The 71,565-nt window shown below is 47.8% G+C and overlaps 4 protein-coding genes across 6 annotated transcripts; 3 read left to right on the forward strand and 1 right to left on the reverse strand.

Annotated features, from left to right (window-relative positions):
* Positions 1–6,629: 6,629 nt before the first annotated feature.
* On the reverse strand, positions 6,630–9,954 carry LOC125530495 (ubiquitin carboxyl-terminal hydrolase 3). 3 transcript variants are annotated; one of them, XM_087545284.1, is made up of 9 exons: positions 9,785–9,954; positions 9,565–9,696; positions 9,289–9,333; positions 9,046–9,160; positions 8,806–8,857; positions 8,632–8,698; positions 8,152–8,200; positions 7,993–8,069; positions 6,630–6,927 (listed from the first exon to the last, which is right to left on the reverse strand). In XM_087545284.1, the coding sequence occupies exons 1-9, from the start codon at positions 9,866–9,868 to the stop codon at positions 6,838–6,840; spliced, it is 711 nt and encodes a 236-aa protein (XP_087401410.1). In that variant the 5' UTR covers positions 9,869–9,954; the 3' UTR covers positions 6,630–6,837. The 3 variants fall into 3 exon arrangements, with proteins under 3 accessions (XP_087401410.1, XP_048550845.1, XP_048550844.1); XM_048694888.2 differs by having other exon boundaries at positions 8,632–8,706; positions 8,799–8,857; positions 9,046–9,157; positions 9,785–9,951; XM_048694887.2 differs by having other exon boundaries at positions 8,632–8,706; positions 8,799–8,857; positions 9,785–9,950.
* An 11,354-nt stretch (positions 9,955–21,308) lies between these two features.
* LOC125532378 (heavy metal-associated isoprenylated plant protein 39-like) lies at positions 21,309–23,049 on the forward strand. The gene is made up of 4 exons (XM_087540325.1): positions 21,309–21,396; positions 21,516–21,591; positions 21,770–21,920; positions 22,890–23,049. The coding sequence occupies exons 1-4, from the start codon at positions 21,382–21,384 to the stop codon at positions 23,047–23,049; spliced, it is 402 nt and encodes a 133-aa protein (XP_087396451.1). The 5' UTR covers positions 21,309–21,381.
* A 29,655-nt stretch (positions 23,050–52,704) lies between these two features.
* Positions 52,705–54,587, forward strand: LOC125535030 (uncharacterized). The gene has a single exon (XM_048698093.2). It carries the CDS (start codon positions 52,974–52,976, stop codon positions 53,799–53,801), a length of 828 nt encoding a protein of 275 aa, XP_048554050.2. The 5' UTR covers positions 52,705–52,973; the 3' UTR covers positions 53,802–54,587.
* Positions 54,588–56,646: 2,059 nt separating this feature from the next.
* Positions 56,647–57,318, forward strand: LOC147987373 (uncharacterized). The gene has a single exon (XM_087542358.1). The coding sequence runs from the start codon at positions 56,647–56,649 to the stop codon at positions 57,316–57,318; it is 672 nt and encodes a 223-aa protein (XP_087398484.1).
* Positions 57,319–71,565: the final 14,247 nt, after the last annotated feature.

Consider the following 71,565-nt stretch of genomic DNA (forward strand, 5'->3'; position numbering starts at 1 on the left):
GATCCGGAGGCAGGCGGCTAGGATTGCCAGTCCGGCAGGGCAGAAATACACAGACTGCCGGACTAATGTTCTTTCGGATTCGGGCAAGTAAAAACTAAGCATGATTGCCGCTTTTTGGTTGTGAGTGGGCCTGCGATTCGGCGGTGGTGTGATCCCACGCGTTGTGTGAATCATAATACATTTGAATTTGAATTTTCTGATAGACATATACAGGATAATGTTGGATGGCAGCCTTCCGTACCAATGTCTACGGACTAGCCCTGCTTGTTCGTGGAAAGATGCGAGAAAAAATTTACGAGTCATCGTTAAAGATGCACTTATGCAACAGAGAAGCGTTTGCAGGAATCATCCACCATTTCCTTGCGCGGTAGAAGTTCTTAATTTGGATGCCATTTGGTATCAAGTTCTTCACACCGACTCAAGATTTCAACGGCAACGACTACGGCTTTGGGATGCTGGTTCTCAGGGACACGTCCCAACTGTTATCAACAAACTTAGGCCAGTTTTTATATGGAAGCGGCGGCAACGACCATCGGCGGCTCGCTCTAGCAGGCCACAGCGATTCGTTCGATGGTTCAAGGACCTCATGTCATTTTTTGTATGTCCGTGATGTTTTGTACTCTCTTCGTAAATAAATATAAATGTGTTTAGAGCAACTCCAATTAGGCGATTCATTTCGTCCGTCCATGTTTATTTGGGTTGGTGCGGACAAAAGTAAAGGCCCAACGCGTCGAGCCAAATTTAAATCGTGTCCGTCTGGCATCCGCACCGATCCATTTCCGGTTCAAAATTGTGCTTGGAATGCGTCGGCGCGGACGTGCCACTCGTCTCCTCGCCGTTCGCCGCGGCCCCACCTGGCGGTCGTCCAATTACGACGGTCAACATTATTTATGACGACCTCCCACCTTAGGCCCACGCGTCAGCGACAGCGGTCGTTCTTTTTTAAGCCAGGCGGCGACCGGGCCGTCCTCATCCACTGCTACTCGCCCCCGTCCCCATCTGGCCATCCCTGCCCCCACGCCGGCGACAACCCTAGCCACCGCCAGCATGGGCTTCTTCTCCGGCATCGGCAGCAGCGGCAAGGGCAAGGCCCCCGTCTGCCATTCCCCCTTCCTCCCCGCCCTCCCCGCGCCGCTGCGCGCTCCCCGGCAGAGGCAGCGCATCAATGTGTCGGTGCACAAGGCCGAGTGGCACTGGCAGCACTGCGTGCCTCTGCCGTACTCCGATGCGACGCTGCCGCATGACTGGCATTTGGATCTGGAGAGGATCCTGGTGCCGGCGGCGTCGCGGACGGCAAGGGCCCATGCGGAGGGTGCGACGCCGGCGGGCGTTGCTGACGCCGGAGCAGCGCGCCGAACCGCACTACGCCGTCGACTCGCCCAACTGGGCTCGATGGTTCGCCTTCGAGCACGAGGAGGCGAGGCGACGCGGCGTCCGCGGCGTCGACCGCAGCCTGCCGTCGCCCCCGTTCGTCGTCTGCGACGAGGACCAGGAGGCCGAGGCCGCCTACCAGGCGGCCATTAAGGAGAGCGAGGAGGAGCGGTGGAGGGAGGCGGATGAGGCGGCTTTCCAGGTTGCCATGGCCCTCTCCACGGCAGGCGACTGCGTCGTGCCGCTGGTGACCCCGCCGTCCCCGCCCAAAGCCGAGCCGGAGGAGCCGCCCCCCTCGAGCGCTACTCCTGGACCGGAGTAGTGCGCGAGTGGGCCAGCGCTCCGCCGATCTGGCTCGGGGCCACGAAGAAGCAGGAGGCGGCCTACCTCGACCATTGTCGCCGCGTTCGGCTGGCCGAGAAGCACCGGGAGGGCGAGCGCCTGCAGATGCTCGAGAGCGAGGCTGAAGAGGAGGCACGCCAGGCCCAGGCAGCGGCGGCGCAGCCCGACATCCCCACCCTCTGAAACACGGCGTTCCCCTGGGCTGGCCCTGCGCCGACGCTGATCGACCTCACCGGCCCCGACGCAGACGCCGAGGAGGACGCCTAGGGCATTGCGTCGTCTAGTTTTTAGTTTTTCTATGTTAGTTAATGTAATGTGGACTTTCGCCGGCCTTCGTGGCCGGCTATATGTTTAATTAAATGCATGTGTTTATTTTTAAAATGCTTTTAAACTTTTTTTGGCGCGCCGATAAAATGGGTCGGACCAGTGTTGGGCGCTCGCGCCGATCCAAACACAGCGCCGGACATTTGTGTCCGCCGGGCCGACCCAAACGGACAAAAAAAGAAAAAAAAACGGCGTCCGTTTGGGTCGTCCCGTTGAAGTTGCTTTTAGAATATTTAAGTACTGGCCTAAAAGATTTTAAATTTTTTACAGTGAGTATTTTAATGAACCTATCTAATAGGAGCAGGTCTGAATATACATTTTAAAAATATTCGTGGGTGAAAACGCCACGTACCGGTACGGCCATGTGCGGAGCCGGTGGTGTAGCCGACGATAGATTCTAGCTGGAGTCAGCTGAGTACGCTTTCCGAAGAAAAGAAAAGAAAAACTCAGTACTACTACTCGGGATTACGCACCTGGACCCTCTATTTCCTTAGCCTAGGAAAAGCAAAGGGCCAGCCAAACCAGACAGCCCGGCAGGGCAGCAGGTGAAATATGTGCGTCTCTCCTGCCAGGATCTCGCCCATGTTCTCTTCTCCTGGCTCCCAGGGTGAGTGGCGACAGCAGACACTCACTTGGGTTGGTAGGTCGAATGAATCTGCCAACGACGGCAGGAGGGCCTCACCTGCATGATCCGGTCTTTCGCCGTGAAAAATGCCAAATTTCCACTTTTCCGGCCATGACCCGCCGCCGTGCCGCCGAATCCATGTAACCAAGGCATGCAAGTCGGCCGGCATGCGTGCTACTGCTATGGTGTCACCGGACTTGTTTTGCTTTCCCTTTTAGTATTTCAGAAGAACTGAGATATTATTGCGAGCTACTAGTTGCAGATTTGGAAGGTTCTGTGTCGTACGTGTACCCCCAAGAAGCAGAAGAAACACTGTATGTGTGTATATAGTCATAGATAGAACAACACTGCCAAAGCAGTACTTCGTACTACTATATGTATACTACCGTGTTCAAGTAGTGGAAAACAGCCATATATATCGGCATATCGCTTAAGTTTAAATTGCCACTTGCAGTCGTTATCACGATGAGACTTGACTGTCATCGACCCAACATGCCCGAAAATAGCATTCCAACCGTGGAAATCGCGGGATACACACTCCACTTGTCGGGCCGATTAGTGTGGGCTTGCTCGTCCGTTACCAAAAGACCACTAGCTAGCTAAGGGCATCTCACCCCTCAAGGAAAAAAAAAGGTAAGGGCGTCTCTAGCGGATTCTCAATCCTATAATTCCAAACCGTATCCCCTATTTCAGCAAAGGTGACTTTTGCCGAGTTTTTTCATCTAGCATATCTCCCAAACCGTCTGGACCCTACATGCAAGCCTCTCTTCATCTTCTTCTTTCTTCTTCCATGAGGCCAACGACAACTAGATGATGTCCATGAGCTAGCTATGGTCTAGGATAGATGATCCGCAAAAATAAGTCGATAGGGACTCATCGAGCGCGGCGTACACATGCGACAAAAGAGTCGAGAATGCACACGAAATCCTCTTCCATGGACCACGGTTTGGACGAAGGAGTCTGAATAGGGTTTTCACCAAACAACATAAGATCATGGTGTGAGGAAGGGTAACAACCGCCCAACAACGCCTCCAAGCATGACAACGACGCTAGACGATGTCACTGCGAACATGTCACTATAGGTTGTCGTGCCACACGATAGCCACTGATGCAAAGCACAACACCAGGACCCGGCAATATCTAGATTCGGGGACTACGGTGCATCATCAAATAGTTTTCATAGGAATAACAAAAAATCCATGTGGTTGGACTGAGTGGAATTATTCGTTTAAAGTATACATATATAGGAAAAAAGATAACGTAGACCGTAAGAATAATTCCAATAGTTTATAATCCTGAAACCAAACTAACTCTATAGAAAAACTCCTAAAGAATGGAATCCACCAATATTTTCATGAAGTTCCTTTGAACAAAAGAGGCCCTGAAATTCTGTAGCCGCACAATTACCAGGAAATATGATATGCTCATGCTAATTCGGCCAGCCAGAAAAACAAAAAACATGAAGATTTTGCTGGGCGAGGGCAGTTACCTTGCAACAGGAACTGATGGAAGCCACCGATTTCTCACAGGAAAGACCATGCCTGCCAGCCGGCCTGGTGCATAAGCTCATACTACTAGCGTTGTAGTCAGGACTCACGACTGAGGAGCCAGCGACTAGTACGATATATATTTCTCGCCTAAAACGCGGCCAGCCAGCTAGCCAGCAGCATATATATGCAGGTGAAATGTGTTGCCGGGTGCATCCCTCTTGGCTTGGATCATCAACCCATGCTCAAATGCTGGATCCATCGTTGGACGGACGGACGCTGCTGGGCAGGAGGGCCTCACCTCAACCACGCCAAAATGCCTCTTTTCCGGCCATGACCGCCGCCCCTTGGGTCGGCAGATGGAAGCAACGAAATGTATCTGCACTAGTGCACTGTGCTGCTGCTACTATTATAGAGAACCGTTGTTGTGAGCCACTAGTTATTTTCTTTCAGGATTCAGCAGATCTGGACGGTGTTGTGCCATGGATATATAACACTCGAAGAACACTGCCAAAGCAGTAATCATCTGTTTACGTGTGGTGTGCATGAACACTCGAAGAACACTCCTACTGTTATAATTTTCAAGACTGGCGAGAACTGTGCCATGCCGAGTTTAACTAAGTTGCCACTGGGAGTATTATTAGCTCTCCATGATCAAGATGAGAATCGGTCCTCTTGCGGTCGGCCCATTCTTGACAACAAAAATAGCATTATCAGCAGTGGAAATTGCGGAATACGTACTCTATTAGCTAGTCACTTGTCAGCTGCCAGAAGCTCATAGCAGAATCTCGGGGGACAAGGCTGGCCACAAATACCATTCAGAATAAGCATATATATATAACCATGTAAACTACGCGATTTAATAAACAAGCAAATGAATGCACAAGTTTCCGATTTTGGCATGCCGCAAGCTGACAAAGGAGCCCTTTTGGGGGGATGCCCGTCAGCTACTTTATTTGTTCTGTTATGCGATAGAGAAGTGTTTGCTCGAATCATCCATCATTTCCTTGCGCAGTACAAGTTCTTTAATTCCGATGTCACTTGGTGTCAGGTTATTTATATTGATTCAAATGTTCAAATGGCAATGACTGCGGCTTCAGGGCTTTGGTCTTTAGGGACACGTGCACGAAGATTTTTTGACTATTATCGACAAGATTAGGCAAGTTTCGATATGGGAGCGGCGGCTCGCTCTAGCAGCCATAGTGATCTTTAGATGGTTCAGGGATCCTAATGTAATTTTTATTATGCATGTGATGTTTTGTATTTTTAATGAACCTTTCTAATTGTTCCGAATCTTTTTTTTTATTCGTGGGTGTAAAGGCCACGTACGGCCATGTGCGGAGCCGGTGCTAGCCGATGATAGATTCTAGCTGGAGTCAGCTGAGTACGCTTTCTGAAGAAAGGAAAAAAAACTCAGTACTGCTACTCGGGATTATGCACCAGAACCCTCTATTTCCTAGCCTAGGAAAAGCAAAGGGCCAGCCAGAGCAGGCTAAATTTCGTGTTTTGACCCTTTTCTGAAACCTATTCGAGATTTGACCCTAGTTTGAAAAAAATTCGAGATCTGACCCTTTTGCTACCGCAAGGGACCATGGCGGTAGGGTATAACAGCCTACCGCCTTGCATGCCCTACCGCCAAAAACCTCCGAAGTATTGAACACAATGCGTGTTCGTGCCTACCGCCAAGCACCTTGGCGGTAGGGTTGTTCAGGCTACCGCCAACCCGGTTGGCGGTAGCGATGTTTCCTACCGCGAAAGCCCCTGGCGGTAGGCTGTTAGACCCTACCGCCATGGACTCTGGCGGTAGCAAAAGGGTCAGATCTCGAAAAAATTTCAAACTAGGGTCAAATCTCGAATAGGTTTCAAAAAAGGGTCAAAACACAAAAATTTGTCGCCAGAGCAGACAGCCCGGCAGGGCAGCAGGTGAAATATGTGCATCTCTCCTCTCTCCTGGCAGGACCTGATGGTCACCCACCCATATTCTCTTCCCAGGGTGAGTGGCGACAGCCGACAGCCAACACTTGGGTTGGTAGGCAGGTCGAATGAATCTGCTACCTGCGGCAGGAGGGTCTCACCTGCATGATCCGGTTCGCCGCCAAAAATGCCAAATTTCCTCTTTTCCGGCCATGACCCGCCGGCCGCCGCCGTGCCACCGAATCCATGTAACCAAGGCATCCAAGTCGGCCAGCATGCGTGCTACTGCTATGGTGTTTTATTTCAGAAGAACTGAGATATTATTGCAAGCCACTAGTTGCTCTCCTCCGGGCTTTGCGAAGACTCAGTGGGCTCTGCTGATTTGGAAAGTTCTGTGTCGTACGTGCACCCTAAAGAAGCAGAAGAAACACTGCTGGTTCATATTCTAGTGCAGTGCTCAAGGGGTGCATACGGTGCCATATGGCCTACGTTTAGCCCATTAACCTATACCACACTGGTCAAGATGAGGATTGTCCTCTTGTGATGATGTGATCGACCCATACATATCACAAGAATATAAGCATTACTCACATTACCAATTAATAAGAGGTTCCGTGCACGCCGAATGCACGAGATAATCTAGACAATCACACAGGTAGTACCAGACAGAAATTCTTACGCAAGGCTGGACAGCGGCTGCTGTTTGCTGAAACAGATAGCCTTCACCCCTTCTGCCGTATCCCGGAAACAAGCAACCAAAGAAATGGCACCTCTTTACTTCAGTTTCCTCGATAGCACCATCACATTGAAGTTTACCGAATTGGGAATCCTCTGCATCATCGCCTTGATGACATTCACAGCATCCTGGTAGAACACAAAGAACGGCAATTATTGTATTGTAAGCAGGGGAGATATAGTTGCAGATGCCAATGGGCAGTTAGATAACCGCTGGTAAAAGGAAGTGCCAGCCAACGGCAGCGGCACTGATATACAGAGGTTGCTGAAATTGTGCGACTTGTAGAGATGTCGGCTGTCCTTTGCTACTACTGTTATCCAGCCAAGGCACTTCGGTGGTGTGCTACACTGGAGGAACTGTTTGCTTTCTTTTGGTGGATGTGTTTTTTCTGTGGTTCCGCAGCGGGTTGTGGCCTTGTGGGTGCAATTGAATAAGTGTGGTCAGACTGGATACTGTGTTATCAGTTTCATTTTAATGAGATTGGGGGCCTGAAGCTCCTGGAATAAAAAGAAAAATAAGGCAGCGGCAATGGCACTGGCATATACTATCATTGTAAAAAATGCGCCGTGTCAAGAAAACGTAACACTGTATACCGCCTGTGAAACTAGCTTACATTAAGTGTTGTCAGCGCATATGTTAAACTGCAGTGCATCAACACCACACGAATGATTTTCCAGTTGAACTTTCACTTCACATCTGCCAGCATCAATTATTCACAGGCCATGAGCAATTACTGCTGATAGTTAGATATTCATTTGAGTCATTGAGTGCCAAATAAGTAACAGGTCAGAAACCAAAACGTCAAGACTAATGTCATGAAAAGCACGACTCTTTTCGTACCAGTAACTGAATCTGCTAGTGTACCTTCGTACCTGTTCTATTTAAGGGCCTATAGGCTCTGGAGCTCATGTAGGGGGATACAGAACAACCGTGTCTAGAATGTACAGTACAGGTCATGAAACAAATTGACAAGTTTGTGCGGCCACCATCATCACTCATCCTACATGTTGGTAGCTTATTCTTGTAAAAATGGCCACTATTCAGATGTTTGCTCTCTATTTATTCTAGGCTTTTACAGTTTACCATGACATATAGGATGGTCCAGTGACATAACTTGAACAATATAAGTGTGATGGTAGCTAGGTTATCCAAGCCTGTACAAGCAAACATAACACTGGCCTTTTTGACAGTACCTGCAGTAAACTTTCAGGAGATGAGGGACCATGCTTTATTGGTCCACCCTTTATTCCATCGAGCTCGTAAAGTGTCCCTACAGATATATGCCACTCATTACTATCCTATGAAAAACAATCAAAACTGAGTATTACGTCGAGACCAGCAAAAAGACTTACCATTGAGAGTTGTGAAACAAACATAATGCTCTTCTACAATGTCACCGATCTGGCAAACGAGCGCCAGGTATGAAGTTAAACGTTTTCAATGAAAATAGGAGAAGAACTTTTAACAAATATTTATATGCTCACATTTTCTTCTTATGTATTTTCACTACACAAAAAAATGATAACTGTAAAAGATTATAAATCAATCTGAAAGACGTCCTGTCGTAGTCTGTTAGATAACTGTAAGTGATCATACTGCCTTTTCAAAAAAAAAAAAAATACCACACTGGTCACTACAACAAAGTTTTGTCTTTGCATTTGAACTGAAAGAAACATTATGAAGACACTTCATCATATGAGCTAAAACAGCAATTTCAAGTTCCATGATTATTTATTTATTCTCCACACATCAATCTATTGGCTGCTGTAATGATTATTTACGTCTCTGAGACAGAATCCCAGTTCACATAAGCCAAAAACAATAATCAGTACCTCTGTGTCACCAGCATTGGCAGCCAATGAGTGAGCTCTTGCCATGTCATCGTCCTTCTCCAACACTCTGGCACGCTAAATGTATGGCATGAGATAAAAAGGATAACAGAAAACCGTTTGAGAGTGATCAAGGTAAGGATGAATGGCTTGAATCAAGAGATAAGAACCTCATACGGGTCCATGCTGGCTGTTGATTTGAAAAACAGGTCCAAGCCTGAATTCTCCACTACAAAAGACAACATAAGTTCGTTTAACAAAAAACAGAGGCATAAGCACGGAATGGAATCATTTTACATGATTTACATACTGCAAATTCTATTAACCTACATAGAATCGATGCCCCCCTAATTACTTGTGCAACAGACAGAATGGCATCACACACAACAGAAGCACAAAAGCACAGAGCTTACTTACATAGACTGATTTCTGAACATGCATTTCCAACAGCATGAAGTAAAGCGATAGTTCCACAAGCATTTCCTAATGAGTCGATCTGTTTTATGAAATACACCCCATCCAAACTTTCCTGCTGCAAAAGGGATATGTTGAGGTCAAATGTGTGATGTAAGACCATAAGGGGCCTGGTACAACTGTAACTCACACTGATATATGCAAAAGGAATAGTCATGCGATCTACAAGAAACAAACATTGCCGACCTTGTCTTCAGTAGCTGAGACTTGTTCTGGAGGGGCGGCTGGATCCTGCATCGGGCTAAAGGAATAAGTACTGAATCTCTGAAAGTACTAATCTAGGATATATCAAAACAGAACAGGACTGCCTACACACATTTTCACATAAACAATCAACATTTGCATATGAATCTCAATGATAATATGACTCCGTCTCCAACAATAGACGGTACTAGCATTGAAGTGAGTCCAGCGCACAGCAAGTGAGAAGAACGGAATTTCTGGACCGTGTGGTGTATGTACCTCGGGCGGATCGGGGAAGCAGAAGACGACGGCGAGCACGGGCTGGGGCACCATGGCCAGCGCGTCGTCGTCTAGCCCGTACACGTCGTGGAACTCGGCCTCGCCCCGCGGGACACCCAGCGACCACATGAACTGCGCCCCCCGCCGCGAGGAGTTCGGTCAGATAGATGGTCAAAGTAGCGATGGATGATAGGAGCAGCAGGCAGCGGCGGACGCTAACCTGGTTGAAGACTTCGGGGCTGGACTCGAGCGGGGGCCACCGCTCGCCGGAGCAGGCAGAGGCGGAGGAGGTCGGCGCTGCCATGGGGATTTCGCCGGAGGTGGAGGGGAGCGGCAGTTTTTTCTTTAGTGTACGACGAGGGGAGCGGTAGCTTTTTTTTTTTTTGAGCGTATCCAACCGCCCATGTGTGACGAACGGGCCCAGTATGCTCACAACAACGAGCCCGGCCCAGCTTCCCAGTACCCATTAATCTGAAGTGGTCAGAAGGCTAATACTCCCTCCTTCCAGACGCCCAAATGGATGTTTGAGCGTCAACTTTTTCTGGATATATGTTGTAGTAGTATGAGTGTATGACACAGATTGTAAATTCAAAACCAAACAGTCTGCTTCACAAACAAAAAGAACGATACAGTGTTAATAGTGAGAATGTGGTCGAAGTATTTGTAGGGCTCTCCCCTTCTTGCTTGTGAACATAGGGAGGGTCCCAATTTTGGAATTCAGTTCATTCAATTAAGCACAAGATTCGACAAAGGCTTTCAGTTTTCATAGGAGAGGAGACCCTCTTCTACATGCATCCTTGGATGAGCAGATCTCCTCTTCGCAATGAGTTCCTAGACTTTTCACTATCTGCACGTCCCGGCGTTGTTCGTGTCCTCAGCTGCCCACAATAGGCATTGGAAACTCTCACTCCAATGCACGTTTCACCCAAGACAACCATAGCTTGGACTTGCCTTTGGGAGGCCCTTTCCGCCGATGCATCTGGATAATCCAAATGCCATATCTTGGTGCTTGACCCCTTCACAATTCTTCTCAGTTGGCTCGGCGTGCCATGCCTTGTGCCGGCCGCTGTCTCCCACGTCGACCACTCCTCTTCAGAAAGAGCCTTACCTCTGAAGATTCAGATCTTTGTGTGGTAGCGTATGCATGATCGCCTCCCACCGAGGACCGTGGTAGTCAAGTGCAATGGGCCTGGCGATGATTTATGCCAAATTTGTGATGCCCTGAAGACTGGGACCCACATATTCTCCACTTGTCTTGCTGCCCTTTTTCTCTGGTGCTTTCTCCGTGAGGCTCTCGGCGCTGACCTGGACCCTTTGAACAAAGCTTAACAAGATGGTCATTGAGCGTGTCTTTTTACAGCGAGCCAGTGATGCTATATTGAAATTTCATCCCTTTTGCTGCACTGGCACCTGCTCACTAGGCAGCGGGATCGGGACTGGCTGGGTAGCATGACAGACGCAATGACTATGGGAGCACACTACCTTGCCTGTGTCACAGCCTTTTATCGACGAGCCACTTACTGGCCTTTTCTCTTTTTTTAGTAGGCTTGTTGGTGTTGTTGCAGTAGGAAACTTATGTTTTTATCTTCCTGCACTTGAACTTATTGTCTGGACTTGGTGATTTGTTTATCCATAATGCGAGGCAAATGCCTATTTCGAGAGAATGCAACAAAAGTATAAATTAGATGCAAACAATGATAATTTGAATAGCCCTAAACTGTGCTAGTGTATTACAGGATGATGATGGTAGTGATAGAAATTTGAATTTATTTTATGAGATTTTGAACAAATGTCAGGACTATCAACTTTAAGAAAAGTGAGTTTTTCCTCTTTGGACAAGCTATTGGAAAAGCTTATCTATACTAGGAAATCTTTACGTGTGAGTTAGGATCTGTTCCCCTAAAGTATGTGGGAATGCATGTCTCTAATGTGGCAACTAGAAATAAACACTGGAGTGGGATGATGGAAAAAATAGAGAAAATATGTGGGTGCTGGCAAGGAAAAATGCTTAACATTGTTGGCTGGGTCACTCTGGTTTAGGCCTACTTAACTGACATCTCTCTCTTTATGATGTCTTTCTACCCAATCCCTATTGGGGTAAGAAATAAAGCTAATTTTTGTATAGGGCTGGGATTGTGTGGCTTGCTGATGAAGACAAGAACAAATATCACTTGAACTAGAAACTTGTTGTCAACCCAAAGACCACAAGGGGATTTTTTAGGGGACATCACGGGGAGCTTGGGTATCTTAAATTTAGATCTCATGAATAAAGCCCTACTAGCTAAATGATCCTAAAATTGGAAACTGGTTCAGGGTTAAAGGGACTGAAATTAAGCCCAAATTGGGGGATTCTCACTTTTGGACTGGTCTTTTGAAAGTTAAAGATATATTTTATCAACATGTAAAACAGTAATTGGGAAGGGAGAGAATATCAAACTCTTTTTTTCGCAAATACACAAAGATTGTGTATCATTGCATTGATAGAAGAGGTGAAAAAGTACAAATGTCGCCTACAGTAGCCATGCGTACACAAGCCGGCGCAGGCTCAAGTAGCCGGAGCAGCGAGAGGAGTGGGGAGTGGGCTCCTCGTCCCCAATACATCGAGCTAGACTCTATCTCTCAGGTATCATGATCGCCAAACCGTTGGCGCCGGCGCTAGCCCATAGGCGTGAAGGAAATATGCCCTAGAGGCAATAATAAAGTTATTATTTATTTCCTTATATCATGATAAATGTTTATTATTCATGCTAGAATTGTATTAACCGGAAACATAATACATGTGTGAATACATAGACAAACAGAGTGTCACTAGTATGCCTCTACTTGACTAGCTCATTGATCAAAGATGGTTATGTTTCCTAACCATAGACATGAGTTGTCATTTGATTAACGGGATCACATCATTAGGAGAATGATGTGATTGACTTGACCCATTTCGTTACCTTAGCACTTGATCGTTTAGTTTGTTGCTATTGCTTTCTTCATGACTTATACATGTTCCTTTGACTATGAGATTATGCAACTCCCGTTTACCGGAGGAACACTTTGTGTGCTATCAAACGTCACAACGTAACTGGGTGATTATAAAGGTGCTCTACAGGTGTCTCCGAAGGTACTTGTTGGGTTGGCGTATTTCGAGATTAGGATTTGTCACTCCGATTGTCGGAGAGGCATCTCTGGGCCCTCTCGGTAATGCACATCACCTAAGCCTTGCAAGCATTGCAACTAATGAGTTAGTTACGAGATGATGTATTACGGAACGAGTAAAGAGACTTGCCGGTAACAAGATTGAACTAGGTATTGAGATGCCAACGATCGAATCTCGGGCAAGTAACATACCGATGACAAAGGGAACAACGTATGTTGTTATGCGGTCTGACCGATAAAGATCTTCGTAGAATATGTAGGAGCCCATATGAGCATCCAGGTTCCACTATTGGTTATTGACCGGAGACGTGTCTCGGTCATGTCTATATAGTTCTCGAACCCGTAGGGTCCGCACGCTTAACGCTACGATGACAGTTATATTATGAGTTTATATGTTTTGATGTACCGAAGGAGTTCGGAGTCCCGGATGAGATCGGGGACATGATGAGGAGTCTCGAAATGGTCGAGGTGTAAAGATCGATATATTTGACGACTATATTCAGACATCAAAAAGGTTCCGAGTGATTCGGGTATTTTCGGGGGTACCGGGGAGTTACGGGAATACGAGGAAGAAGTAATGGGCCTCATGGGCCAAGTGGTGGAAGAGAGAAGGCAGGGCGCGTGGCCCCCCTAGCCCAAACCAAATTGGACTAGGGGGCCGGCCCCCCTTTCCTCCTTTTCCTCCCTCTCCTTCCTTCTCCTTCTCCTCCTTCCTTTCCTCCTCCTAGTAGGAGTAGGAAAGGGGAGTCCTACTCCTACTAGGACGAGGACTCCTCCTCCTGGCGCGCCTATAGAGGGCCGGCCGGCCTTCCCCCTTGCTCCTTTATATACGGGGGCGGGGGGCACCTCTAGACAAACAAGTTGATCAAGTTGATCGTCTCTTAGCCGTGTGTGGTGCCCCCCTCCACCATAGTCCACCTCGATAATACTGTAGCGGTGCTTAGGCGAAGCCCTGCGTCGGTAGAATATTAACATCGTTACCACGCCGTCATGCTGACGAAACTCTCTCTCAACACTCGGCTGGATCGGAGTTCGAGGGACGTCATCGGGTTGAACGTGTGCTGAACTCGGAGGTGTCGTGCGTTCGGTACTTGATCGGTCGGATCGTGAAGACGTACGACTATATCAACCGCGTTGTGCTAACGCTTCCGCTTTTGGTCTACGAGGGTACGTGGACAACACTCTCCTCTCTCGTTGCTATGCATCACCATGATCTTGCGTGTGCGTAGGAATTTTTTTTAAATTATTACGTTCCCCAACAAGGTGAGCGTCTTCTTGAATGGACTGGAGTAGTCTCGTGGTGGAGGGTTGTAGTTGATCAAAGGTGCATCCATTCCGGTGCTTCCAAATCGGCCACGTAGTGAGGGCTATGATGGACTTGAGCCCTTTACATAGGGATGTGGGTGATGAAGAGCAAGCAGCAATCCACCATTCCGTGAATGGTATGTTCGGAATCGGGATTGTGGTAGTCGAATGCCACCAGGATAGGACCTCGTGCCATATCTGGTGCGAGAAGGGGCAAGCAGCGAAAAGGTGGTGCATGTTGTCCTCGGTGGCCTGGTCGCAGGGTACACACCGGTCTTTGTGTGGCAATCCACGGCGAGCAAGGCGGTCTGCCGTCCAGCACCGATCTTGTAAAGCAAGCCAGATGAAGACCTTGATGCGGAGGGAGGCCTAGGTCTTCCAGGTAAGCTTCCATGAAGCATCGGTCGTAGAGCCATGAAAAAGGGCAAGGTAGCAGGACCTGGCAGTGTAGGCGTCGGACTCTGTCCCCTTCTAGCACAGCACGTCCGGCCCGGCTTGGAGGGTTGTGTGCCGGAGCATACGCCAAAGGTCGATGTACTGCACAAGGGCGGCCGGGCTGAGTGCATCAGCAATATTGCACACCCAAGCGCGCCCAGGCAGGCGCTCTGCCACCGTCCGATCACAACAACAACATTTAGGAACCATCGAGAAACCCAGTTGCGCGAGCTCCGAGATGGCTTGCCCTCAATCCAAGGGTCGGTCCAGAACTTGCAAGTTCGGCCGTCGCGTACCTCCAAGGCGGTGGAGGCCTGGAATATCTGCACGGCCGCCGGGTCATGTGGGAGATGAAGCCGACTCCAGGGGTGAGACGTGTCAGTTCGCTGGAGCCACAGCCACCGGGCGCGCAGGACGACACCAGTGTGCTGCAGATCGCGGATTCCCATTCCGTCGAGAGATGTGGGGCGACACACACGGTCCCAATTGACGCGACACTGCCCTCCTCGCGCATTTTTACGCCTGACCCATAAGAAGCCCCGAATGATTCGGTTAACGCGAGTGAGGATGGTCCTGTTAACGGCGATGGCGACAAGGATGTGGATGGGCATGGCACAGGGGACATGCCTACAAAGCGTGAGGCGGTCCCCAAGGGAGATCATAGACCCGAGCCAAGTGGAAAACTTCTTCTCCAGTCTCTCGACAAGCAGCATGAGGTCGGTTGTCGAAGGCTTGCGTATGGATAACGGGAGGCCAAGATACTTCATTGGGAACTGGACAATTGGGCAGGCCATCCCAACCATGATCGTGGCGATGTGCACATCAGTGCAACGGATGGGCGAGGTAGAGCACTTCGTGAAATTTGTGCATAGCCCCGAAACCTTGCCGAAAACGTCGAGCAAGCCTCGGATGGTGCGGATGTCGCGTGTGTCGGGGCGGCAGAAAATGACAACATCGTCCGCATGGAGGGAGACGCACAATGCTAGATGCCTCGTCGTCAACCGCTGAAGTATGCCTTGTTCGATGGCTCGCTGGAGAAGCGAGTTCAGCACGTCGATGACAAGGACGAAGAGCATCTGGGAAATGGGGTCCCCTTGCCGAAGACTGCAAGCACGAAGAATTGGCGGGCCGGGGACGCCGTTGACGAGTAAGAGTGGTGGGTGGGTGGGATATAATCCTCTCACACAATCCTACCCAGACTGTACAATTTGAGTTTTGATCATAATATAACTATGGATGAGGCCATTAATAATTGATCGATCGCTTCAATCTTCCAAAGCAGAGAAATCACTAGTTGAGGAGCACTCGTTACAAAGATCACTCCCACCTCCTCACGTTGCCACAAGCGGCGCGCTGCATGTGCGCCACTTGTCGCAACCTGGAAGTTTTCCCTTTTTTCGTAGATCCTTTATTCAAAACATTTTATCTCTTAAATCGCGCGTCCAAATCTTGAACCGTTTTCACTGTTGGATTCCTCGCGTCGAGATTTTCAAAACTAGAGCCCATGTTGATAGATTTTGGCAAACTTTTTGTTAACCAAAAAATCAGACAAAAAACCGAACCGAGAGCACGGGTTTTTTCCCTTTCCGAATGAAGCACACTCGTGCCTCTCCTGAAAGCACAACCGTGCCTCTCGCGGAAGCAAAACCGTACCTGTCACGGAAGGAAAAAACAGAAAACGTGTTTTTTTTTATTTCCGAGAGGCACGACCGTGACTCTCGTGAAAGCACAACCGTGCCTCTCGCGGAAGAAAAAAACCAGAAAACGTGTTTTTCCCCTTTCCGAAAGGCACGGCCTGACTCTCGCGAAAGCACAACCGCGCCTCTAGCGAAAGGAAAAAACAGAAAACGCGTTTTTTTTCGTTTCCGAAAGGTACAACCATGACTCTCGCGAAAGCACAACCGTGCCTCTCATGGAAGGAAAAAAATAAAAAAATATGTTTTGTTTCGTTTCCTAAAGGCACAGCCGTGACTCTCGCGAAAGTACAACCGTGCTTTTCGCGGAAGCAAAACCGTGACTCTTGTGAAAGAAAAAAAAAGAAAACAGGTTTTTTCGCGTAAAATTTTTTTTGACCCAAAAGCTAAGAAAGACCGATGAAAAACCGAAATGTAAAAAGGAGGAAAACCCGTTTAAAAAGCCGTAAACATGTGCGAAAAAGTAAAAAAAATCCGAAAGAAACGCCCAAAGCGTGATACGTGGCGGACGGCTGAGAGCGCGCCAAATGGCGTTAATCGTTGCAAGACTCCCTAAGGGGAGCGCTTAACTAGTTGCTCTCCCAAAACAGGATCGCTATTTCCTTGCTAAAAAAGGCCCTGAGACAACCAGCCCACCACCACGTAACTCACGTTATACTAATACTAATAAAGAAATAAAGGCCCAAGGCCCATTGCCCTAGATGTTGGGGAACGTAGTAATTTTAAAATTTTCCTACGCACACGCAAGATCATGGTGATGCATAGCAACGAGAGGGGAGAGTGTAATCTACGTACCCTCGTAGACCGACAGCGGAAGCGTTATGACAACACGGTTGATGTAGTCGTACGTCTTCACGGCCCGACCGATCAAGCACCGAAACTACGGCACCTCCGAGTTTTAGCACATGTTTAGCTCGATGACGATCCCCGGACTCCGATCCAGCAAAGTGTCGGGGAAGAGTTCCGTCAGCATGACGGCGTGGTGACGATCTTGATGTTCTACTGTCGCAGGGCTTCGCCTAAGCACCGCTACAATATTATCGAGGAGTATGGTGGAAGGGGGCACCGCACACGGCTAAGAAAACGATCACGCAGATCAACTTGTGTATCTAGAGGTGCCCCCCTGCCGTATATAAAGGAGCAAGGGGGGAGGAGGCCGGCCCTAGGAGGGGCGCGCCAGGGGAGTAGGATTCCTACTCCTAGTTGGAGTAGGTTTCCTCCTTTCCTAGTCCAACTAGGAGAAGGGGGGAAAGGGGGGAAGAGGGGAAGGAAGGGAGAGAGGGGCCACGCCCCAAACCCCTTGTCCAATTCGGACTGGGTTTGGGAGGGGCGCGCGCCACCTCCTGGTCCTTCCCACTAAGGCCCATTAAGGCCCATTGCTTCTTCCTCGTATTCCCGTAACTCCCCGGTACCTCCGAAAATACCCGAATCACTCGGAACCTTTCCGATGTCCGAATATAGTTGTCCAATATATCGATCTTTACGTCTCGACCATTTCGAGACTCCTCGTCATGTCCCCGATCTCATCCGGGACTCCGAACTCCTTCGGTACATCAAAACTTATAAACTCATAATATAACTATCATCGAAACCTTAAGCGTGCGGACCCTACGGGTTCGAGAACAATGTAGACATGACCAAGACATGTCTCCGGACAATAACCAATAGCGGAACCTGGATGCTCATATTGGCTCCCACATATTCTACGAAGATCTTTATCGGTCAGACCGCATAACAACATACGGTGTTCCCTTTGTCATCGGTATGTTACTTGCCCGAGATTCGATCGTCGGTGTCTTAATACCTAATTCAATCTTGTTACCGACAAGTCTCTTTACTCGTTCCGTAATACATCATCTCTCAACTAACTCATTAGTTGCAATGCTTGCAAGGCTTATGTGATGTGCATTACCGAGAGGGCCCAGAGATACCTCTCCGACAATCGGAGTGACAAATCCTAATCTCGAAATACGCCAACCCAACATGTACCTTTGGAGACACCTGTAGAGCTCCTTTATAATCACCCAGTTACATTGTGACGTTTGGTAGCACACAAAGTGTTCCTCCGGCAAACGGGAGTTGCATAATCTCATAGTCATAGGAACATGTATAAGTCATCAAGAAAGCAATAGCAACATACTAAACGATCGGGTGCTAAGCTAATGGAATGGCTCATGTCAATCACATCATTCTTCTAATGATGTAATCCCGTTAATCAAATAACAACTCTTTTGTTCATGGTTAGGAAACATAACCATCTTCGATTAACGAGCTAGTCAAGTAGAGGCATACTAGTGACACTCTGTTTGTCTATGTATTCACACATGTATTATGTTTCCGGTTAATACAATTCTAGCATGAATAATAAACATTTATTATGATATAAGGAAATAAATAATAACTTTATTATTGCCTCTAGGGCATATTTCCTTCACTAGAACGTATCGTCTTTATACACAAAGAACAACAGTTGGAGCAGACGAGGGATACTTCTGATGAAAGTGTCTGATCTTATTGACCCAATCACAAATGGTTGGAATGAAGATTTGGTGAGACAAACACTATGGCTAATTGATGCTCGAAGAGTCCTGGCGATCCATCTCCCTATGCATAATATGCAGGACTTTATTGCCTGGAGCTATACTAAAAACGATTTTTTCACTGTACGACCTGCTGATCTGGAGGAGTGGAATAAACAACATGGAAAGAAACTAGAATACACAAATGGAATGGGTAGAAGTAGGGCCAATCCTATTTGGGGCAAGATTTGGAAATTAGCTTGTCCGGCGAAGGTGAAATTTTTTATCTGACGCACATTGCATGAGACACTACCGTGTCATATTACCCTGGCCAATAGACACATAAAAATTTCACCCAATTGCCCAACATGTTCAAATGGGCCAGAGGATGCAAAGCATGTGTTGTTCCTGTGTCAGAAGGCAAAAGAAGTGTGGGAAAATTTAGGGATGTATGGAGCGGTTAAAAAAGCTTGTGCGGTCGATCGTGCAGGGGAGGCAGTTCTGGAATCATTACTCCTCATGCCACAACAAGAATTTTCTTTGTCGGATTCACGGAACACACGGGAGCTGATTGCTGTAACCGCGTGGTATTTATGGTGGAATAGAGGTAAACTGGTTCACGAGGGAAAGTCTCAAGAGGTATGTCAAACCTTGATGGGAATTCGTGCTATAACGGCAAATTTTGTAAATGCCCATTCCCCTACTGCAAATAGGAAGATTGGAGGGTGGAGTAGACCTCCTAGGGGCTTTGTTAAAATTGAATGTGGATGCTGCCTTTGATCATGATCTACTAACGGGCACAACGGGGGCTATCCTCAGGGATGACAAAGGAAACTTCATTATAGGTGGAAATTGAAAGATTGATTGTTGCGCTGATGTCCTGACAGCGAAAGCATTAGCACTTAGGTTTGGCTTATCGCTAGCACAGAAGGCGGGTTGTAATTGTCTTGTTATCAACTCTTACAATATGGAAGTGATTAACACAATGAAGAATGGAGAACACTCTGCAGGAGCGACAACAGCAATTTTTTATGACTGTTTTTTTTATAGCTTGTGATTTTCCTCTTACTAGTTTTGAGCATTGTAATAGAAAAGCGAACAAGGTAGCGCATAAGTTGGCTCGACTAGCAAAATATTCCGTTACGAGGGATTGGATTGAGGAGCCTATGGGAAATATTGTTGGTTGTGGTTTGGAGTCTTTGGATGTTCTAGCCAATGGGCTTGGCATCCTTTTGGTGATCTTGCAGATCAGGTTAGCGCTGATAGGATCGTCGAATCCTAGCTATCCAAGCCTGTTGCGCTTTCATTTACAACATTAGTCGTAGTAGTTTGCAGTTTGTCAAAGACCAGATGGTTTTTTCCTCAAAAAAAAAAGACCAGATGGTTTCTTTACATGAAAATCGGAGAGGACAGCCTCTCTTCCAGTAATTAAAGAAAAAAAGAAGCTGATCGTCAATGAGTAGTCCATGGACTAGAGCATGTGTTTCGATCTGTGTGATGAAGCGAGGTTCAATGCATGTGTCCGGCCACAGCAAAGATAAGATCACCCGTCGCATCGCGAGCTACACATCCCTAATTAACACGTTGTTTAAGAACTGCAAGCAACTCTTATTCATTTCCCCACCCGAATTTCAAATCCGCAGGGGTTGTCCCTCGATACGTTTTCCTTCCAACGGAAGCTAGCGGTGGGCTGTCACCGCATGCAGACGTGATGCGGAGGGTGAGGATTATAGCTGGTTGAACCAAGATTATAGCGGCTAGGCTCCACCTCGTATACGTTGATCGACACGAGTGCTCGTAGTGTTGTGACCGCCGGTGCCCGGGACGAAGCAAACTTCAGGCGGCCGAGCTTGCTTCGAGCTACCGCTATGCCGTCCAACCTCTCGTTTCTCCTGGCATGGTAGGTGATGGGTGGTTGGTCCGCACCGATGCACCATTTGAGGCCGCGCGCCGTCGCTAGCTGTTGCAATACATTGCATCAGGCCGGACAAGGGACGTACTACTGGTCGTAACTACTTGTATTGACAGCCTAGCCCAACGCCAAATCGGTCGGCCTACTTGGCTCACAAGCCCAAGTGTGTCAAGATACCACTCGCCATGTCCCAATCGAGCTACCCCGGCCGGACCCGCAGCAAGACTCCGCCAGGTCGGTCGTCGTGGCCATTCCCCAGCGCCACCGTACGTACAGCCTTAGGTCTCCACTCTCCAATAGCGCTTAAAGCATCTCCAACAGACGCCCAAAAAGAGCTTCGTGTACTAAAAGTTAAGTTTTTTGGGCGCCGGGCAGCTCCAGCAGAAACTGTAGCGCTAAAAGTTTTTGGGCGCACGCTGAGAAACGCTATCGCGCGCAACATATTTTGAGCGCCGGATTGCGCGCACTTCACAATTTGCACTGTCTGCTTTTTGGGCGCGCGTTTTTGGGCGCCTGCCAAAGCAAAGTTGGTACCGGCGCATTAAAAATGCTACAGTGGCGCGCTATAACGTTTATTGGGCGTGGAATTTGTGTGCGGCCGTTGAAGATGCTCTCACACACGCCCTAGTCCCAGTGTCCCACCGTCCTAGCTGCCAACAACACACGGAGTACTGCCTCTGCCTATAAACCCGCCAGGCTCCGTCACTAGCTACTCCCGCCCATACAGCTCCATCGTCGCCGGGAGAGGAGAGGACGTTCCATTTCATCCCGTCCCACCCTTCCAAATTCGTCGATCGGAGGACCGATGGCTGCCATCAAGGTCACTGCTTACAGCCGGTCCAACTGGCATTTCTTAATTTCACTTGTAATTCTGCGCCTCCTGAGGTACGTACTAGTGAATTAGTTTGATCGGTTAGTTGTACACGATGACGGCTGCAGAAGATCGTGGTGAAGCTGGACCTGCAGTGCGACAGGCAGAAGCAGAAGGCGATCAAGACCGTCTCCACTCTCTGTGGTGACTTACTCACTCCCATTCTCTTTCTCCGAAGTCCGAACCCGTCCGGCAATGTATCTTGCTAGCTTGGTCTGCTTCGTTGTTTATATGCATGCACTGAGACCGCTCACTCATCCACGTACCATGCATACCTCAGTTTGGCGCTTCTGACGATGACAACCGTGGCTTTCTTCCCCAGGTATCGACCAGATCGTCCTGGACACGAAGGACGGCAAGATGACGGTCGTGGGGACGGTCGACCCGGTCGACGTCGTCCGCAGGCTGCGCAAGCGCTTCTGCTCGGTGTGGATAGTCTCCGTCGGCCCGGCCAAGGAGGAGAAAAAGAAGAGAGCAGTTTTTTTTAGCCTGAGCTACACGGTATCCACTATCCGGAGCGTTCAATGTGGGCTGCGGTGCATGTGGATGTGTGCAAAATTAACAGTTGTGCCAGCCGCCCAGCCCTTAATAGTCTGACGCGAGGCCTATGAAATTTACAATATTTGTTGGCCTACTAGTATGGATACTCTACATGACATGATGTGCCGTCAGACAGCCCCGCATGCTTTTGTCCACCATCGACCTTGGATTCCATCACGCAACACTCTGGCTCTTCCTCCTCCCTCTTACCATCCGTCATGTGCGAGGAGCAAGACACATCCGCCAAGGATCTGGATCCCGGAGAGCTGGCTCCTTGCAGCAAGAACTCAGGCAGAATCATTTCTAATGTGGAAGAGCCCAACATGCAGACTTTTTCAGAAGTTTGGAGAGAGTATGCCAAGAACTGAAACGAAATAAGAGAGAGAGACCATGCAACATGCAGAACTTTTTGAAATTGCAAGCAAAAAGTCAAGACAGAGAGAGCTAGCTGCCCCGTGAAAAGTTTTCCGAAAGTTTTTTTTTTGAGTTTCTCACAAGCTGAATGCATGTTAAAGAGAGAAAGAGAGGTGATGCAAAGTTTTAGGAGAGAGAGACGTTGAGCTATTCTACAGAATTTTAGAGTTGATAGGTGAGGGGACTACAGAGACATGGCGTGATGCACCTGACCGCAACAGTAGCCTGCTACCTATGCACCTATATGCATGATGAACCCCAAAACGAGACGTGCATGATAAGACATGCACATGCAGCAGCGAACAACTGTAGATAGCAGAAAGTATTCGAGCTAGCCTATAAAGGTACTGTACGCACCTTAGGGTCAAACCACTCGGCCAAATAGCACTGTTAGCCTCTGCTGCAACACTCCTAGTGGCACACATCCCATGGAACATGAACGGCTGAGATAATGGGTGAGAAGGAGGGCAATAAGACGGATGAGAAGCCGAACGGGGCGGCGGGGACAAGACGGACGGCAACACGAAGGGCGCGTGCACGCCCATCCCAGTGTGCCAGCCGTGCTACCCGCCGCACTGGTACCTGCAGCCGTGTTACCTCGTCCACACCGAGGAGCACCCCCACGAGTACGCGTGCGTCATCTGCTGATCGATGCACATTTTGTAGCCAGCCGATTGATCGGGACTCATCAGCCTAGCTGCACCGGTGATCGACGGCGTGCGTTCTATCTATCGATGGCCGTGTGAGCTAGTACATATTTTACCGGTGATCCGGCAGCTGCGCATCTGCTGAGCTTGCCAGATATACGAGATTACAGTGTGGAGAAGAGCTAAATAAACAAAACTGCTGCATTTGGGTTTTAAAGGTCGTTCGTTATTACATGGTCCTTTTTTTGTGGGAGAAAAGAAGATTCTCATTACTCACGGAGGTTTTTCAGCCAATGCCAAGTTTATGAAAAAAATCTAATCCCGAATGCAACTATACTGCAGTACGGGGAGTGCTACGGCCATACACGGTAAGTTCATGACTAACTTTATTCTGCGACCGACAACAACGAGTAAAAGAAATCTCTCTATCCCCAGTTGAGGCCAGATTCTGAATCTTCTTAACCAACATGTGATGTATCGATCGATCCTCGGAGTGTGCTGTGATCAGTGACACCGCCTCCGCGCTATCAAGCTCGACCAAAATGGGCAGCACCGTACGATGGAGGGCCAGCTCCAGCCCCTCCCGACACGCCGCTAGATCAGCGTCCACCGCGTTATCACATATACAGATTTCCCGACAAACGCTTTAGATGATATCACCATGTGCATCCCGTAGGATCATACCACCTCCTGCCATACCTGTGGACGGAATGAAGCTTCCGTCCGTATTTAGCTTCGTCCAACCTGACTCAGGAGGCATCCAGCGCAGCTCTTCCTTAGGCTCGGCGTTGGCCTTATAGGGTGGCGGAAGGGCATTGAGCACCACTTTTCCTTTGACAACATCACCACTAGGGTACTGGTGGAGGCATAAAAGAGATCTAATATATCCATGCAGGAACCGACGAGAAGATTCAGTAGGCGGAGGCCTTTTCTCATGCGTTATCTCATTCCGCATGTACCAAATCCTCCACATGGTCATCAGTACGACCATACGCGTCGTCTCGTCTAGTGGTTCGAGGAGCGTAAAGAGCCACTCCGGGCCCGAGTTGTAGATTGCTTCGACCCTCGGGATGTGCCAGTAAAGCGCCATTGCATGCCATAGTTCCTTCGCTAGGGGGCACCTGCAGAATTCATGGAACACACCCTCTCGTTCCACACCACAAATGGGACATATGTAAGATATCTCAAGATGACGAGTAAATTTGTTAGCCCAAATAGCTAGTGAGTTTGTCACAATCCTTCAAGCGAACACGCGTACCTTTGAGGGAGCAGGGCATCCCCATATGATCTTCCAGATGGTGCGACGACCATCCGGTGCCCTGCTCGTGGCGCTGGCCAATGGATGCTCGCGCTCGTCCATGGCAAATTGGTAGGCGGAACGAACGGTGAAGATACTGTTCTTCTCCGGTGCCCAGGCGATGACGTCGTCGATGACACGAGGTGATGTGCGAATACTGAATATCGCGACGACATCCGCCGATAGGAAGTATCGACAGAGGAGGTCCATACGCTAGGACCCGTCCGCCTCCAGGAGTTCGGCCACTCTCCTCAGCCGACATGTACCCTGCAATGTGATAGGTTGGCGTGATGGTTCCCTTGGCACCTAACGATCGCGCCAGATATGTATATTTTGCCCATCCTCCACACGCCATATGATACCCTTCTTCAGGAGGTTGAGGCCATATTGTATAGCCTGCCAAGTCAGGGAGGCGTACCCCGAAAAGACCGTATCTTCCAGGCATCCATCTGAGCAATACCAAGCTTTTAAAACCTGCACACATAAACTGTTAGGCTTAATTAGTAGGCGCCATGCCTGTCTAGCAAGCAAAGCTTGGTTGTATTACATGGTCCTTTGTTATTACGTGCGACCCAGCATGCGCCGTCCACCGTCCAACACATGACTACGACCTACTACTAGTAATAGTATATGATTAACCAACTACAGTTCCTAATCGCTTGTCTAACTGCACAGAGTTTTCAGTTATATGAACATCGTCTTGTGTGTTATACGTACGTACGTCAAATTTGGCACGTCCATTTATGATCTAATTCTGCTGCATGCATCTGCGCATCTGTGTGGCACTGCAGTTCTAGCTTAGTGTGCAGGTGTGAATATTCCGCTCCACTCCACAACTGAACAAGGGAATGTACTATTCCAAGAAGTGTAGAATCATTCAATTATAGTTCACTATGTTGGAATCTTACATTCTTAAGAAGTTGATCCTCATTATTATCAATTCTCTCACCATGTAAACTATCCACATCAGCATCCATTCTCATGCGGCCACGTCAACACTAATCCTCCACCCGGTCTAGCCACATCATCAATTCAAAATACCCCTTTTTATATCTATGATTTACTTCTTCGTCCGCTTTCTCTTCTGTCTTCTGTAACAGCTGAGATAGTTGAAGGAATATCCATCATCCGTCAATAAGACCAAGCAGATGGGAAACGGTGGAGTCACATCTTCAATTCGTTTCTTTCCATCTCTCTCCAGTACGCCTCTTCCAGTCTTCCTCCAATCTCTATGGAAATCTCGCGCCGCTTGGCTTCTGCCAGGAAGAAGAGTAGCCCGTCCAGGGGACAAACTTTCTATAGTCCCAATCGAGATCCCCTGCCGCAGCTCCTCCTTGCTACTCCCTCCTTTCCGGTTTATAAGGCTCAATACAAAAATCTCACCAATCAAGATAGATGATGAGTGGTGGAATATTTTTTGTAGTTTGCAAAAGCACTCAATTAATGTTCTTGTTTTTCTCAAAAAATTATGTTTACGAATGCATTAATTGCAATACATGCATGCATAAAGTGCATGCATTGGTCAGTTTTCTCTTAATACTTGCATGCAATGATTTAATGCATCTTAAAGTCTGAACATGTGATGGGGAACAACCAAATTGAACCTTATAAAATGAAAAAACTAAAATTTTAAGATAAGCCCTATAAACCGGAAAGAAGGGAGTATGTTACTGGATGGGGTTTGAGGCTGCGAGGGTCAACTCGCCGCCGCCAATGGTGCGCCGCCGCTGCGAGTATATGTTGCCCCACCAGGTGTCCAACGACCCAACCCCAACATTCTCCCCTAGGTCTGGCAGCTCCGGCCTCTGACATCTCTGGCAGCCCGGCTTTTGTTACTTGAAGCGGTATTGCAGGCAACCGAGCAGCCAGGTGCCCGTCTTTTTTCCAACCGGGCTCATACCCCTTTCCATTAATTTTGCAATCAACGGAAATACATCAGTCTGTAGCAACCAAGTCTGATGAAGTACCAGAATAACCAAGATCTAAAGATAGGACTGACTGCAAAAAGCTAAATGAGACTGAAAAGGGGGGGAGCGAGCTGGTGCATCATCAGGAAACCCACCGCATGATGACTCTCGAGCGAGTCATCCACCATGGGGCGAAAACCTGATGACACAAACAAGCCACAACCCAAATAAAAACATCTAATTTCTCAGGAAGAGACTATCAGACTACCTCAAAAGGACTAGCCAAAACACGACCATGAAACAAATATCCAGCGGGCATCAAACCCTAGTGGATCAAGATACTTAAAAGGAGACCCAATCAGCAGCTCCAGCTAGCCAATCTGAATCCCATCCTTGTCATCCAAGAGGAGCCTGTCGCAAGTGAAGGGCGTGTCCGCCAGTGCAGCAGCCACGTGAGCCAACCTCTTCACTCCAGCTTGGAACTTCGCCTTGTCTTCAGCTTTAAGCAACCCTGCCCAATATAGCATAAACGAGCAGGCAGTGAAAACAGCCTCCAGGGGAGTGCGAGCTACATATTTATCAAAGGTAACTTTGTTGCGGAGACACCAGATACCCCAACAAATGGCCGCAATAATCATCATATAGAATTGATTTCCTCCTGGAAAGAACCTATATAACCAAGCAAAACTTTGCCAAAGAGATCGGGGACAACAAGAGACCCCAACTGTCATACCCAGTACACCCCAAACTGTACGAGCTAGAGGGCAAGTAAAGAACAAATGATTCGCAGTTTCTATATCTGTGCAAAAGGAACACATAGGATTTCCAGGCCACTTCCTATTGCGCATATTGTCTCGTGTAAGCACAACATTCTGAAATAATTGCCATAAGAAAATTTTAATTTTCAATGGAACAGGGGCTTTCCAAACCCACTTGTAATTGGGGCCAGCCAGGATTCTTTCCAGCCATTCATACATCGATTTAGTCGTAAACTTCCCTTTACTACTAAATGCCCAGGAGATATTATCCGAGGAGTTACTCAGAGAAAGTTTTTTAGCCTATGTAACCATCCAGGTCCACTGCTCACCAAAAACACCTGATATTCTGCGTCTGAAATTAAGCTCATAGTTATTCGCTACCCAGGATGCCAGAGTACTCTCCTGATCATGGCAAATGTTGAACAGATCAGGGAACCGATCTTTCAATATATTGTTCTCTACCCAAGGGTCATGCCAGACCCTAGTTAGGTTACCACTTTCGATAGCGATTTTCCTACCAGCCATATATGAGTACTTGACTTTCATAATAGCTTTCCAACAAGGAGAGTCGGAGAAACGACCGCGTATATTTGCAACTGTCTTGTTCTTGAAGTATCTGGCTTTGACTATACGTTGCCACAACCCATCACTAGTTTCAAGTTTCCACCACCATTTAACAAGTAGAGCAACATTCTGTTTATGAAGATCCTTAATACCTAGCCCCCCTTTTTTCTTAGATCGACAGATTCTTGTCCATCTAACCATATGATACCCATGCTTCTTATTCTTCCTCCTCCAAAAGAATCGCCTACGATGTTTGTCCATTTTTTCAATAAAGATTTTATTGAAAAGGAACATCGACATGAGATAAGATGGAATCCCATTCAGACTAGATCCCAATAAAGTGAGTCTGGCCCCGGAGGAGGCCGCATAGGCCACCCAGGCATCAATATACCACCCGATTAAAGTCGTTTGCACTGCATGGTCGACAAGCAAAGCCATGTGCACTTGTGCAGCAACCACCGGATTCAAAACTTTTTAACCCGATTTGAGTTGAGCAGTGTCCTGGATTCAGGATCAACCGGTCGACCGGCAGTTGTGCTGCATGCTGGGAGAGCACCTAGCTAGTCACCCTCCGTATCACACCGTCCGAATTGACCAACAAGACTGTTCAATGGCATGCAATTCACGTCACAATCACACGAGAAAGCATGAACAAGAAACAATTGGCAGTTGTACTATACTTGTACTCCATCCGTTCTATAATTTAGTGTGCCGGCGCTTCCCAAAATCCAAGTTTGACCATAAATTTAAGGGCCTGACTATGTCTCAGTCGACTAAGATTTAACCAAGTCTCAATCAAATAAGAAAACATATATGAAAGAAAAAAGAAAACACTAAAAAAACTTTGCACCAATCTTCAAGCAAGATTTTATGAATATAGCATCACTTGAGACATAACGAAGTCTAAGTCGATTGAGACTTGGCAACACTGTAAATTTAACCAACAGGACCGACTGCGACAGTACACTACGGTGTGGAATGGAGGGAGCATTAATTAACTCACCGAGTGCTCGTTGTCATTAGCTATATCTACATTTTGTACAGAACACCAAGCTAGATAGATTACATAGGCATGCATCCAGCATCCACATGTACTACGTACGTTTGGAAGCCTAGAACACGTACGTACTTACGTACCAGCCGGCGGTTGTGCATGCAGCTGTAGGTACTCTGCGACAGGCCTGGCTTATTGTCTTTTTAGAAAGTGGTAGTTGCGCTGTGTAGGCTCGATCAGTGTATGAACAGCTGGGGGACATGGAAAGAGAGACCTCAACTTATATTTTCTATACCAACTCGTCGTTTTCGACTTTCCAGACACCGTTGTGCATGCATGCAACCGCCAACCGATCGTACGACGTCGTTTTTGGTACGTACTGTTTGCATGGATGCATGCATGGTCGTGGGCTCGTGATTGGTTATGCACGACCTTTTCTCATCGCCATCTTCCGCCGACGATATGTATATAGTACAGTCTAGTTAGTCACAAATCGTTTGGTTGGTGTTTGTTGGTTATGTGTGCATGTGTTATTTTCTTTATCTTCCAATAATTGCATGCAGGTCATGTCACCTTTGAACCTTTTTCGGTTTCCAACAGGCTACAGGTGGTGGGTGCTGCCTGATGTGGTAGCCAGGAGATATATAGTAATATAGTGTTGATTAATCTGCGCATTTCATCATCTCCTTTCGAAGATGTTTTTCTTTTTTGAGAATTAGCAGGCGAGAAGTCCCTCCACCTGAATATATTACTCAAAGTGGCCATTATGCCAAAAGATTGTGATATAGTTTATAAGAAAAATCGGATCGAAAACCTGAACAAGGTGATCCCGTTTATAAGAGAAACCGGGCCATAAACCGTACATGTAACAAGGTTGCAAGGAGATGAGAAAAACATGAGGCCCAGCATACGACATGACCTAACTAGCAGAGTAAAAGAACCGTCACCATGACAGACACAAGTAGTTGTGAGGTGTCGTCGAGGGATCACAATATCAAGACTTTGCGAGCAACCTAACTCACCACACCAACGTGCCTACCGGACCCACGATGCAACACAGGAGCATCCACTGTGGTAGTTTGAGACGGGGCGAGCATCTGTGAGTTTCATCACCCTGCATATATATCATGTTGATTTAATACAATAGGGTGGAGCGCTCGAGCAGGGGCTCTTGGAGATGTTGGCTTCGCCCGAACTCCGCCATCAAGCTTCTTCTAATTTCCAGTGTGGTCAATAGTTCTATGTGTACCTCGGCAACACGAGACTAGCAACCATGGTGGTCAGGTATAACAGTCATCGAAAACCTTCGGTACTTCTAGTTTTGAACACATTGCAACATGAACTAGTCTATTGGGTTTTAATATTTTTGGGTGGGGTTTAAGGTGTTTCTTTTTGTGTTCGAGCAACTGTCTGTTTACGTATCCTTGTCCGGTCTGTATTCACCCAATATTTGTTTCGTACATTATTCTCTTCAAGAATGAGTGTTTCCAGTATATGAAATCTAATTTTGGATTGCCACAAAAGAATACAGAAAATACATGGTAGCATCCATGCATATCGTTCACTTCCGTCCTGTTTCGAAACTACTGTGTGGACGACAGTAGCCGGACGAACTCTGCACGATGGAGCACTCAACGGTGCTATTCACTTTTGCTCAACGCATAGACAGCTTGATGTACTTCATCGTGCGGAAATCGTCCATTATCTGTCGTGTGTGTAGCAGCACTCGTTCCATTTTCACCTGGACTAGCTACCAAATGCACGCAGCCGATAAAGTTGATCTTGTTTCCTGTAGACGAGAGACACCATGATTAGATGCCACAGGAAGACGAAGGGATAGCAAAAAGTTCACCTTTCAGGCGAAATGATGCACCAGCAACATAATGAACGGTAGACGGGGTACACATATATATGCATATCAAAGGATCGACCAACGGACCACAGCAAACGGGACGCCATCATGGCCAGGAAATGATTCGTGCGGTGGCCACAGTGAAAGTCACTCTATTATAGTAGAATTTACCTTGCCGTGCATGCCATCCATGTCCCCATTTTCTTCATGAAACTACCCTACGTAACAAAAGAAAACAGAGGGATCATGGCACGGGAGACTGCATGCATGGTTCACAATGTGACGGGCGGCCATCACTTTCACGGTGCAAGAAAACTAATGCGTGGATGACCAGATGTGCATGTTCATCTGAACCTCGACGGGTGCATGCATGTGAGTGCGATGGATGATACAAAGTTTCAAATGGCAATCAGGCCATGTGCACACAACCTGTGGGTAACATGCACGCAAATGCCCGGTTTCCCATGCCTAATCTTGTCGACACATCACTGGAATTGGATCCGTGCAAGTTAGGCCATTTGCACCATGCATGCACGCACTCAAAATGCATGTGCTCACAACGTGCCATGTCAAATCTACACCTCAACTCCGTCTTTTTAGCATGCGTACACATCTACCCCAAGTTGTAGATACCGTATGGTGTGGTCACCATACGTATTTACATGGTTGAATTGAATGGAGGAGATATACACTATCCATTGCGACCGGATATAGTTCTAGCTCTTGTTTGTCCCCGTGTGTATAAGAATCAGTATCCTCTTTCTGATTGGCTAGAGGTAGCTATCTCATTTTTGTGACATTTCGTTATATACCCGTCAGTATATATCTGCCCATAAATATCTTTGATGACCACTTATGGTATCTGGGATAAGTATATGTCCTGGCATATATACTACACTACACTACATCCTCATTTGGTCGTTTTCCAAGGACTACAAAGACCCAAGTAGCTAGGTATCTTGCATCTTTAGATATTCGATCTACACTTTGAAGCGTCACATTCTTCTATACTTCAACTGGTAGATACGTGCGTACCTGCTGCACAACTTGTGGAATAATCCATGAAAATGATGGCGTCGCCACTAATGATATACATAGATAGACGCAGAAGCAACCTGAATTTCGTCAACTATATGGTCACTTTCTTCATAAATTCCCATGGATCCCCGTGGTTTGTTCGTATATGCATGTTCCCCGCCTGATTATGTCGATTTCTTGCCACATCTGTTCAGATTGGTGGCTTGCGTGATCCATGAAACGAAATGAATTAAATGGGTCAAGCCAGTTTATAGGTGGTTTTCCATGCATCCTTGTCCAGCCCATCTGCCCATGTGGCTGCTGGGCACAGCCTTATCTTCTTGACTATATATGTGTAGGTCAACAATGCAACGTGGTCAGTTATTGGGGGCATGCCATTGTCTGCAATATGCAGAAGTATCTCACAGGAAGAAGCTAGGGCAAACCATTAATTGGTGCATATTTCATTGTAGTCACAACATTCCATGTAACCTATCTGAGCTGCGCTGCATGGATCAATGTGCCCTCTTTTCCATAATGTTGTGCATATAGATTTTTTCAAAAGTCAAATTTCACAAACTTTGACCAAGTTTATGGAGGAAAACATTTACGTCTAGAATGCCAAACATGTATCATTAAATTAATCATAAGATATAGTTTCATATTTATATATTGACATTTTAGATATAAATAGTTTTCTCTATAAACTTAATCAAAATTTATAAAGTTCGACTTTTCAAATTTTTTACACGCACTCATTATGAAACGGAGGGAGTTTGTGTATATTCAAGGCAACATTCAGTACTCCCTACTCCCTAGAGCCGACTAAAGTCGAGTTTTTTCTTTTTCTTTTGAGGGAACCGACTAAAGTTGAGTTGAATTGTGATGATACTTCAAATTTCGAACAAGAGAAGACCTTTTCAACGAAGAATTCAAAAAAGAAGGCAGTTTCGAGGATCCGCAAGGGACATGAATGGGGCTAGCTCAGCTGGGTGGGAGTTTTTCAGCCCAAATCCAATCTAGAATCTCAATTTTCCCAGCCCACTCGAACCCATTAAGACCACTTGTTGATGGGCCAGCTGGCTTAGATTTGTCTTTTATTTTTCAAGAAGCAACAGACCGAGATTGAATCAGCTTTGCTACAAAAAAGTAGCAGCAGAGATTTAAAAAAAAACTTGTTTCACCATTTAACTTAATTTTTTAATAATTACCGAACATGGCTATGCGTACAAGTTCTTATTTAGGCAGCAAATTCGTACCAACTGGGATGGAGATGAACCTTTATTTCCCTTGATAACTTTTTCAATTACACGACCAATTTGAAGAAAATGTGTCGAACACCTTTTCTAGTTACATGAACATTCTTTTGAAAATGCGTCGAACACTTTCTTATATTACATGGACATTTAAAAATAAATCAAACACTTTTCAATTACATGAAGATTTTTTTAAATGCATCAAATATTTTCTTATATTACGTGAACATTAAAAAAATATTGGACATTTTTAATTACATGAACATTTATAAAATTCATCAAAAACTTTCTTACATTACGTGAACATTTTTTAAAAATGTATCAAACACTTCTAATTAAATGGACACTACAAAAATTCATCAAACACTTTTTTTTATTGTCGCATATCTTTTAAATGTGCCGGACACCTTTTCTAATTATATGAACACTAATAAGAAACAAAATGCACGGACATTTTTAAAGTATACAAACTCTTTTGAAATACATGAACACTTCAAGAATAGATGACATATTTTTTAAAATACATGAACACTTTTTTAAAAACTTGAACATTTTTAGGAGTATATATTACTATTTTGATATTTTATGTCTGCAATAATTTGTATGACACACGGTCTTTAATAATTTTATTAATTAATTTAAATTTATTATATATATACCTCATTAAGATAATTTTCTGATTTTGGGAGAAAAAACTGGACCTTTGTTAAGTGAGCCGCTCCCTTTTGCTGCGAGCAATATATATGGGACCATTTCAGATCGTCTCGTAAAACTGAGGTGCGATGGGGGAAGCTAGCTGCCTCTGATCATGTTTGCACTGATGACTACACCCCAGAGATATCATTTTTCACATGTAAATGTAGCACCAACTTTGACCTTTGTGGGAAAAGGATAGGCCAAACCAAAGTTGCATGCGTGAATGCCAACCTGCATAGTACATGCCACTAGAAATATTATGTGCATGACTCATGACTAGGAGAATGTACTGACCATATGTGCATCAGCATGCATGCATGTGTAGCTGTGAGTTGGTAGCAAGCAGGGGTACCTCTCAGGTGGAATTTCAGAGGACTTCTTGACATATGCACAGTGACATCAAAGTCTCCCTGTCTAACATGGACAAGGGCAGATCATATAGCCTCCAGAGCTTCAACCCTTGGAAAAAGGGTGGTGGTTTCGTTGACAATTTAGAGATTATGGTTTAATTTCTTGCTATTGCGATCTCACATTGGTGCCATGCGCTTCCTAGCAGGGGAAATCATACAATTTTTGCTAGGATCATGCTCGTCATGTGAAAACCGGACGAAAGACGTTTGATCGTCGATCAGGCTCTAACGACTTTGTCGTCAACATGTTATTATACACCATGATAGTGACAAAAAACGTGTTATATTTTGATACGGAGGGAGTAGTAATTTTGGTGGATTTTCCATGACAATATGACATGATGTAGCATGGGGCCAGAGCACACAATATTAGTGCAAGAATCCAAGACATGGTTAGGCAGAGCTGACAAGGTGTGTACCGTGCACCACTGTCATCCAGCATTTCCCCATCTGAACACAGAACAGCTCTGCTCAAGTTCAACGCATTTCATTCTAGCTATGCTACATGTCACCCATATTAGCAGCTCCTTGGGTTGTGCTCCCATTAGGAGTCATGAGAAAACAAGGGAAAGGGTTACAAAACAGTTGGGTTACCACATCCTCTGCTCTCTTTTGTTTACCACCGTAGAATGCGTACTACCAACTGTTTTGACTAACAAATTACATACAGGTTTCTAGAAGTCTCGCACCGAAGTCACCACGAAAGGATTCTGTGGTATAAATCAGATGCAGTCACCACGAAAGGATTCTGTGGTGTAAATCAGATGTAGTATTATGTTTTCTTCCTGAAAAATATAATGAAAAAAATGCAATGGTAAAAACTGCAAAGCAGAAGGCGCGAATCGGGAATAAGGTAATACTATCTGATTTCAGTTACGCCCCCTCCCCCTACTCGTGTGATTAGTAACAATAATCCAAGCCGGCCTGCAGACTGATTCATTAACTAGTTCGATTATTAATAGTCTATGAACAATTTATAATGAAAACCGAGCCGTAACAGTTGGACGATTTCCCTGTTTGCCATGTCTTGTCATCAACAAGAGAAGTCAAGAGAATCATGATATCTACTTATGCTATTGCTTCTGTATAAGGCTCTAGACCATGCACGTACGCATATATATCCCCCATTTCACCAGTAGTATGATTATGACACCTCTGATTCCCATGCACTACTAGCTTGCAAGATTTCTCTTCCTGCATATGTATAGTAGCTAGAGCCACTAACCTTCTGGACTAATGCGCGTCGAATAGTTTGAGCTGAATATGGAATCATCACAATGTCCACTCTAGGGTATATTGTACTCATGCTATATAACTATAAGGTTATGAAATGTAAATCCTTCAGCGCGTCGCACGTGTTGAGATATGTATATTGCATGTATATTTCTTGTACCACAAGCCGTCCTCCTCCTTTGTATAGTTGAGGACGTGGCTACCCTTGTACCTATATATATATATACGTGCATATGCACCCGATCAATATATCGTGAGTTGCATCTATTCTCTAAACCTCTACATGGTATCAGCCTAATTAGGTCCTCCCGCGCGTCGCAACCCTAGCTGCTCCCGCGCGCTCCCGCCTCGCGCCGCTGATCTTGCTGCCGCCGCGTCTGCCTTCGCACGCCGCCACTAGATCGCTGCTGCCCTCGCGATCCCTCCGCTCCCTTGCCTCCGCCTCTCAGCCATGCGTCGCCCGCCCTCTGTCACGCCACGCTTCTCCCCCGTCGCGCGTTGCCTCCCTGCCAGCCGCACGCCGCCTAAACCCTAGCTGCTCCGCTCCTTCCCCCAAACCCTACCCTAGCCGCCATGTCGCACTCTACCCGATCCGCCCGCAGCAACCCCTTCGCTTCCTCCTCCGAGGCCGGTTCTCTCCCCGACCCGGCCTACATCCGCGATGTCCCAATCTTCGACCGCGTTCCGATCAAGCTATCCCACACGGAGGCCAACTTCTATGCTTGGAAAACCTATTTTAACCTCCTCTTCCGTGAGTACAACCTCCGTGACCACATCGACGGCACCACCGACTTCCTCGCCATGCGTCGCGATGAGGATTGGATGGCGGTTGACGCCACCATCATCCGGTGGCTCTTCCTCACCGTGTCCAAGGACATCTTTCACACTGTTGTTCGCGATGGTGATGATGCCTACACGGTGTGGACGAAGATCATCGGCCTCTTCACCGACAACAAGCTCCAACGGATCGTCTTCTTGCAGCAGGAGTTTTTTGGTTGCCACCAAAACGACTCCTCCATCGACGCCTACTGCATGCGCCTCAAGACTCTCTCCGACGAGCTCAACGACGTCGGCTTCAAGGTTGGGGACGAGCTCCTCCTCTCCACCCTCACCGCAGGCCTCAACGAAGATCTCGGTAATGCCGCGTCCAATCTTACTCTTATGGCTAACCCTACTTATGAACGGGCGGTGGCCTATCTATGTCTTGAGGAGCGTCGCCTGAAGAACCTGCGGGCTCGTGCGGTCCACACCGCCTTCGCCGCCGGCTACTCCCACGGCGGGTCTACATCAGCACCTCCCGCCGGGGGCCACGGCGCCTCGCTACCTCCGCAGCCGCGCCCGCCGGTGCCTCCAGTAGCCGCTGGTGCGGGTGGCTACGGCACGCCCTACGGCGCCACCTACGGCGCCCTCCCGCCCCGGCCTCCGGCGCCGGTGCCTCCGCCCCAGCAACAGCAGCAGAACCAGGGCGACCGGCGCGGCCGTGGTGGTCGCCGTGGCCGCGGCAACCGCTCCAACAACGGCGGTGGACAACAGCGTGGTGGTGGCCAGCAACAACAACTTCCTTCGCCACCATGGGGCACCGGCCACAATCCCTGGACTGGGGTTGTACACGCCTATACAATGCCGGTTCCCCGCGCTCCACTTCCAGGACTTCTCGGGCCTCGACCAGCAGCACACCAGGCCTTCTACGCGGCGCCCCAGCTCGGCGCTCCGACACCACCGCCACCCCCTACCCCGCACAGTTTGGCTATGGCGCGCCAAACCCTAGTGGGGGGTGACGGGGTTTGCTGGCTACCCCCCGCCGCCGGTCTCCTATGACCCGGCTCTTCTCTCGGCGCTGCAATACACGCCTCAGCCCGGTGCTTACACCGGCGGTGGTGACTGGTTCATGGACACCGGTGCATCATCTCATATGGCAGCCTACCCGGGTAACCTCTCCTCCGCGTCTCCCGTTCACACTTCTTCTCGTATCATCGTCGGTAACGGCGCTGGTCTTCCCATTAGTCATGTTGGTTCCACTCCCTTTCCTTCTACGTCTAGGCCATTATCTCTTAATAATGTGCTCGTGTCTCCTCAACTTATTCAGAACTTAGTTTCTGTTTGTAATCTTTCCCGAGATAATTTTTTAACTGTCGAATTTGACGAAGTTGGTTTCTCTGTTAAGGACGCCCGCACCCGGATGGTTCTCCACCGATGTGACAGTTCCGGTGACATGTACCCCGTCCAGCCTTCATCATCATCACGCACTAGACCTCTCGCTCTTTCCGCCGGCATCGATCTTTGGCACGCCCGTCTCGGTCATCCTAGCACCACCGCTCTTCGTCAAATAGTCAAGGATTTCACTTTTTCATGTAATAAAGCGGATGCTCATTCTTGTCAAGCATGCCGCATGGGCAAACATGTTAGACTCCCATTTAGTTCTTCTTCGACAGTTGCTTCTTATCCTTTTGAATTAATTCATAGCGATGTGTGGACGTCACCTATCACAAGTAATTCTGGTTTTCTATAATATCTTGTTATTCTCGATGACTACTCTCACTTTGTGTGGACCTTTCCGCTTCGTTGGAAATCTGACGTTCCCGCCACTCTCCTCGCCTTTTACTCTTATGTGTCTACATAGTTCGGTCGTCCCATCCATGCTCTCCAAACTGACAACGGGAAGGAATTCGATAACCTCACCATCCGTACACTTCTCTCCAACCACGGCACCATCTTTCGGTTAACCTGTCCTTACACCTCCCAGCAAAACGGTCGGGCCGAACGCGTTCTTCGCACTCTTAATGATTGCGTCCGCACCCTTCTGTTTCACGCCTACATGCCACCCCGGTTTTGGCCGGATGCCCTTGCCACCGCCACCCTTCTAGTTAACCTTCGTCCATGTCGTGTTCGTTGGAACTACACCCCGCATCATCTTCTCTTCGGGTCTCCTCCATCCTACGACGGTCTTCGCATTTTCGGATGCCTCTGTTATCCTAGTGTCGCAGCCACCGCCCCTCATAAACTTGCCCCTCGCTCTTTGCCTTGTGTCTTTCTCAGTTACCCGGCTAACACTAAAGGCTACCGATGTTATGATCCGGTGTCTCACCGTGTCATCACCTCTAGGCATGTTTATTTCGACGAGTGCTCTTTTCCTTTTGCACAGGAACACATGGAGGTGCCATCCGCTGGAGAGGATCATGCCTCGTCTGGCTCCCTTCGTCGACGTGCTGCACTGGGATCCTTTTCTTTGGGTCGTGCACCGTTGGCCTCACCAGCTCCTCTCCTGGCTTCGTCGGAGGCTTTGACGACCACACCGGGCTCTTCGCTGGCCACCCCGCCTGGTTCGCCGGCCACGCCGGTCTCGTCAGCCTCGCCGGCCACGCCGGCTTCTTCGCCGGCCACGCCGGCCTCTTCGCCGGCCTTGCTGGCCCTGCCGGCCACGCCGGGCTCTTCGCTGGCCACCCCGGCATCTTCAGCAGCCTTGTCGGGGCAGTCGCCCAGCCCGGCCGTGCCTGGCGCGCCCCCGGCACCTGCTGCTTCTCCGGCTACCGTACCACCACCCGCCGGTCCTATCACTCGTGCACGCATGGGCGTTCATCGGCCGAGTCTCCGTTACTCCACTGATGAGTATGCTTGCCCGGCATCTACGGTGCCCCTATCGCCTCTTCCTACCTCCGCTCGTATGGCTCTTCGTGACCCGCTTTGGTATGCAGCGATGAAGGAGGAATTTGAGGCTCTACAGCGCAATGCGACTTGGCAGCTTGTACCCCGCCCCCGGCACGCCAACATCATTACCAGGAAGTGGGTGTTCAAGCACAAGTTTCATCCCGACGGCACTCTCGACCGCTATAAAACCCGTTGGGTGGTCCGCGGTTTCCGACAGCGCGTTGGCGTTGACTTCACGGATACATTCGCACCGGTTGTCAAGCCCGGGACGATTCACACTGTTCTTCAGCTCGCGGTATCTCGTGCTTGTCCGGTGCACCAGATGGACGTCTCCAACGCCTTCCTCCATGGCCATCTTGAGGAGCAGGTCTATTGCCAGCAGCCTACGGGGTTCGTCGACGACACTTGTCCGGAGCATGTTTGCCTGCTTTCTCGCTCCTTGTACGGGCTCAAGCAGGCTCCCCGCGCTTGGTACCAGCGCATTGCAGCATTTCTTCATCAGCTCGGCTTCCGCTCCGCTCGCTCCGATGCTTCGCTGTTCATTTTCCAACACGGGGATGCTACCGCCTACTTACTACTTTATGTCGACGACATCATCATGACAGCTTGCTCTAGTGCTCTCCTTCGACAGCTTACCGATCGTCTTCGCACTGAGTTTGCCATTAAGGACCTTGGTCCTCTGCACTATTTCCTCGGCATCGAGGTTGTTCGACGTGCGGATGGCTTCTTTCTTCATCAGCGAAAGTATGCTCATGAGCTTCTTGATCGCGCTGGGATGCTTAATTGCAAACCCGCGTCTACTCCTGTCGACACGAAGGCCAAGCTCTCTGCCACCGACGGCTCACCTGCTCCGGATGCTTCATTTTATCGGTCTATTGTGGGCGCCCTTCAGTATCTCACCCTGACTCGACCGGAGCTTCAGTATGCCGTTCAGCAGGTCTGCTTACACATGCATGCTCCTCGTGATGCTCATTGGACTGCGGTCAAGCGAGTCCTCCGTTACATCCGCGGCACCCTGGACTTCGGTTTGTCTCTTCATGCCTCTCCGGCCATGGACATCACTGCTTACTCGGATGCTGACTGGGCCGGTTGCCCTGACACGAGACGTTCCACTTCGGGGTATTGTGTTTATCTTGGACCGTCCTTGATCTCTTGGTCGTCTAAACGGCAGCCCACTGTTTCTCGCTCCAGCGCTGAGGCAGAATATCGAGCGGTGGCTAATGTTGTTGCAGAGTGCTCCTGGCTTCGTCAACTTCTTCATGAGCTCTCTTGTCCCGTCGACAAGGCCACGATTGTCTACTGCGACAACGTCTCTGCGGTTTACCTCTCCGCCAACCCGGTTCATCATCGTCGCACCAAGCACATTGAGCTGGATATTCATTTTGTTCGGGAACAGGTAGCTCTTGGTCATGTTCGTGTTCTCCACGTCCCTACTTCCCAACAGTTTGCGGACATCATGACCAAGGGTGTAACGCCCCAAGACCGGAGCTTCAGTTGCCTTCCAGGGTTTCCGGGTTTCGTCGTGTGTTTTGTTTGGTCCGCTGCATTTCATCTTTGCATCATGTGCATTGCATCATGTCATTTCTTTTCTTAACTCAACTAAATAAACCGTATGGATCGTCGATCCATTTAAACCGAGGGAATTCACATGGTGATTCTCTTTACAACTTTTCCTCTCGATATTTAGAGAGCTATAGTAATTATTCCAATTATGTGGAATTACCTTAACACACTTGCAAAAATCCCAATGCCTTTTATTATTTCAACTCTTGGCCTATAACTTTGCCACATGTCCTTTCATCATTTTCCGGAGCTCCACCTAATTTCTCAACATTTTTGGGAACTTCGAAAAACCTATCCTAGTTCAAACCTTTTGAATTAAATTCAAAGGAATTTGAATTTAATCTTTCAAACTTGACCTTTTTCAAACCCCCCCAGTGGCCTCGCTGCCTCGCCAACAGGAGCAGCAGCAGACCGTGGCGCACCACCTCCTGCCGCGAGCTCTGCCTCCTCGTCATGGCCCCTCGCAAGCTCCCTCCATCAAGCCCCGCTGCCTCCTGCTCTACTCCCTCGTCCCGCCACCAGCCGGGTTGGACGCCCATCTGCCGGATCGGCCCATCCCGTGGCCGCCCTCTTCATCTCCGGCGTATCTCGCTTCGCTGCAAGTCCCTGCCGCTGGCCTCTGTTTTCCCTCCTCGTCGCCTGAGCATCAACACCCGCTCGCTCTCCCGTGCGTGAGTGCTCGCGTGGGCCACTTCGACCGTCGACCTCCTCAAGTTCAGGACCAAGACCCGAGACCTGAGACCCGTGGCCTCTGCTGTTAATTTCCGTGGACGTCAAGTACCTCTTCCGGTGATCCGAACATCTAAGAGCCGTGTACCACTACAGCCGGTGTGTTTTTCGTCAAGTCCGACTACGACACAAACGGCTACACAATGACTCCGAAGAACATGGAAACGCCAAGTTCCTCTCCGAACGTGTACGACTATCAACGAGTACCTCTACCATCGCCGTGTACCACTACTTCCACTACATCGCGAGAACGTCTACTTCCCTCTACGAACTTGATCCGCTTCAAAAAAATGCACGCTTCGAAGGTATAACCCCGAGACGACCTTCCGAGAACGAATGTGTGTAGTATGAGATGCCCGTGTTTGTACCATGTCCGAGTTGTTCCTTGCGCGTTCCTCTTTGCCTTGCCGTCGCGACATGTGGGAACCCGGTTGCCGGGATCACCCCACCATCCTTGCATGACTCGCTTCGCACACTTGCTTCTTTTGCACCGATATCTCAATGAGCTACCGGAACCGATATGTTGCCATGGCATCATTTTCGGATTCGTTATCGTGGCACCCCTTTCTTCCACCACGGTGACAAATGCTTCATAACATTCTCATATCAACATTTTCATAAAATGGCATAAAACTTGCATACGTCATCCGCATCATGATAACAACATTTAAAATATTTTAAATTGTTGTTTGCATTAAATTGCTATATGCATATGGGGATTTTCCGGAAATGTTGTTTGTTATTTCCGGCCTCATTTTAAACTAGCCTAAATAGTTAGTTTACTTCTGCTTCACCTCTTGCCATGTTTAATAACATTTAATATTGTTGAGTACCTAACCGGGAGAGAATTAAATAATTGATGTGGTGTTTCGTCAATATGCAATGGAGTTGCATATTGAGCTCCACTTAATTTGTAGGTTTGCTTGTGCACTTTGCCATGCCATGCTTCATTAAACCGGACATGCATCATACTTGATTGTGCATCATGCCATATTTATGTGGTGGTTGTTTACTATGATTGTTTGCTTCTTTCCGGTGTTGCTTCTTCGGGTTGATTCCGGTAACGTCGTGTTGTGAGGATCCGTTCATCTACATCTGTTTGTCTTCCTCATGGACTCGTTCTTCTTCCTTGCGGGATTTCAGGCAAGATGATCATACCCTCGAAATCACTACTATCTTTGCTTTGCTAGTTGCTCGCTCTTTTGCTATGCCAATGCTACGATGCCTACCGTTTGCTTTCAGGCCTCCCAAATTGCCATGTCAAACTTCTAACCCACCATGTCCTAGCAAACCGTTGATTGGCTATGTTACCGCTTTGCTCAGCCCCTCTTATAGCGTTGTTAGTTGCAGGTGAAGATTGAAGTTTGTTCCTTGTTGGAACATGGAGATGTCGCTCCTTGTTGGGACATGTTTACTTGTTGGGATATCACAATATATCTTATTTAATTAATGCATCTATATACTTGGTAAAGGGTGGAAGGCTCGGCCGTATGCCTGGTGTTTTGTTCCACTCTTGCCGCCCTAGTTTTCGTCATATCGGTGTTATGTTCCAGGATTTTGCGTTCCTCATGCGGTTGGGCTATTATGGGAACCCCTTGACAGTTTGCCTTAAGTAAAGCTCTTCAAGCAATGCCCAACATTGGTTTTACCATTTGCCACCTAGCCTTTTCTTTCCCTTGAGTCGGCCGGCTCAAGGGTCATCTTATTTTAACCCCCCCGGGTCAGTGCTTCTCTAAGTGTTGGTCCAACGGAGCGATGTCCGAGGCTACCAGGGGAAACTCTGGGCTGGCTTACCCGACGTCTGGCTCATCTGAGTGTGCCCTGAGAAAGAGATATGTGCAGCTCCTATCGGGATTTGTCGGCACATTCGGGCGGTGTTGCTGGTTTTGTTTTACCCTGTCGAAATGTCTTGTTGTACCGGGATACCGAGTCTGATCGGAATGTCTCGGGAGGAGGTCTATTCCTTCGTTGACCGTGAGAGCTTGTGATGGGCTAAGTTGGGACACCCCTGCAGGGATTTGAACTTTCGAAAGCCGTGCCCGCGGTTATGGGCAGATGGGAATTTGTTAACGTCCGGTTGTAGAAAACCTGAAGTCGACCTTAATTAAAATGAATCAACCGCATGTGTAACCGTGATGGTCTCTTTCCGGCGGGGTCCGGGAAGTGAACTCGGTTGTTGGAGTTATGCTTGACGTAGGTTGCTATAGGATCACTTCTTGATCATACTTTTATCGACCGTGCTTTGCCTTCTCTTCTCGCTCTCATTTGCGTATGTTAGCCACCATATATGCTAGTCGCTTGCTGCAGCTTCGCCTCATGCCTTTACCTTACCCATAAGCTTAAATAGTCTTGATCGCGAGGGTGCGAGATTGCTGAGTCCCCGTGGCTCACAGATACTTCCAAAACCAGCTTGCAGGTGCCGATGAGTCCGTGTAGATGACGCAACCAAGCTCAGGAGGAGCTCGATGAAGATCTTGTCCTTTGTGTTGTTTCGTTCTAGTTGATCAGTAGTGGAGCCCACTTGGGGTCGATCGGGGACCGTGTCGCATTTGGGGTTCTTCTTTTATATTGGCTCCGTAGTCGGGCCCTGATTGTATTTGGTTGTTGTAATGCTTTATTCATGTAATTGTGTGAAGTGGCGATTGTAAGCCAACTATGTATTTTTTTCCCTTATGTATTACATGGGTTGTGTGAAGATTACCTCACTTGCGACATTGCTTTCAATGCGGTTATGCCTCTAAGTCGTGCTTCGACACGTGGGAGATATAGCCGCATCGAGGGCGTTACAAGTTGGTATCAGAGCCTTCCCCGACCTTAGGAGCCCCCACTGCTTGATCGTTTTTAGCAGCCGAGTGGTGTCTAGAAAAAAAATGTTTTGAGTCATTTAGGAATTATATATCGGAGAGTTTAGGAATTCTTTTTACTTCCCAGTCTCCTCATCGCTCTGGTAAGGCATTCTGACGTAGAGTTTTGAGTCTTCTCTTCTAAATTTCCCTAAAAAATGTTTTAGGATCACGCGGGTATCTTGGAATCGTTCCGATGGTTTTGTGACGAGAACATTGTCTTGGTGCCTCCTGTCAGGGGTTTTGTGGAAGTGTCCCGGGGAGTTGAGCTCTGAGGTGTTGTCGTCACAATTTTATCGTTGCAGTTCTGGAATACCTGAGTTTAGTACGCCGACATCGAAAATCTCTTTTATACAGTTGCTGGTGAGATAACCTCGACGCCACCCAGTACTGGGGCGGGAGTTCGGGAGTATTGCCATAACTCGTATAACGGATGCTTTTTGAAGGTTGAGGTAGATGATTTCCGAAGGTTTCTTGTTTATGTGTTGAAGGATGGATACAGCTGGATGTAGGATTTGTTAGTTTTGGGTGAGATATTATGCTTCCCCTGTATCCCCAACACCTGATTGCATAACCGGAAAATTTCAGGAGTTTCATAAGTGGGAATTCAAGTAGCTCTTAGGATATCTTTCTGACGGATATATGATATGAAATTAGGGTTCGACGTCTAGTGGTCCGCCTATTCACGGTCGGTTTTACAGTGGTCTCGTTGTGTCTTAAAGAGTCCTTGGCTATGCCGACTCGGGGACGCTTCGTATGTCATGTGCACTGCCTTGTACATGATGGTGCTGTACGATCGAGCCCGTGTAGGCCCCACCACGAAAACTTCGGACGAAATCTCTATCATTTGTTTGTTCCGGCTTATTCCGCAAGCCAATCCTTTGTTTTGTTTTGAGTTGTGGTATTCGAGTTGCTTCAGAGACAAGTGTTGATTCCATACCAATCCTAAGCGGTCTTCTCATATTTCTATGTGAATACTAATCCTTCTCGATCATCGAGTCTGTCATGTCAATCCTTTTTAACCGGCGTGTTTCTCTTCAAATGGATCGATCATTTCTACAACCGTAAGGTCAAGTATCAGTTCTTCTCAACGGTGTTCGTTTCACCCATTCCAAATTGTTTTTTTCCCACCCTCCCTCCCTTTGTTTTTCTCAAGGATTCAGATCTCTTAATCAAGTATCTTTGTATTCATGTGAAGTCTCTCCATTCTTTTCCTTCATGTTCTTATCCGGTGATTATCATGAAGATTTTAACGGAGCTTCAAGTTTGTCATTCTTCTTTTTTCCATCTCCGGTGGTTTCAAGTCAAGCTTTGTTGATCATATCCTTTCCTCGTTTCAATGCTTTCTCATGCCGGTGCAATTCTTAATCATTCACCTCTCGCTATTCAATTGTTCCGGAGTGCTCAAGATATCTTGAAGATTCGTGTTTTCCACTCTGCATTCATTCAAGATCTTTCGAGGATGTTATCTTATTCAAGCCATTTAATTCAACCGGTGCTATCTCCTTTTCAAGTAATCTTTTCAACAGTGTTTCTTTTGAATGGGCCCTAACCCATAGGTCTTTTCCCAGGATCTTACCTGACTCTTCTCTTTTCCCGGCGTTACTCTCAAATTCTTTTCCATGTTTGACGTAAGAATGAATTATCTTCAGTCTTATGTATTTCTCCAAGATCTTTCAAATTATTTTCATCATTGGCTCAACCTCTCCTTCTTTTTAATCATCCCGGAGTGTCTCAATAATTCATGGTGGTGTTTCTCGTCGCCATTCTCGGATTTTGAAGACCGAAGAAGAGTTTCTTTTAAATCTTGCTACATTCTCTTCAAGATTCGTGGTTCTAGTTCGAGACCATCCTCTCATAATCGTTTTCGAATGTGAGATTTCTTTTTACCTATCTGGAGCAATTCAGGAGTCTTTTCAGTTTGATTCTCTGGAGGCCATCATATCAGAAGTATTCATTCACAGCTTTCAGTTATCGTTCTCCTAATCTTACCGGTGCATCGATCAATTATCCTCTAATCGTCTCATGATCTCTTCGTTCTCATGTATCTAAATCCTCTAAAGCATCTTCGTTCATTTTATAATTCTTCCCGGTGTTTCTTTATCTGCTCTTCGTTCATTTTCAATTCTTACGGTGGTTCGTTCAAGAGTTTTCTTCCTTCGTGTATCATATCTATGCATTCGTGCTTTTCAATCCTACCGGTGGTGCGTTGAAGACCTTCCCAAGTTGACGCTATATCTCTCTTAATCCTTTCTATGAGAATAAGTAGTATGCTAAATCCGTTGCTTGTCATCAATCTAAATTGGTGAAGGTTAAACATAACGTAATTCTTATTCTTGCTTCATCCAACTGTCTAATTTCTTATTCCGGAGGTTCGTCAAAATTCTTGGTTTCAATTGTTTCATCTTTTCTTTTCCGGAGTTCCAAGTTTCAACTTATCTCGTTGCAGAGCTTCATCCAATCATCGCAAGGTTTCACCTTGTGTTTTCATCTTCTCTTTCTTTTCGTTATTCTTTTAACCGGAATTCTTCATGGAGGCTCTACATGAGGGTTCATAAAGGATTTAATTCCTTCTTGAAATTTTCATTGAGATTCTATTCAGAGGAGCTCAAGAATTCTCCATCTTGCAATCCGGAGTGCAATTCTTTCACGCATATCTTTTGAGGTGGTGTTATGTCATTGTTGATAATTTTCCTTCGTGTTTCATGGATCACAAGGTTTTCAAGAGTGACATATCTAAATCCATCATTTTCTCTTCGCTCAACACATCGTTTCCAATCCATTAATCTCTTCATTGGAGTTATCTTGGGCTATATTTCACCTTAAGCCTTCCCTAAGGATTGTTGCTATCTATGGTGCTTATAAAGGACCCAAGTTCTTCCTTATCCTCCCGGTGAAATACTTCCTCGTCTCCTTGTTGATATCAATCCAATTCTATTTCCCGTGAGTGGCAGGTGCTCAAATCATAATTTGAGATGTACTCCACAATACCATATCAAGCTTATTCTTTTCGGTGTTGGTTTTCCAACAACTCCGTTCTAGCTTTTTTTGTAAGCGTGCTCCCTCAAGATCGTGTTCCCCTTCGTTCATTCCATTCCATTCTTACTTTTGTTCCGGAGGCATTGTGATGTTGATCTCTTCAACCCATCTTCTTGTTTTTATCAGGATCGTGTTCTTTTAGTGCTTATCCTTTCAACCGGAGTGTTGTGACCTCTTTTCAAGTATCCTCCCATCTTGTCAAGTTCAATTCCTTCCATTTACAGGCGGAGTGCTGCCCAAATTGTACCATTATTTCCCTCTCTATCTTGTTTTTAACCGGAGTGTTGTGCCCCTTTGCTCAAATCCTTTTCGCCTTATCAAGTCTTGCATCCTTTCTCAACCGGAGTGCTGTTCGAATTTGGTCTACATTGATCCCCTTCCTTAACCGGCGTGTTTTCAATATATATCTTCCCTTCAACCTCAAGGTTTTCGCAATGTTCTTGTCCCTCTTTTCTAACGGAGTGTTTTCAACTTCGTTCATCGCCGTTGTATTCTTTTCTCGAAATGGCTTAACCTTTTCAAGGTTTCTTTGGTTTCACTCGTTTGTCAAAGAAGCAATTAGTTTTACCTCCTCTCTTTCTCTTCCGTTGTCCCTCCGGTGCCATTCTAGATCTCGAGACGAGATCCTCTCGTAGTGGTGGAGTGTTGTAACGCCCCAAGACCGGAGCTTCAGTTGCCTTCTAGGGTTTCCGGGTTTCGTCGTGTGTTTTGTTTGGTCCGCTGCATTTCATCTTTGCATCATGTGCATTGCATCATGTCATTTCTTTTCTTATCTCAACTAAATAAACCGTATGGATCGTCGATCCATTTAAACCGAGGGAATTCACATGGTGATTCTCTTTACAACTTTTCCTCTCGATATTTAGAGAGCTATAGTAATTATTCCAATTATGTGGAATTACCTTAACACACTTGCAAAAATCCCAATGCCTTTTATTATTTCAACTCTTGGCCTGTAACTTTGCCACATGTCCTTTCATCATTTTCCGGAGCTCCACCTAATTTCTCAACATTTTTGGGCACTTCGAAAAACCTATCCTAGTTCAAACCTTTTGAATTAAATTCAAAGGAATTTGAATTTAATCTTTCAAACTTGACCTTTTTCTATTTTCCCGAACCGTGCTCATTTTTCTGAGTCCGTGAAAATTATCCCCGTGCCCAAATTCTTCCTCTAACCTTCTCTTCTCTCTTTTCCTTTCTCCTATTTTTTTGTCTCTGTTTTTGTTAAGAGTAAAATTAAGAGAAGAGAGAGAGAGAAGCCCAGCCTAGGCCTAAGGCCCAGCCACCAGTCTCCCTAGGCGCCACCTCCCTCTCCACTAGGCCCACCTGCGGCCTGACCTAGCCGGCCCACAGCTAAGGCCCGAGCGAACCCTAGCCTATCTCCCTCTCGTTCCCTGCCCGATCCCCTTTCTCTCATTCCCTCCTCCTCCCATCCATTTTTCTCAGCGCCGCCACCACACGCATCGAGCTCCAGGAGAGCGCCCGCGCCTCCCAATCCGTGCCCCTCCTCCCTCTGCTGCCTAGATCCCACGCCGGTCCCTCCTTCCATCGCGCCCGACCCTGTCCCTCTCGTCTCCTAGCGCTGTCGCACGCTTAGCACCAGGGAGAGGAGCTCCCGTGCTCGCCACCGCCGCCTGGAGTGTCTCCATCACCGACTCCCTCCGTCTCTGGTTCCGAGTGGCCTCGCTGCCTCGCCAACAGGAGCAGTAGCAGACCGTGGCGGACCACCCCCTGCCGCGAGCTCTGCCTCCTCGCCATGGCCCCTCGCAAGCTCCCTCCGTCAAGCCCCGCTGCCTCCTGCTCTACTCCCTCGTCCCGCCACCAGCCGGGTTGGACGCCCATCTGCCGGATCCGCCCGTCCCGTGGCCGCCCTCTTCATCTCCGGCGTATCTCGCTTCGCTGCAAGTCCCTGCCGCCGGCCTCTGTTTTCCCTGCTCGTCGCCTGAGCATCAGCACCCGCTCGCTCACCCGTGCATGAGTGCTCGCGTGGGCCACTTCGACCGTCGACCTCCTCAAGTTCAGGACCAAGACCCGAGACCTGAGACCCGTGGCCTCCGCTGTTAATTTCCGTGGACGTCAAGTACCTCTTCCGGTGATCCGGACATCTACGAGCCGTGTACCACTACAGCCGGTGTGTTTTTCGTCAAGTCCGACTACGACACAAACGGCTACACAATGACTCCGAAGAACATGGAAACGCCAAGTTCCTCTCCGAACGTGTACGACTATCAACGAGTACCTCTACCATCGTCGTGTACCACTACTTCCACTACATCGCGAGAACGTCTACTTCCCTCTACGAACTTGATCCGCTTCAAAAAAATGCACGCTTCGAAGGTATAACCCCGAGACGACCTTCCGAGAACGAATGTGTGTAGTATGAGATGCCCGTGTTTGTACCATGTCCGAGTTGTTCCTTGCGCATTCCTCTTTGCCTTGCCGTCACGACATGTGGGAACCCGGTTGCCGGGATCACCCCACCATCCTTGCATGACTCGCTTCGCATACTTGCTTCTTTTGCACCGATATCTCAATGAGCTACCGGAACCGATATGTTGCCGTGGCATCATTTTCGGATTCGTTGCCGTGGCACCCCTTTCTTCCACCACGGTGACAAATGCTTCATAACATTCTCATATCAACATTTTCATAAAATGGCATAAAACTTGCATACGTCATCCGCATCATGATAACAACATTTAAAATATTTTAAATTGTTGTTTGCATTAAATTGCTATATGCATATGGGGATTTTCCGGAAATGTTGTTTGTTATTTCCGTCCTCATTTTAAACTTGCCTAAATAGTTAGTTTACTTATGCTTCACGTCTTGCCATGTTTAATAACATTTAATATTGTTGAGTACCTAACCCGGAGAGAATTAAATAATTGATGTGGTGTTTCGTCAATATGCAACGGAGTTGCATATTGAGATCCACTTAATTTGTAGGTTTGCTTGTGCACTTTGCCATGCCATGCTTCATTAAACCGGACATGCATCATACTTGATTGTGCATCATGCCATATTTATGTGGTGGTTGTTTACTATGATTGTTTGCTTCTTTCCGGTGTTGCTTCTTCGGGTTGATTCCGGTAACGTCGTGTTGTGAGGATCCGTTCATCTACGTCTGTTTGTCTTCCTCATGGACTCGTTCTTCTTCCTTGCGGGATTTCAGGCAAGATGATCATACCCTCGAAATCACTACTATCTTTGCTTTGCTAGTTGCTCGCTCTTTTGCTATGCCAATGCTACGATGCCTACCATTTGCTTTCAGGCCTCCCAAATTGCCATGTCAAACCTCTAACCCACCATGTCCTAGCAAACCGTTGATTGGCTATGTTACCGCTTTGCTCAGCCCCTCTTATAGCGTTGTTAGTTGCAGGTGAAGATTGAAGTTTGTTCCTTGTTGGAACATGGAGATGTCGCTCCTTGTTGGGACATGTTTACTTGTTGGGATATCACAATATATCTTATTTAATTAATGCATCTATATACTTGGTAAAGGGTGGAAGGCTCGGCCTTATGCCTGGTGTTTTGTTCCACTCTTGCCGCCCTAGTTTTCGTCATATCGGTGTTATGTTCCCGGATTTTGCGTTCCTCACGCGGTTGGGCTATTATGGGAACCCCTTGACAGTTCGCCTTAAGTAAAGCTCTTCAAGTAATGCCCAACATTGGTTTTACCATTTTCCACCTAGCCTTTTCTTTCCCTTGAATCGGCCGGCTCAAGGGTCATCTTATTTTAACCCCCCCGGGCCAGTGCTTCTCTAAGTGTTGGTCCAACTGAGCGATGTCCGAGGCTACCAGGGGTAACTCTGGGCTGGCTTACCCGACGTCTGGCTCATCTGAGTGTGCCCTGAGAAAGAGATATGTGCAGCTCCTATCGGGATTTGTCGGCACATTCGGGCGGTGTTGCTGGTTTTGTTTTACCCTGTCGAAATGTCTTGTTGTACCGGGATACCGAGTCTGATCGGAATGTCTCGGGAGGAGGTCTATTCCTTCGTTGACCGTGAGAGCTTGTGATGGGCTAAGTTGGGACACCCCTGCAGGGATTTGAACTTTCGAAAGCCGTGCCCGCGGTTATGGGCAGATGGGAATTTGTTAACGTCCGGTTGTAGAAAACCTGAAGTCGACCTTAATTAAAATGAATCAACCGCATGTGTAACCGTGATGGTCTCTTTCCGGCGGGGTCCGGGAAGTGAACTCGGTTGTTGGAGTTATGCTTGACGTAGGTTGCTATAGGATCACTTCTTGATCATACTTTTATCGACCGTGCTTTGCCTTCTCTTCTCGCTCTCATTTGCGTATGTTAGCCACCATATATGCTAGTCGCTTGCTGCAGCTTCGCCTCATGCCTTTACCTTACCCATAAGCTTAAATAGTCTTGATCGCGAGGGTGCGAGATTGCTGAGTCCCCGTGGCTCACAGATACTTCCAAAACCAGCTTGCAGGTGCCGATGAGTCCGTGCAGATGACGCAACCAAGCTCAGGAGGAGCTCGATGAAGATCTTGTCCTTTGTGTTGTTTCGTTCTAGTTGATCAGTAGTGGAGCCCACTTGGGGTCGATCGGGGACCGTGTCGCATTTGGGGTTCTTCTTTTATATTGGCTCCGTAGTCGGGCCCTGATTGTATTTGGTTGTTGTAATGCTTTATTCATGTAATCGTGTGAAGTGGCGATTGTAAGCCAACTATGTATTTTTTTCCCTTATGTATTACATGGGTTGTGTGAAGATTACCTCACTTACGACATTGCTTTCAATGCGGTTATGCCTCTAAGTCGTGCTTCGACACGTGGGAGATATAGCCGCATCGAGGGCGTTACAAAGGGGTTGCCTACGGCCCTTTTTCAGGAGTTTCGATCCAGCCTTTGCGTCGGTCGTAGCGACGCTTCGACTGCGGGGGGGTGTTGAGATATGTATATTGCATGTATATTTCTTATACCACAAGCCGTCCTCCTCCCTTGTATAGTTGAGGACGTGGCTACCCTTGTACCTATATATATACGTGCATATGCACCCGATCAATATATCGTGAGTTGCATCTATTCTCTAAACCTCTACAGCACGGTCCACACAATATCCACGGTAATAAAACAAGCCACGGGTTAGTGGCGTGTTCTGTTCATGTGTTCGTGCATCCAGTGAGACGACGTGCGAGGACGAACTGGAAAGACGGGACGATATTCAACATCAAGTCATCGAACGTCCAGGTTTACCACTCTATCTGAAAGCAATGACAAAAGCCCACTTTTTTGGGCCTCATTGGCAAAGAGCTTACTTTGGGCTGCGCTGTCCTCTTTGAGGACACCCCACTTGGTTTTCGGCTACAATGATGACGCGCTTTTGGTCCGTTTTCAGGTGTCCCAGGCTTCTGTGATTGCTCTAATCCTGCGGATTACAGGCACAGAACAATTTCATCTTTACCATTGTGGAGATCGAAATCGGCTCAGAAGAATGCATAAAGTGCAAAAGTCTAAGATTTAAAACTGAACTAGCACAAAATATATGTCGGACAGAGACTGATTGGGTTATGAAGTTAACAAAGGAGCAAATGTACAAACAAACAGGCCTACATGTACCCTTGAAAGATTACTGGAGTATGGAGCTGCGACTCTCATCACCACTGATCAAGATAAACAAGGGTGCATACCATTTCCTCGACAATGATCAAGTTGCGCTCTGCTTCTCCACTGAAGTTCATCTGGAAAAGTCCAAACAACTTTCACGGTCAAACTTTGCTGGAGCAGATTGCACATTATATGGGATATGGCATATGTAAGATGTAAAAGGAGCAGAAAAGAAAGTCAAATGCAAAGATGATTAAATATACTTTTTGCAATGGGAAGAACAAGGGTGCATATTGCCAGTATGGACCTACCGTGAATATTTACAAATACTAGTCGATCAGTTTTTTCTATTTTATCATCCTGCTTGGACAGTTGGCCTGTCCTTGTCAGTGCTTGGGCATTTAAACAAAATTATACGTGTCTCTCACCCACCCATCCACCCACTCCTCACGCCTGGAGCAGCTTCATTTTGCCAGGAGTCTCTTCAAGATTTGCCAGAGGCCAGCCTAGTCAAATTTGTCCACAGACCAACCAGAAGTGTGCCTCATCAACCCCGGCCATGGAGGTTGCCATATCTGCAGTTGCAGGTGAACTTGTGAGTCGATTTGTCACCTTCCTGATGAAGAAGTACCACTCCTCCAGCCATGCACAGTCAGAGGAGACGGTGGTGGAGAGGTTGCAGCATGTCCTGTTGAGAGCTGGCACCATTGTCGAGGAGGCGGATGCTCGATACATAACCAACTCCGGGATGATGATGCAGCTCAAGATGCTCTCGGAGGCCATGTACCGAGGTCACAGCCTGCTCGATGCCTCAAGGTACCGAGCCCTCCAAGACGCCGCAGGCTTCGACGAGGTTAGCAGCAACGACCCATCTAGCAGCAGTTTGTATTTTGCCATTCCCCTCAAGCGTTCTAGAACAGCAATGGTGAAAGACGACAAGGCCATGCGCCCGGGGTCACATGGTGCCTTGGAAAACATAGAAATTGCTGTTGCTAACATGGCTGAATTTGTTGTGCTTCTCGGTGGATGTGAGCGCATGTCTCGAAGGCCATATGATGTTTATCTTTACACCGACAACTTCATGTTCAGCCGACATGCTGAAAAACAAAAGCTTTTGAGCTTCCTGTTGGAGCAAAACGACCCTCCTGGTGATCATGCACTGGCAGTTATTCCGGTGATAGGTGGTGTCGCAGTTGGGAAGAAAACTTTGGTTGTCCATGTGTGTGGTGACGAAAGGGTTCGCTCATGCTTTTCCTCAATTTTGCACTTGAATGGAGACAGCCATTTGAGGATGCTTGACGATGGAAGGACCATGTTTGGGAGGACAACGCTGGTAGTTATTGAGTTTGCTTCTGATGTAGGCGACGATGACTGGAAAAACTTTTAGTCGTTTTTCAGAAAGATGGGCAGAGGGAGCAAGATCATCATCATAAGTAAATTTAAAACAGTAGCCCGTTTTGGATCAGTGAAGCCAATTTTCCTTAACGCTCTATCTTACGATGAGTTGAGGTATCTTTTCAAGACACTGGCATTTGAAAGCGCAGACCCGGCAGAACATCCAAGGCTAGCACAAATAGCAGATGAAATCACCAAGGTGCTGCACAGTGTGCAAGGTTCACTTGTGGAAGTAAATGTGTTTGCGGATGTGCTGAGAAGGAATCTCGATGTTCAGTTCTGGTGTTGCATACTGAACAAGGGGATCAGACTGGTCAAAAGAAACCTGTCCATATATGGCGTGCACCCAACCCTGCTTATAGAACAAGGCCAGCCAGTGGACATAACGGACCTCGCCTCGCATCCACTTAGCATGATACCGTATAAACCCAAGGAAGAATCGCCAAGTGTGTCGTTAGGGGCGCTTGTAGCAGACCCTAGCATCAGACCGGATGGCGACTTCACTCTGGTCGCATGGGAATCAAGGATACCCCCGCATAAATCATTTGTTCATTATGTCACAAGTCGTGCCCAGGATACACAGGAAGGTAGTAGCAGTGCCTTGCCGGGGAGGAGGAAGCGCCGAGGCGTGCCATTTTAATGTTGCTTCAGACTAGTGTAATGTGATTCTAATTTTGCTTCAGACTGGTGTAATGTGATTCTACTTTTGCTTCAGACTAGTGTAATGCGTAACTCTTGTTGTAATCTTTTATATGCGGCGAAGGAATGTGTTCATGTATACTGACGAACTATTAGGGCCCTGTTTGTTTCAGCTTTGTTAGGGAACAGATTCAGCTTTGAAAATGCAGAAGCTGAAACAAACAGCCATTGTAGAACCGCTTTGAAAAATCAGCCGAAAGCTGATTCGGGCTATTTTCAGTGTATTGGGCTGAATCACGTCCCGGTGTACTTCAGTGCCAAATTTATCAGATCCACAGCTGATTCTGTCGAAGCCGAAGCCGAAGCCCAAACAAACAAGGCCAAATTCATCAGACCCAACGGTGGACATGAGGGATTTCGAGCGCTACGGCTTCGCCTACGTCGACCCTGAGGCTACCTCCCCTGGGCCTCTAGTCCGCTCTGCGCTGCTGTCCCAGGTCCCCCTCGGCATGGAGGCACAGACGGCTCAAGGCTCCCACGGCACCGCGCTCGTCCTATTCCGTTCGGCGGCAGCTCGTGAATTTGCTGTCAACGAAAGCCCGTTCCCAGTTCAGGAGCACAACGTCTTCTTCGAGCGGCATGAGGAAGCCCCCAACCGGCTCCGCTTCACCCATCGTGGCTATGCAGCGCTTGCCCTGGTCGGTTACCCCGTTGAGCATTGGAATAGGCCACACATACGCGCCTCGGTGGGTGGAATGGGCAACCCCATGGAGATCTCGGAGATATGCCTGTCTGGCGGTGACTATGCTGCAGTTCTCATGGTGATCAAGTACGAAAGCTACCTCGCCATCCCTCAAGATCTCAACGTCAAGAACTCCGACGGGCTCTACACTGTGGTTGAGGTCCAACGTGTTCGTCGTTGGCCTATTGATGGTTCGGTGCCCCCTCATCCACCGCCTCCCGCCCCGCATGCAGGTGGCGGCGGCCCCGGCGGGGGTGGTGGTGGTGGTGGGCCTCCCGCCGGTGGCGGTGGCCCGAGCCGTGGGTCACGAGGTGTTCCCTCGACCTGGCATCACGGGTCCTCCAGCCGCGGGACGATGCCCGCGGTGCCGCTGCCCGCGTCCGGCTCCGGCGCGCCCCACCGCTGCTCCCTCCCGGATGAGGCGTACTTCCGCATTGATGTGTCTGAGGATGCGAGTGTGGAGGCTCCTCCATTCTCTGCCATTTCCGCGGACGGGGTCCCGCGCGTCGAGGTCATGCAGCTTGCTGTTTGTGACGACGCCTTCCACCTCCTCGTCAAGGGCCATGGTGGGGCGGGCTATTTCCGCATCCCTCGGGAGATGGCTCGCTCCTCGGCCCACGGGCCGCGCGGCCTCGCGCATGTGAACCTCGTCTCCGGTGCTGTTGGTGTGATCGATAAGATCACCGTGGTGAAAGGCGTGAAGAAGGACGTGGCCGTCGACCTGCTTGCTGATCCAGTCGTCACGAGCGATCCTCTGGCGTTTGCCCCGAAACGCCTCGGTGGTGGTGGCATAGTGGCTGTCCCCATGGTGCCGGCGGCGTCATGCCCGCCCCCCATTGAAGCTCCACCCCGCTCTGTTGCGGTGCCGCCACCCGCTCCTCCGTCGCGCCGCAAGCGTGCGCGCGTCCAACCTGATGCTCCGGTGCGTGCTAGTGCGCGTATCCGTAGCCTCGGGCCCTCCATGCGGCGGACAGTGCTCGAACGTGCCGTCCTGCTCAAGGCCGCCCGCTGCGGTGATGGTGCTCCCGTGAAGCCCGGTGCTCCCCCTCTTTTCACGGAGCTGGAGGTCAAGATGATAGCCAACGAGTGCGAGCTCCCCGACTCTACTACTGAAGCCATTCTGTCAGCGTTCCCGGTGTCGCCCGCACTGCCATGATCAGTCCCCTCGCGTGTTTGTGCCTCTCGTGCGCTCGTGTGTTCGGCGTTAGTCTGTCTTGGTGTGATCCAATTTTGGTCTTGAGATGCCAGGCCGGTCGGCGACCTCATGTCGCATTCTGGGCATCTCTTGTGGGTCGTGCTTCTCCCCCCGTTGTTGTGTGTGTGCTTGTATATAGGCTTGTAGGTGTGTGTTTGGGTCCCCTTGCTATGTTCCCTGCGTCTCACGGCGGGCTGTGTCTCGCGTCTGCTGGTTGTGGTGTCCCTGTAGTGTTTTATGGCAGTAAACCCGCTTAAGAAAATGGCGCTCTGTTCTTGGAACGTCCGTGGTCTTAATGACCCAGCCAAGTGCCTTGACGTGAAGAAGAACCTTGACGCTCATCCTCTCCACATCGTCTGCTTGCAAGAAACGAAGTTGACTGATGTGCCCACCCGTAAAGCGGCATCCTTCCTCCCTCCTGGTCTCTCGTCGCTATCCTTCAAGGCTTCTAACGGCGCCTCGGGTGGGCTCGTGACTGCCTGGCACGATGGATTGGTCACACACCAGAGGGACGTAGAGCTCAACTTCATGCTTACCTCATTCTTTGTGTTTGCGGCCGATGGCTCGCCCTTTGCAGTGACCAACGTCTACGCGCCGTGCACTCCGGAACGGCGCCCTGAGTTCCTGGCAGAAATTCGCGCCATTGCTGAAACATGTGCTCTCCCGTGGATCCTGGTAGGCGACTTCAACCTCGCCCGATGTCCCGATGAAAAGAACAACCAAAACTTCGATGCCGCTGCTGCTGCGGAGTTCAACCTGGCCGTCAACGACTTGTCGCTCCAGGACCTTCCCCTCGTCGACCGTCGCTTCACCTGGTCCAATTGTAGGGCTGATCCAACTCTTGTCCGCCTGGATCGCGCATTGATCAATATTGAGTGGGGCTCCCTGTTGTTTAACACGACTCTTCGATCCGCCACCCGCACCACGTCCTAATCATGTCCCGCTGGTCGTCGAGGCTGTCTCTCGTGCGCTGGCCGGCTCGTTCTTTCGGTATGAGCTATTGGGCCTTCTCTGAAGAATACCGTAATTTAATCCGTAGCGTCTGGGCGAGGCCCCAGAACCGGAGAGGGCATGCGGCTCAACGGCTTTCCCAGTCGCTGAAGTGGGCTAGGTGTGCATCCAAGAAATGGGCCAAGAAACGCAAGCGCCTCGCCGAGGTGGTTTCTAACTGCCATGCGGTCATCGAATGTCTGGACTTGACTGAGGAGGTCCGTGCACTCTCGCCCCCTGAGCTCCTCCTCCGATCATCTGTTAAGGGGCGCCTTTTCGAGGAATATAAAAAACTTGACATTTATTGACGACAACGGTATGCTTATCGGCTCTGCAAGCTTGGTGATGGCAACACTTCCTTCCTTCATGCCAGCGCGTCCGCTCGTCTTCGGAAAAATCAAATGCAAGTCCTACATGCCGATGGGGTCGCTCACTTTAACCATGGAGACAAAGCTAGGCTGTTGTCGGATTTTTATTCGTCTCTCTTGGGCACTGCCGCCCCCTCTTCGTGGAGCTTCGACCCTCATGTGTACTTGGCACGTGTGCCTGGTCTGGATGACCTTGAGAGGCCTTTCACCATGGAGGAGCTCAAAGTGGCGGTCTGGGCTATGCGGTCCAACAGCAGCCCCGGTCCGGACGGGTTCGGCCCTGCCTTCTTCAAAACCTTTTGGGACACAGTTTCTCTGGACCTGTTGGATTTCTTGAATGATTTCTACTCTGGTGAGGTGGACCTGGATGGTGTTAACCGTGCATTTATTACCCTTCTGCCTAAGTGCGATGTGGTGCTCTCGGCAGATGGGTTCCGGCCCATTTTCCTTCAAAATTGCATCATGAAAATTATCTCCCGGGTCTTGAACACACGACTGCAGAAGTTTATTGAGCTCTTGGTGTCCTTTGAACAATCTGGATTTATTGCCGGGAGGTGCATCGCTGATAATTTATTGTACGCGGCGGATTTGGTCCAGAGCTGTCGTATTCGGAGGAAACCGATGATTGCCCTTAAATTGGATTTCAAGAAAGCCTTCGATTCTGTCAGACGGGAGGCTTTGGGTATTATCATGCAGGCGCGCGGGTTTGGCGATCGGTGGTGCTCTTGGATCATAATATCCTTACCACCGGCAAAACGGCAGTATTGTTGAACGGGGTCCCCGGCAGATGGATTCAGTGCAAAAAGGGACTACGACAGGGGGACCCAATGTCACCCTACCTCTTCTTAATAGTTGCGGACCTCCTCCACCAATTGATTGTCAAGGATGACTCCCCTGACCGGCTACTGCATCCTCTGGTAGATGATCTGCCCTGTCCCGTTGTTCAGTACGCCGATGATACCCATCTGTTGGTCCGTGCTGATCAGAGGCAGCTTTCTCGGCTACAATCTATTTTGGATGCCTTCTCTGCGGCCACAGGGTTAACTATCAACTTCCACAAAAGCGCCTTCGTCCCCATATGCGTCGACCCCGCACGTGCTGCCTTGCTGGCTGCGGAGCTTGGCTGCCCGCTGTCGACTTTCCCCCAGACATATCTCGGTCTGCCCCTCTCCGATGAAAAATTGCCTGCTAGTGCCCTGGACTTCTTACCGATCAAAATTGAGCGGCGTATTCCTGGGTGGCGCACATACACACTTGACCAGGGGGCACGTTTGACACTTTCTTCTGCGGTTCTGGCTGCTATCCCTACCCATGCCATGTCAGTTTTGCCCCTCCCGAGGGGGACTGTGGCCAAGATGGACCGTCCCAGAAGGGCCATGTTCTGGAAAGGGGCAAGCGAGTGCTCTGGGGGGGACTGCCAGGTTGCATGGTACGAGGCTTGCCGTCTCCGCTCAGAGGGGGGGCTTGGCCTGATCGATATTGAGGTCCAGAACACATGTCTCTTGTTGAAGATGGTCCATAAAATCTTCAGTGGCGTCCGTACCCCATGGACTGTCTGGGTGTGCCGTTGGTACTTGGGCGACCGTCCCGCGGCTTCGACCCCCTCGTGGAAGGCATTCGCTTCCTTGGTCCCCCTCTATCGCTCCTTGACATCGACGAAAATTGGTGACGGCATGGACACATCCATCTGGCACGACAACCGGACCTCGCTCGGGGCCCTGGCGGCCGCTCTCCCGGCCGCATACTCCCATTGTCTCCGTACCAACGCGACCCTGGGGGACTTCGATCGGCTTGGTCCTGCTGCAATTCCCGTGCATGACCGCCTATCTAGAACTGCCGAGTTGAAACTCCACCTACTCTGGTCTGCCCTTAACTGCGTACGGTTCTCTGCGGCCAGTGACGTGCGGACCCTTTCTTGGGGGGGTTGTCTCCAGTTCAAGACGGGGGTGGTTTACCATATGATCAAAAGCTCTGGCTGCGGGCTCCCCCTGCATGGCTTCAACTGGGACGGTTTCATGCCCCTCAAGGTCAAGATGTTCGCCTGGATCCTGCGGCATGGCAACACCCGCACGAGGGCCTTCCTACGTCGAATCAGGTTCCTCGACTATGATGATTGCCCCTTCTGCCCAGGACAGTCGGAAACGATCTGTCACCTCTTCTTCGAGTGCCCCCGTTTGCGCCTGATGTGGGCGCGTATCCTCGGTCGTCGTCGCTTGCCTGTTGATTGCACGGTGGAAAATGTATGGTGCGCCTTCTCTGTCAACCACCCCTCTTGGAGTCGTCCTCTCCTCAGCACGGCTGTGTGCTCCATCCTCTGGGTGGTCTGGAAGTCCAGGAACCGGATGGTGTTCGATAACATCCATTCCTCGGATATTTACTTGCGGCGTTCGATCCAAGAGCATCTTCTCTTATGGATAGTTCGGGCCCCCGCCCGCTTAGACTGTGCGCCGTTGCGTCAATGGTGCATGGATATTTGTAGCTGACGTCCCCCCCCCCCCCCTCCCTCCCTCCTTTCCTCCCATTAGCACTCCGTGGGGTGTTTATGGGATGTACCAAATGCTTCGTTGCTGTTATTAATACAAAAATGTTCAGGCGGGCGATCGCCCCCCGTTGATTGTTCAAAAATCAGACCCAACGACCCCTCCTGCTCTTCTTGGACAGCGAATTCAGGTAACGACATCATCTAAGGTGGCAGATCAGATACCTCCCCACTATCACCAGCTCGTCTCGGTAAGGTGGATTGAAACTGAACCAACAAGAAGGAGGTTCTGACCAGCATTTTGATACTACCAAGAAACCGAACTCTATGCATGTGCAGTTGCAATTACAAGACACGATTAAATCAAGGAGTCTGCTTAGGTGCCGGAGTCCTTAAAAACCAGTAGATTTGGCGAGATTCGGGAAAATGAAACAGGTTTGAGACTGAAATTACCGGCATTTCGAAGAACTGTCGGAGCTCCGCGGCGGCGCGCTCCGTCTGCGAGGTTGCCGGCGGCGAGGCTCCAGCTCGTACTCGACCGGGCTAGGCGCCTCCCCTCCCGCCCTCCGCCGACTTCGCGTCGGCGACCACCGTGGAACCGCGCGAAGGCACGATGGCGACGCTGCGTGCTTGGCGTCGCCGGCGCACGCGGCGACCCTGCAGTCCTGCCGCCATGGCGCCGCATGGGGAAGAAGGGGATTGGGGATGGACTGGGCGCTGACGACTGGGCCCCACGGCAAACATAAAAGTCTATTTTCTTACGTGAAAAAAAACGGTTTTGCCCCCGCAAGATTTGCACTGTGTAGGTGGGTCCCACACGTCAGCGGCAAGATGGGCCTTCCCTTCAATTTCCGTGGCCACATTTCCTTTTTCTTTTTTGAGCGTTAGAGGTCACAAATTTGAAGGTGTTTTTTTTGGGATTTTTAATCAAATACTAGCAAATATCTATTCACCTTTTTTTCAGATTAATATCTATTGACCTAAAGCATCGTAGCTCAATTTTGAAGGCGTTTTGGTTTAGAGCGCGGTTACACAAATGTTAAGAGAATTAAATAACACCGGGATTTTAAACACCAAGATAATTTCCAATACCCATCTAGGGTTTGATACGCTTGTGGTGAGGCCACCATACCACTAACGGATCGGAGACCTCCCCTCTAGTATGATATTGGATTAGTCTACATAGGGTTAGCCCCTTGCACCCTGCAGTTGGGTTATTGACATGTGGGCCATCTGTCTGTTAGGCCCACATGTCAGTGACCCAACTGCAGGTGCAGTTACGGCACAGAAGCTCCGTCCGCGGGGGGGGGGGGGGGGGGGGAGTTTTTCTAGTTTTCTTAATCTATGGACATGCTAAACACAAGTGAGATCATGAAAACTAAGACACCCGCAAAATAAGACATAAATAATTTTTCTTTTTTCTTCAGAAAGACACATAGACAATTCTTGGAGGATTTCTCAGACCCGTATATAAGAAGGCATGTTAATGATGAAATCATCACATTTGGTTGTACATCTTCCAGCCCACCATCTAGTTATAACTCCTTGTTTGCCATGTCTTGTCATCCAATAAAAGTAAAAAAAAATATCATCATGTTCAGGTATACAGATAGTATTTTTTACATGAGGTATATATATACAAATAGTATATTTTTTACATGGGGGGGGGGGGCGACGTTGCTTCGGTGCCGTAACTGCACCTACAGTTGCGTTATTGACATGTTGACATGTGGGCCATCTGTCTGTTAGGCCCACATGCCAGTGACCCAACTGCAAGTGCAGTTACGGCACTGAAGCTCCGTCCGGGGGGGGGGGGGGGGGGGCGACGAGGAGTTTTTCTAGTTTCAAGTGAGATCATGAAAACTAAGACACCCGCAAAATAAGACATAAATAATTCTTCTTTTTTCTTCAAAAAGACACATAGACAATTCTTGGAGGATTTGTCAGACCCGTATATAATAAGGCATGTTAATGATGAAATCATCACATTTGGTTGTACATCTTCCAGCCCACCATCTAGTTATAACTCCTTGTTTGCCATGTCTTGTCATCCAATAAAAGTAAAAGAAAATATCATCATGTTCAGGTATACAGATAGTATTTTTTACATGAGGTATATATATACAGATAGTATATTTTTTACATGAGGTATACACATAGCTTCTCTATAAGACCACGTACGTACGCGTCTATCCACCCCATTTCTCCACTAGTATGATTACGACACCTTGGATTTCCATTTTACCAGTAGCTTTTTTCCCATTCTATTAGTAGCTTCTTTTTTTGCGGAAGAATTCTTGTATTACTCAATCAAAACACAGGTACAATCATGCTTAACAGCGTCCAAAACAACCTCCGGTCCCGACCCAAGCCATACAACAATTCGGCCTTGAGCTTATTATAAGATTTTCCAACACGCATATATACCATAGGTACATAGCAGGTAGGCCCATTGACTTGTGGACTAATCCGCGCTGTAAAAAGTTTGAGCTAAATATGCTCCTCTGGGCAAGATCACAATGTGGTTCCCAAATGTAAAATCTCCAAGCTAAATCGACGTGGTCTCAGAAACTTCCATGGTAGTACGCATATAAGATTTGACTGAAGTCAAGCCTCGTAAAGTTTGACCAATTTTATAGAAAAAAGTACCAACATTCACAATCTGAAATCAATATTAAAAGATGTGTCATGACTTAAAGTTTCATATTGTATAATTTTAGCATGGCATATGTTGATATTTTTTCATATAAATACGGTCAAACTTTATGAAGTTTGACTTTAAAGAATTCTAATATGTAGAGTAAAAAGAACTGGAGGGAGTAGTAAAACGCATAGTTGACAACCACGTGAAGCCACAGGTTAGCGGTGCCCCCTCTTCGCACCGCTTACATGCTAAGTGAGGCGACGCGCGAGTATGGCCGGTAAGTGGAACCTTGTAAGTGTATACACGTGCAGACAGTGCAGTGTCGCAAGTGTATTTTTCCTGAATGAGTTCTGTGCGTCCAGTCCAAAAAAGAAAGCACTTTATTTTCTTCTGAGAATTCGAAAACAAGCACACAAGACAGTGTTCGGGCCTCGTTGGCAAAATAGCTCCCTTTGGGCCGCGCGGCCCTCTTTGAGGTGGTCATCCTGTTCTGTCTTGGGCTGGAATGACGAAGCGCTTCTGGCCCATTCCAGCGCCTCTCTGTGATTGCTCTGGCCCTATTGATCACAGCGACAAAACAATTTCAACTGGGAAGACAACTCCCAGTTTTGCGCAGGAAGCAAAACCAGGTCAACAAAACTAAACCAGCACAAAAATGAGATACACGGGGACTGACCGGGCTCTGAGGAATCCAAATAAGTCGGGCATGGAGTCACCACGGGCCACGACGCGTACCGTCTCCCACCAGTTTCTTTGCCAAAAACGAGTGGCGCCCTGCGTCTCCAGTCAAGCTCATCTAGAAAAATCCTAAGAAATTCCGCGGTCAGAATTTGCTAGAGTAGAGCACACATAATTGAGTAAAAAGATCAAACGAAAGACAGGCAGAAAGATAATTACATATGTGCAATTTCTTATGTAACAACAATTAATGTGGTTTGGACAAGTTGGCTTGTCCTTGTCACCTGTGTATGGACGTTTAGAAAATTATTTGTTCTGTGACGGTAGAAGTTGCGAACAGAACCCAAATGAAGGGGTTAGGAGAAATTCAATATTAATGAACTATAATAAGAATAAGAATCTAGCCTAGGAACGGGTAGGTTCTAATTCTTCGCTGCTACCGAACACAGGAATCGGGCCTAGGAACGTAATGAACCCGTTACATTCCACCCCATGACCTGAACCAAACACACCCTAAGCTATCACCCACGACCAGGACCCATGTTCTATGACATTTTACTACATACCCGTAGTCTGTGCTGGCATTTATACACAACAACTGTGAAATATCCTCATTTGGTCGCTTTCCTAGAACTACAAAGATCCAAGTAGCTAGCCTTTGGATCTGTACTTTTTAACTCCATAAGCAACACAAGCATCCACTTCAACGGGTACGTAGTTGCGTACATAACTGCACAACTTGTGAATTTTTTTTCAATAAATGGCACTTTATTACTTAAAAGGTTTAAGCATACAACTTGTGGAATAATCCATGGAAAGGATGTTGCCATCATTAATGCTATAAATACATGCATACATGCAGAAGTACCCTTAATTTCGTCAGCTATATGATCACTTTCATCATAAATTCCCATCCCCGTGATTTGTTACGTATATGTGTTCTCTGACCATCCAATGCGTGGGTTCTTTCTGCCTATTATGTGTAGGACAAAATTACAAGGTGGTCAGTTGTTGGGGGCATGCCATTTTCTACAATATGCTTCTGAAGAAGCAACGGCAAATCATTGATTGATGCATGTTTGTTTCTTGTCACAAGATTCAGTCTTCCCTCTTCCCTCAACCCAACCCCCCCCCCCCCCCCCCCCCCCCCAAAAAAAATCTAACTGGATTAGGATCAGGTTACGCTGCATGGATGGACTAAGAATCTAAGACGCAACAAAACAGAGATATAATCAACTGTACTAAAAGTTCACGAAATTTAAAAGTTTTCATGAATTTGAATTTTTTACATATTTTTTTTAAAATCACAATATTTTAAAAACCCTGCGAATTACAAATATGTCCTTGGATTTTTAAAATAAAAAGAAAAGAAAGACAAAAAAAACAGGCCTGAAACATTCTAGAAACCTCACAAAACCAGATGGAAGAATTGCGCCAAATAGGATATATTCCACTGATCACAGGAACAAAACCAGATCAACTAAACTAAACCAGCACAAAAATAAGCCACATGGGGACTGACTGACTGACCGACCGGCCTCTGAATCTGAAGATACTAAAGGAGTCAGGCATGGAGTCGCGGTTCTCATCATCGTTCACCATGCCGCGTAACATCTCCCACAAAAGTTTCTTTGCCAAAAAACCAAGTGGCGCCCTGCGTCTCCAGTCAAGCTCATCTAGAAACGACCTCCGGTCCCGACCCAAGCCATACAACAGTTCGGCCTTGAGCTTATTATAAGATTTTCCAACACGCATATATACCATAGGGACATAGCAGCTAGGCCCATTGACTTGTGGACTAATCCGCGCTGTAAAAAGTTTGAGCTAAATATGCTCCTCTGGGCAAGATCACAACGTGGTTCCCAAATGTAAAATCTCCAAGCTAAATCCACGCGGTCTCGTCATCGTTCGCCACGCCGCATAACATCTCCCACAACTTTCTTTGCCAAAAAACGAGTCAAGCTCATCTAGAAAAATCCCAAGAAATTCCAAGGTCAGAATTTGCTAGAGTAGAGCACACATAATTGAATCAAAATATCCAACAAAAGACGAGCGGACAGATAATTAGATATGTACAATTTCTTATGTAACAATAATTAATGTGGCTTGGACAAGTTTTTTTTTTTGAAAGAAAGTTCGAGCTTTATTCATTAGAAATAATCATTACATAGTTTATGAGGATTGGTACAATTGCATTACGTGGTTCCTCGAGCCAATCAGAAATGAATGAAAATCTAGCCAACTTGGCAAGTTCATGGCTTGGACACATTCCGCACCAGAGTGGTACGGCAACCCTGTCTTGGAAATCATGTTGTTAGACAACAGTGAACCTTCGAACTATGAAGAAGCGATGACATGCCCGGATTCCGACAAATGGCTAGAAGCCATGAAATCCGAGATAAGATCCATGTATGAAAACGAAGTATGGACTTTGACTGACTTGCCCGTTGAACGGCGAGCCATAGAAAATAAATGGATCTTCAAGAAGAAGACAGACGCGGATGGTAATGTGACCATCTATAAAGCTCGGCTTGTCGCTAAGGGTTATCGACAAGTTCAAGGAATTGACTACGATGAGACTTTCTCACCGGTAGCGAAGCTATAGTCCGTCCGAATCATGTTAGCAATTGCCGCATTCTACGATTATGAGATATGGCAAATGGACGTCAAAACGGCATTCCTTAATGGTTTCCTTAAGGAAGAGTTGTATATGATGCAGCCGGAAGGTTTTGTCGATCCTAAGAATGCTGACAAGGTGTGCAAGCTCCAACGCTCGATTTATGGGCTGGTGCAAGCATCTCGGAGTTGGAACATTCACTTTGATGAGATGATCAAAGCGTTTGGGTTTACGCAGACTTATGGAGAAGCCTGCGTTTACAAGAAAGTGAGTGGGAGCTCTGTAGCATTTCTCATATTATATGTAGATGACATACTTTTGATGGGAAATGATATAGAACTCTTGGACAGCATCAAGGCCTACTTGAATAAGAGTTTTTCAATGAAGGACCTTGGAGAAGCTGCTTATATATTAGGCATCAAGATCTATAGGGATAGATCAAGACGCCTCATAGGTCTTTCACAAAGCACATACCTTGATAAGATTTTGAAGAAGTTCAAAATGGATCAGTCCAAGAAAGGGTTCTTGCCTGTTTTGCAAGGTGTGAGATTGAGCTCAGCTCAATGCCCGACCACGGCAGAAGAGATAGAAGAGATGAGTATCATCCCCTATGCCTCAGCCATAGGTTCTATTATGTATGCCATGCTGTGTACCAGACCTGATGTAAACCTTGCCGTAAGTTTGGTAGGAAGGTACCAAAGTAATCCCGGCAAGGAACACTGGACAGCGGTCAAGAATATCCTGAAGTACCTGAAAAGGACAAAGGACATGTTTCTCGTTTATGGAGGTGACGAAGAGCTCGTCGTAAAGGGTTACGTTGACGCTAGCTTCGACACATATCTGGATGACTCTAAGTCACAAACCGGATACGTGTATATGTTGAATGGTGGAGCAGTGAGCTGGTGCAGCTGCAAACAGAGCGTCGTGGCGGGATCTACATGTGAAGCGGAGTACATGGCAGCCTCGGAGGCAGCACATGAAGCAATATGGGTGAAGGAGTTCATCACCGACCTAGGAGTCATACCCAATGCGTCGGGGCCAATCAAACTCTTTTGTGACAACACTGGGGCTATTGCACTAGCCAAGGAGCCCAGGTTTCACAAGAAGACAAGGCACATCAAGCGTCGCTTCAACTCCATTCGTGAAAAATGTTCAAGATGGAGACATAGAGATTTGTAAAGTACATACGGACCTGAATATAGCAGATCCATTGACTAAACCTCTCCTTAGGGCAAAACATGATCAACACCAGAATTCCATGGGTGTTCGATTCATCACAATGTAACTAGATTATTGACTCTAGTGCAAGTGGGAGACTGTTGGAAATATGCCCTAGAGGCAATAATAAAAGCATTATTATTATATTTCTTTGTTCATGATAATTGTCTTTATTCATGCTATAACTGTATTATCCGGAAATCGTAATACACGTGTGAATACATAGACCATAATATGTCCCTAGTAAGCCTCTAGTTGACTAGCTCGTTGATCAACAGATAGTCATGATTTCCTGGCTATGGACATTGGATGTCATTGATAACGGGATCACATCATTAGGAGAATGATGTGATGGACAAGACCCAATCCTAAGCATAGCACAAAGATCGTGTAGTTCGTTTGCTAGAGCTTTTCCAATGTCAAGTATCTTTTCCTTTGACCATGAGATCGTGTAACTCCCGGATACCGTAGGAGTGCTTTGGGTGTATCAAACTTCACAACGTAACTGGGTGACTATAAAGGTGCACTACAGGTATCTCCGAAAGTGTCTGTTGGGTTGACACGGATCGAGACTGGGATTTGTCACTCTGGATAACGGAGAGGTATCACTGGGCCCACTCGGTAATGCATCATCATTTTGAGCTCAAGGTGACCAAGTGGTTGATCACGGGATCATGCATTACGGTACGAGTAAAGTGACTTGCCGGTAATGAGATTGAACAAGGTATTGGGATACCGACGATCGAGTCTCGGGCAAGTAACATACCGATTGACATAGGGAATTGTATACGGGGTTGATTAATCCTCGGCATCGTGGTTCATCCGATGAGATCATCGTGGAGCATGTGGGAGCCAACATGGGTATCCAGATCCCGCTGTTGGTTATTGACTGGAGAGTCGTCTCGGTCATGTCTGCTTGTCTCCCGAACCCGTAGGGTCTACACACTTAAGGTTCGGTGGCGCTAGGGTTATGAAGATATGTGTATGCTGTAACCCGAATGTTGTTCGGAGTCCCGGATGAGATCCCGGACGTCACAAGGAGTTCCGGAATGGTCCGGAGGTAAAGAATTATATATAGGAAGTGCTGTTTCGGCCATCGGGACAAGTTTCGGGGTTATCGGTATTGTACCGGGACCACCGGAGGGATCCCGGGGGCCCACCGGGTGGGGCCACCTGTCCCGGGGGGCCACATGGGCTGTAGGGGGTGCGCCTTGGCCTATATGGGCCAAGGGCACCAGCCCCTATAGGCCCATGCGCCTAGGGTTTCCATGGGGGAGGAGTCCCACTAGTGGAAGGCACCCCTGAGTGCCTTGGGGGGGAGGGAAACCTCCCCTTGGCAGCCGCACCTAGGAGATTGGATCTCCTAGGCTGCGCACCACCCCCCCTTGGCCCTCCTATATATAGTTGAGGAGAGGAGGGATTTCATACCTCAGCCCCTGGCGCCTCCCTCTCTTCCCCGTTACGTCTCTCTCTCGTAGTATAGGCGAAGCCCTGCTACTGTGACGCCCTGCATCCACCACCACGCCGTAGTGCTGTTGGATCTTCATCAACCTCTCTTCCCCCCTTGCTGGATCGAGAAAGGAGGAGACGTCATCCGTTCCGTACGTGTGTTGAACGCGGAGGCACCGTCCGTTCGGTGCTTGATCATCGGTGATTTGAATCACGTCGTGTTCGACTACATCATCCCCGTTCTTTGAACGCTTCCGCTCGCCATCTACAAGGTACGTAGATGCATCTAATCACTCGTTGCTAGATGAACTCCTAGATGGATCTTGGTGAAACCGTAGGAAAAATTTTTGTTTTCTGCAACGTTCCCCAACAGTGGTATCAGAGCTAGGTCTATGCATAGTTCTCTTGCACGAGTAGAACACAAAGTAGTTGTGGACGTTGATTTTGTTCAATATGCTTGCCGTTACTAGTCTTATTTTGATTCGGCGGCATCGTGGGATGAAGCGGCCCGGACCGACCTTACACGTACTCTTACGTGAGACAGGTTCCACCGACTGACATGCACTAGTTGCATAAGGTGGCTAGCGGGTGTCTGTCTCTCCTACTTTAGTCGGATCGGATTCGATGAAAAAGGTCCTTATGAAGGGTAAATAGAAATTGGCATATCACGTTGTGGTCTTTGCGTAGGTAAGAAACGTTCTTGCTAGAAACCCATAGCAGCCACGTAAAACATGCAAACAACAATTAGAGGACGTCTAACTTGTTTTTGCAGGGTATGCTATGTGATATGATATGGCCAAAGTTGTGATGAATGATGAATGATCTATATATGATGTATGAGATGTTCATGCTATTGTAATAGGAATCACAACTTACATGTCGAGGAGTATGACGGTGACAGGATGATCATGGAGCCCCAAGATGGAGATCAAAGGAGCTATGTGATATTGGCCATATCATGTCACTATTATTATTTGATTGCATGTGATGTTTATCATGTTTTGCATCTTGTTTGCTTAGAACGACGGTAGTAAATAAGATGATCCCTCATAATAATTTCAAGAAAGTGTTTCCCCTAACTGTGCACCGTTGCTACAGTTCGTCGTTTCGAAGCACCACGTGATGATCGGGTGTGATAGATCCTTACGTTCACATACAACGGGTGTAAGACAGATTTACACACGCAATACACTTAGGTTGACTTGACGAGCCTAGCATGTGCATAGACATGGCCTCGGAACACAGAAGACCGAAAGGTCGAGCATGAGTCGTATAGAAGATACGATCAACATGAAGATGTTCACCGACGTTGACTAGTCCGTGTCACGTGATGATCGGACACGGCCTAGCCAACTCGGATCATGTTATACTTAGATGACTAGAAGAGGGATGTCTATCTAAGTGGGAGTTCATTAATAATTTGATTAGATGAACTTAATTATCATGAACTTAGTCTAAAATCTTTACAATATGTCTTGTAGATCAAATGGCCAACGTTGTATTCAATTTCAACGCGTTCCTAGAGAAAACCAAGCTGAAAGACGATGGCAGCAACTATACGGACTGGGTCCGGAACCTGAGGATCATCCTCATAGCTGCCAAGAAAGATTATGTCCTACAAGCACCGCTAGGTGATCCACCCGTCCCACAGAACCAAGACGCTATGAACGCTTGGCAGACACGTACTGATGACTACTCCCTCGTTCAGTGCGGCATGCTTTACAGCCTAGAGCCGGGGCTCCAAAAGCGTTCTGAGAGACATGGAGCATATGAGATGTTCGAAGAGCTGAAAATGGTTTTCCAAGATCATGCCCGGGTCGAGAGATATGAAGTCTCCGACAAATTCTTCAGCTGTAAGATGGAGGAAAATAGTTCTGTCAGTGAGCACATACTCACTATGTCTGGGTTACATAACCGCTTGACTCAGCTGGGAGTTAATCTCCCGGATGATGCGGTCATTGACAGAATCCTCCAGTCGCTTCCACCAAGCTACAAGAGCTTTGTGATGAACTTCAATATGCAGGGGATGGAAAAGACCATTCCTGAAGTATTTGCAATGCTGAAATCAGCAGAGGTAGAAGTCAAGAAGGAACATCAAGTGTTGATGGTCAATAAAACCACTAAGTTCAAGAAGGGCAAGGGTAAAAAGAACTTTGAGAAGGACGGCAAGGAAGTTGCCGCGCCCGGCAAGCAAGCTGCTGGGAAAAAGAAGTCAAAGTATGGACCCAAGCCTGAGACAGAGTGCTTTTATTGCAAAGGGAAGGGTCACTGGAAGCGGAACTGCCCCAAATACTTAGCGGACAAGAAGGCCGGCAAAACAAAAGGTATATGTGATATACATGTAATTGATGTGTACCTTACCAGTACTCGTAGTAACTCCTGGGTATTTGATACCGGTGCCGTTGCTCATATTTGTAACTCACAGCAGGAGCTGCAGAATAAACAGAGACTGGTAAAGGACGAGGTGACGATGCGCGTCGGGAATGGTTCCAAGGTTGATGTGATCGCCGTCGGCACGCTACCTCTACATTTACCTACGGGATTAGTTATAAACCTCAATAATTGTTATTTCGTGCCAAGTTTGAGCATGAACATTGTATCGGGATCTCGTTTAATACGAGATGGCTACTCATTTAAATCTGAGAATAATGGTTGTTCTATTTATATGAGAGATATGTTTTATGGTCATGCTCCGATGGTCAATGGTTTATTCTTAATGAATCTCGAACGTAATATT

The sequence above is a fragment of the Triticum urartu genome, chromosome 2A (assembly GCF_056163025.1).
Source record: "Triticum urartu cultivar PI428250 chromosome 2A, HENAU_Tu73, whole genome shotgun sequence".
Classification (NCBI taxonomy): Eukaryota; Viridiplantae; Streptophyta; class Magnoliopsida; order Poales; family Poaceae; genus Triticum; species Triticum urartu.

Excerpts from the sequence above, each read along its gene's own strand:
- LOC125530495 (XM_048694887.2), bottom strand. The coding sequence starts at position 9,868 with ATGGCAGCGCCGACCTCCTCCGCCTCTGCCTGCTCCGGCGAGCGGTGG. Across the intron at positions 8,201-8,631 it reads CCAATGCTGGTGACACAGAG|ATCGGTGACATTGTAGAAGA; the intron begins GTACTGATTATT and ends CTCGTTTGCCAG. Across the intron at positions 8,070-8,151 it reads TTGTTTCACAACTCTCAATG|GGACACTTTACGAGCTCGAT; the intron begins GTAAGTCTTTTT and ends ATATATCTGTAG.
- LOC125532378 (XM_087540325.1), top strand. Across the intron at positions 21,592-21,769 it reads GACCGTCTCCACTCTCTGTG|GTATCGACCAGATCGTCCTG; the intron begins GTGACTTACTCA and ends TTTCTTCCCCAG. Across the intron at positions 21,921-22,889 it reads AAGGAGGAGAAAAAGAAGAG|CGAACGGGGCGGCGGGGACA; the intron begins AGCAGTTTTTTT and ends CGGATGAGAAGC.
- LOC125535030 (XM_048698093.2), top strand. The coding sequence starts at position 52,974 with ATGGAGGTTGCCATATCTGCAGTTGCAGGTGAACTTGTGAGTCGATTT.
- LOC147987373 (XM_087542358.1), top strand. The coding sequence starts at position 56,647 with ATGGCGCTCTGTTCTTGGAACGTCCGTGGTCTTAATGACCCAGCCAAG.